Here is a 72089-nt window from a genome sequence, read left to right as displayed (position 1 = left end):
CAAATCAATAAAACACATTTTATGAGGCTGATATATTGGTTGTAACTGTGTTCAGCAGACAAGATATTTTGAATTCGTTCCCACAGAAAAGAATAATCCTCCAAAAGAACAACTGATACTTGGGCTTTATCTAATGAGATGGATATTACTGAGGCTTTGACTGGTTCAGAAGGCTAAAGAAGGCTCCAAAATGTAATTAAGATGCATTAGTTGCATCAGTTTCCCTTTTAATAGGGTACAGCTCTTCATGCAGATGTTAAAAAAACCTCACCCTGATATGTTTTTTTGACTCCGAGTGCCCAGAGGTGCCTGGCCAGCCAGAGGAGATATGCCAGGGCAAGCTCACTGACTCAAAGGAGAGGACTTGCAAAACACCCTGGGAATACAAGAATGGAAAATATCTAGGCAGGAAGCTCTAGTAATAATTTGGTCGGAAAGAGAGCTGTTTTCAAGACCTGTTCATGCAAACCATTCCATATATTTTTTTTTTTTTTATTTTATTTTAACCCCTTCTCTGGAATTTGAAAAGCATAAGCTATTTCTTTGGCATTGTGTTATTTTCTGCCATGTTCCAATAACTCTTGTGTTTAAGGATGTTAGTGATATATTGCTCATTTGTCAACAATATCCCCAAAGGATTTGTGCATATCATAAGGTGCTGAGGGCTAACAGTTCCCTTAACCTCCAAGTCTCAGTTGTTTCTTATTCACTGGTGCACACACAGAGGGTCCATTATATCTGGATGGCTGTATACTGGTGGGAGATGAAGACAGATTGAGGGTTTTCTCCTGTTTTCCCTAGCTGGCTAGTGGATGTTGGATCTGTGGTCCTGTGATGGAGGTAACAAGGCCGGGCAAAAGCACTGATGGGACCACTCCTGTGATGTTCTATCTCTCCATATGTGTCAAGAGTTCAGTATAGAGAAAGATTTAAATTTATTTTTTGTCAATGCAGGAATGTATTTTGCTACAGCACACAAGGCATTTATTTAAACAGTAACTCCAACAAACCTGCCAAGGTCAGCACCTTCGGTTTGTGTCTGTGGGCGAGCGGTGGTGATAACAGTGGGACCTGTGTGCGTGCTGCTGGCTTCTCTCACCCTTGCCTCACTGGCAGGGTAATGAATCAGCACTTTGGTACATGAATGTACTGTTCAGAGAGCTAAATTCTCAGCTCACTCTCTGTACATCTGTTGACTGGATACAAGTATATGTTCTAGTGCCCTTTCATATGTTCTTGGCACAGATGCATTTTGTTGGCATGAGCATTAGGCTGAGTTTGTTGGCATTTTAGGAAGTAAATCTGATTTAAAATGCAAACAGAAGAACAAATAGAATAAAGCAAACAAACACACCAGGAGAGTGTTCCCACAGCAGAAGCTGCGCATGGCTCACAGTTTACAAACACAGGCTTAGTCGTCCTGCCCTCTATCTCCCAGGTTTACTCATCCCATCAGGGAGTGAATATGGAGTTTCAAGTGAGCAGCACTTCATTGCTCAGATGGCAGATGCTTTCTGTCCAGAGGACTTCTGTCTGATGAGGAGCTGGAGGATGTCTTTTCTGCTCTTCCCCCAGCAAGCCCAAAGACTTAAACAGCACAGAAAAAGACATTAGTCAAAAAGACCTCTCTAAAGTCCAAGGCAAATGTATTTTCTCTAGGTTATCCACTAAACTAATTTTCTTATGCACCTTAATTTTAAAGAATCATTGAATATATGGAAGTAAAAAATTATAGATGTGCTTAAAAGCAAACAACAGCCTACTTAAAAAGCTTTTTTCAGAATAAGTTTCTTATCTACTAGTGAACTTTCCTATGCAAGAAAACTTTGATATGCCTTTTGAGATGTTTGCCTTGATGATGTGGGTTTAGCAGGACTGCTTGAGTCCCATACTTTATCATCAGAATGATAGCGTGCTGAAATGACTAATACAGCTAACACAGAATTTCATGAAATGACATGTCAGACAGGTGCTATTAAACATATGGGAGATGCTCTAGGGGACGGCTGTATTGCAACCCAGTAATGAGAGTAGCTCAAGTGCAACCATAGATGGGATCTTGAGTAAGAGCACCTCGAGGAGAACAAAGTTTTTTCATGTTAAAAAAACCCCAACAAACAAGTTCTGCTGCACAAAAGGACAATAGGTCATGTTCAAATGTTAGATGATACATTAGGTGAGAGCAAAACCCACAGTATGTAGGCCATGATTTTCTGAAATAACAGTCTTTTATGTTATCATTAAGTATATTGGTCACCTTAACAAAGGTCAGATAATCAAACTTGAAACACTTCCCTATGTTCACACATTTACTGTTTATTTGCTGTCTAGAAGCTTAACTGGTTATACAAGGTTAGGCTTTATAGGAAAAAGATTTTGTGATACTATTTTGATATAAAAAAGAATAGTAAATGTTCAAAGAACTTGTAATTAGAAGTTTTATAATTTGTCACCATTCTTGCCCTTATAAGGTCTGATTTTTTGTAGTCTTTATTATGGTAAAGAAAGTATAGCAGCAGTACTCATGGCAGAGTACAGAAAAACTGCATGTGAGAAAAGTTAGAAAACCCAAAATACAATATTTGGAACTTGATTGGGGCCTCTGATTTTTTTTCCTATTGAGTTCAATTAATTTTAAGTTCTTTTTCTTGTGTTATTAAAATCAGTACACACATAGAATAGTTTGCTGTCTGCTCTAGCTCAGAAAAATATGAAAGCACAGCCTGTACTGAATGATAGAGTCGTGCTTTAATGTCCAGCCATGTGGTTTCTCCATGGAAAACTAATGAGTTAAAGATGAAATTCCTCTTCTAGTTTGCATATATCTTCTTGCAAGGATTCTGCTGAGCAGAAGTATAATTGGAGGCTCTATACAATTGAGTCTTGTACTTTTTAATCCTAACATCATAGGCTACAAAACATCTTTCTTCCCACAAAACCACGATGTTTTTGGTCCTAGACATGATCAGTTATGGATATTTTTGAAATAAAGTAAACATTCTTGAAAATATCAGGACCATTCCCCTGAACTGTATTCAATAACATCTGGAAAAAGAGCAGGGTAAAAAGCAGAGAAACAGAAAGATATAACTAATGTCTCAAGGCTGAAAGAATTGTCCTTAGTTTCTGTACTAGGGTCTTATTCAGCTCTTATTGAATCAAAAGTAAAACTGAAGCAGCAAGTACAGGGGAGGTTTCCGTTCATGCTTCCCATGCTGTTTTCACTTATTAAACTTTGTTCTGAGTTAACAGGAGTACATTCACAACAGTCTTCCACATAAACTGTGTCTGAAATTGTGTAAATCATATTCAGAGGTGTACTGAAGGTGTACAGAGACATTTCACTTGTATTGTAGTATATGACTGTGGATTTAAAATACATTTTGTGACATAGTGGCTTTAAGATACCCATGATTATTTTTAGAAGTGTTGAAAATTGGAACTATATCCCTCTGTTGCCCTATTTCATTGCAATTTAACCAAGGGAACAGGGATAAGTCCCTTTCTCAAAATATTTCTATACAGAAAGTATAGAAATGTGTGTCTGGATCTTTTGAACCAAATTTAGTATCAGCAGAAAATGTTTTGTTGCTATTGCTTATATGTGTACAGCCAGAGTCTTTGGGTTTAGGCCAGAAGTCTTCAGGGAATGGACATTCTGACTGCAGTTGTTAAGCACTTTGCACTATGACTCTTGGTTTCTGACATGAACTCCAGGCTGCTGCTGCAATACAAATAATAAAGATGCTTTCCCACTGAGGCTGGAAGCCTTGGTCATATGCAGATGCCGTGGAGGAGGTAATTCTTGCTGAAAGCTTGGCACTTGCACAATCAGAATAAAACAAGTTAAGAAAAGGGAGAGAATGTCGAATTATTAAACTGTCTGCAGTGAAGAATAAAAAAAAATTAAGCTGGTATTTTTGCCTTCCCTTTTGACTAACTGAGCAAAGTCTGTCAGTGATGTTCTCCTGTAGAAAAGCAATTGGCAATACACAACCACTTAGTTTTGTTCCTGTAGGCAGCAGTTAATGGTAGCTTGAGCTTCAGTGGGGTTTTTTATGAGGTTATGAAATTAAGGATGCCACCCTGATAAGCTGACACACAGCTATTTTCCATTAGGTTGATCTTTTCAGCTTTCACAGACAGAGCTCACAAGTTATCCTTCCACCCCTACAGCTCACGTAAATCCAAAGTCTGTCCCAAAGACTTGCTTGCCTTGAACTTTTAAATTAATTTAAACCCCACTGTTGTGTCATATAACTCCTGGTGAAGATATTTTTTATCCAGAGCAAGGATGCTTTTTCTTCCTTGTGTATCCTATTTGGAATGCAGATTTCATCCCCAGGAATGGCCCTGCTATGATAATGATACTATACTTATCCACATCTAATCATGTATGTCAAATATTTTAATATGGAAAACCCCTCAATGTTTGGAAAACATCTTTTGACATCATTTGAATTATGTCAAGGATTGTCAAGACGCCAGCAGTAGCAGCAGTAGTGAAATCTAAGAAACAATTGGAACAGGGTAAGATATTTTTGTGTTTAGAATGAGGAATAAGAGAGAGTGTACAGTAGAGGGACTTAGTTGAGAGGAGCCAAGTGGTAGGCCAAAGGGAAGGTAATTGAGAAGTAGGGTATTCAGGGTTAAGATGCTTACAAGGAACACAAAAACTGGCTTATTGATGTGTCATAACATTCCTGTGTGACCTTAGCAATCCACAGGCCCAGTTTTCTAAAGAATATGAGGCAGATAACTCCTCGTTTTCGTATATAATTAGTTATAAAACTAATATAGTGTGTGGCTACTACCATATGATTAATTATCTTAATTCATGAATGCTTTTCAAGTATGAGTTTCAAGTGTTAGCATTACATACCCCTTAATTTTAAGACCCAATCCTGCAAATATTTATTAGCGCTTGCTGTCAAGAGTAAGTTATTGCTCACAAGAAAACATTAACTTCAATGGAATTACTTGTGGTATTGAGTGCTATCACAGAAGGGAATGTTTTCAGAGTTTTTATTTTAGCTACATAAATATATAGGTCATCATACATGTATTTCTATATGTATATACACATATACATGTTTTCATAAAATGAATTTTAAAAACCTTTATTTTTCTATGTAGTCCTTGCTGTCTTTTTTAAGTTGTGGGGTTTTTTTCTGCTAATGCATCCTAATTATCACTTTCTTCAAGGTACAACTAGCAAATGAAAATGCCCTGTGTTCTCTTATCATAAGTTTGAGCTGGTGAGGAACATTAATTAACACAAGTCTTATGGTTTTGGGACCAGATGAGTATGAATAAAGCAATTCATTGTTTTTTCTTCCTTTTCCCCCCTCTTTTTTCTTCTTTCTTTTTTTTAAGTCTGCATTTTTAAATTCTGCAGTGCTGTTTTCCAAAGTTGAAATGCAACCCTGAGGCCATTTCAGACACGGTGTGACGCAGGCCAGTTGAATTGACTGGTGGTTCTACTGTGGATGAGTTAAAGAAGGAATCACCCAGAGCAATGGTAGCTCTCAGAAGGGGGCCTACCCTTCAACAGTTTAAAGCCTTTGAAGAGAGATTTTCTTTGAGCAATGTGAAGTCTTTGTGGTGATGGGAAACATACATTTGTAATTAAAGAAGAACACAGTGTACAGTAGGAATAGTATAAAAGCATGCGATTTACAGTGTCTAAGGAGAAGCTTTGATGTAGGGGGCCCCACTGACCTAGTTTGCTGCTGAAAGCCCTAGAAACATAAGTCTGACTGACTACAGTTATAGGGATGCAGGCTGTGAACAACATCCTTCTGCCTATGTACTGCCACTCTACACTAAATGAATAACCTTTTGCAGTACTGACTGTATGGAAATACTATATGAATGCAAAATAACTGTGTTTAAAAACATTAATAAAGTTTGCTGTGCTCCTCTGGGGAAAATGTGCTAAAAAAGGACCATTGGGAATCCGTGTGCAGGCTGGGGAAGAGATTTATCTGGGAAGATTTTTTTAGGGAAAAAGATGTTGAAAACTTCATTCCAGGGAAGCCACCCTTTGGGAGGGTGTGGGGAGAGAATGAAAAAGGATGCTAACCTCTGTTAACAAGAGACAGAATGTAAAACTCAAGAAGTGATACCAATTCTAGATGGTTATGGTATCAGGGTCTGTAAGAAAGGTTGTGTTTGACAGCAGCCAACAAACCATTTACCTTTGGGGTATGGACTGCTGTAAAGAAATCTGATATGAGACCCAAGACTAGATATTCCCCTCCACAGGAAGAATGGGAATGGTGAAAGAGAATTGAAGGAAACAGGCTGCCATGATCTCAAACATTCTTCAAACCAGCTGTATGATGTGGACAGTACCAGTCCTTCAGCAGCATCCACTGACTGTCCACCAAGAGAAGAGCTGCAATTTTATGAGTCACCTTACATAGGTGGCAAAAACCCTGGGAAATCACACAGTTGAGAGAGTCAGAAGTGTTTCACAGTAGTTCCTGTACTACTTCAAAAGTGAAAAATAAAGTATTCTTTATTCCATGGACTCACGTTGAGATTTTTAGTAAAGCCACCTCAGATTTGTGTACAAATAGATTTGGATGGCTACATTCAGGCCATTTCATGATTGCACTTAATTTGGATGCTAAGTTGAGCTGAGGTGGGTATCTGGGGGTTTGGTTAGTGACCACATCTAAATAACATTGTGCTGAGGTAGCACTGTCTGCCTTATAATCACTTTGCCTGTGGGAGAGGGCCAGTCTGAGGGAGGTCACTGAAATTAAAATGGAAAACTTAATTACATAAAAATAATATGGGTGTGTTGGGTGCTTTGATGGACAAGGATGATGCAGGAAAAGAAGAATATAATGTAAGAGCTATTTATAAATCTTACCTAATGGGAGTAATAGACAACAAAGGATAAATCAGTGACTATTAAGCAGTGTTTGTGCCAGAACAAGTACAAGCTTTAAAAAGTTCAGCCTTAGACCTAGTAAACATAAGGTACTCGGTGAGGTATGGGAGAGACCCTGGGGATCTTGCTGCCTGTAATTCAGCTGTTGGCTAAGACTCCTGTAGTCACCTCCTACTCACCAGTCACTGACCTGATCCTAGGGCAGAACAAGCCTAAGGCTTTTCTAGGTTTGCAGAGTGCCCCAACCACCATCTGAGGCTTCACTGCAGGACCTTTGATGCCTGTGCATTTTGCCTGCATTGCCACAATAAATATGTCATCAACAATAAAATAAAATAAAATAAAATAAAATAAAATAAAATAAAATAAAATAAAATAAAATAAAATAAAATAAAATAAAATAAAATAAAATAAAATAAAATAAAATGTGAAATCAACTTTTCCAGGATCAGGTAATTTTTATTTCAAATTTGGCAGGCCCTTACCTTTTGGCTTAACATGCTTCAAATTTGGATCTATTTCAGGGAGGGAAGTTACTCCTCAGATATCATTTCCAACCTGTGATCATTATCCAGATGACTTGCCCATGCCCTTTTCAACTCTCCTTCACAGACATGTCCCTGCCTCAGTTGACTTTCAATTAAGTCTGAAGGAGCCCTTCTTCTACTGTCAACATCACCGCTGTCACCATTCCCACCAAACATTTGCCATTCATTCCTAGTTAACACTGAAATGTTAGTGGTTGCTATCTTGCCTTCCTAGGTTAGATGACATCCTTAACCCTTTCTTTTTTAGGAAACAATACAATCTGAAGTTGTAGAGACTAAAGCACTTTCGGTAAACATAAATTACATTTTCCCACCTGACTTATTTTCCTCCTTTAGAAGATTGAATTCTGGCAAGATCTGTTTAACTTGGAGTTCATTAAAGGCTGGACAAAGAGTGGTGTTAGAAGTCACTCACATTAAGTGAAATTTCATGTTGTAATTCTTATTTTTAACCACACAAGACCTTTCCTTTCACAAGTAACTAGCAGAGCTGAAGGTTGTGGTCCTTGTGGGCTTTTGACATAATTGCCCCTGGATCCCTTAAATTTCTCCTCCCCTTTATTAAGTCCCATCCCAGCTAGGATACTGCTAAGTACATCTGTATTTCTGAGAAATACCACTGTATCTGTCAGTGGTATTGGACTAGAACAATACAGTCATAATTACAGATGGAGACAAGAGATCCTCTAACTTGATCTCACAAACAGGTCTCTCTGGATTTATTGCACTTGTGGGCCATAATCAAGGCTGAACTCACCTCCACTCAGGTGCAAGTTTGAGACAAGCTTTGCTCATGCCTATGCTCATGCCCATGCTCTGTCTGCCTCGGTGGAAATACCACACGATTGATGCTGAGCAGTGAAGGCAGCCAGAGACTCTACGGACAGCCCCAGGTGCTGCACACTGGCTGCAGGTAGTCTCGCTGTACATGCAGCATGAAGCTGCATGTCCCTAGAGGCATGTGAAAACTTTGAGGCCCATGGGTCCTGAAATTCTGTACCTGGGTCAGAAATTGTGCTTGAGTTTAGCTTATCTCATGGCCTCAGCAGTAAGGGGTTGTATTCCCAGTGAAATTCAAAGGAGAATCCAGAGTACACACTGTTCAGCTCTTTCTTAGTCTTTACCCTTCCCCTGCCAAAACACCCCATTTTGTCATACATACACCTGCCTTTGGCCACTCACTCAAGATCTAACACATTAGTCTTCAGAAACAAGAATACAATATCAGGATTCACATCTGTCTTTGGAAGGTTCTGATTTTAAGCATGATAATAAGCCCTTTTCTCTACAGACAAAAAAGTGCGTGTTTCAGGAAACCGTCAAACCAGTTGTGAAGACAAAACATGGCTTTCATGCTATCTCAGCACTGGGGAGAGTTGAAGGTGTGTGAATCACTCAGAAATAGGTGTGAAGAGCATTATAAGAGTAAAGAAGAATCTAGCCTGCATAGTAAAAGCTGACCACTGCACGACTCAAAGAATTTCAAGGAAACACCCTTTTAATAGTCAGTGATTCTGTTGAGAAACAGCGTTATCTGCCCATCTGCCCATACATTTTGAACTGAATATTATGAAAGAGAAACTGCTTCAAGGTCCACAGAGAAGTGCTATTTTACACTATGTGTTTTATCTTTATCATTTTATGTAATATTTTTAGCAATATGAACTACCGAGCTTTGTCTCAGAAATTCTCCAAGTGTGGTCGTGTACAATGCTAGCAGATTATGGCACACATTATGAGGTGAGATTACTTCATTTTATGTCTAAGGAAGCTGAGGGAAAAAAAAAAAGTGAGCTCCAAAATCTTGAAATACTTTTTCTGCAAGGTAAGGTTTGTAGGTTGCAAACTCAAGTCATTGAATGGATGCTTGAGGAATGCTTTATTTAAAATACGTGAATTCAAAGCATTAAAAAAACCCCAAACCAACTCTGTAAAAGCTCAGCTGGACCAAAACTTTCAAGCTGATCCGCAGTTTTAAGTATCACAATTGAATATGCCCAGTTTGAATTCTCAAACTGGTTGCTCTTCAGGAAAAAGCTCTGAAGAAGCCTCAAGTTGCATAGCCAAAATGCTGATGCAGCCAAAGGTTCTGAAAATCTGGGCCTAAAAATAGCCCCTATAAGAGTCAACCTAACCTTCCCCTGCCTTAGGAGTGTAGAATACACTTTACCTCCTTTTGTCTTTACATCCCCTCTCAGTATTTTCCTCGGCACCAACAGGAAGAGCACCACCTTCATGGGAGGTAATTATTGGAACATCTTCAAGGCATAGCACAGTGCAAAGAGCTAAGGCGTGGCCAGCTCCGAGCCCCGCAGCACAGTGCTGTAGTCAGTGACTGGAGTGCACAGCTTTTGGGTCTAGAGCTGATGCACTGAGAGTTAATTTGTGTGTCTGCTCGGCCTGGCATGGTACAAATGTAGTCTGTGTGCTGTGCTCATATGGTGCTGTTTGAGGCTATTAATTGCTTTCCTTTGGAGCCTGTTCCTGTGATCTAGGACTGCAACCCTCTGCAACCACTGCCGAAGCAGCAAGTCCAGGGGACCCTTCCATTCACAATAAAACATTTATTCTCAAGAATTTGCTTTTTATAAAGTGAGGAGACAGGAGACCCACTCCAATGTAGTTTTCTCCTTCCATATCTTTTCCCATGGGGGTTTACACAAGACTTTATGGAAGGGTTTTAATTTTATTGGGATATTTTCTAAGCTACCCTTAAGTAATGCTTTTGAGCTCATTCATGTTCTCTGTGGTAGGGTGTTCTGTTGCAATTACAGACATACAGCAAAACAGCAAAGAGCTGAAAATAGAATGTACAAGTCATTTTTCTCACTACAGTTCAGAGGGAAGGCGACAGTATATGCCACTGCTTTGTGGAATCACAAGTATCGCTGTGATTCCCCCAGCAAGCCAGGACAAGGGCTTACAATGCTATTGTGATAATGTCTGGAAGCCCCAAGTAAAATCAAAGCTTCATTTTGCTTGCTGCTGAACAGCTTCTACTTTGAAGAATTTTTAATCCAAAACTTGAATCCTGCTCTCACATTATGACTGCTTTTGTGCAGAAAGTTATACTCCAAAGAGGGGAAAAAAAAGGAAAGAAAAAGAAAAATCCAATGTAATTTTATTATATGTTATTTCTACTATTTGGGCATAGAAAACTAAGGTGCAAAAGAACTGAAAAGCTTTTCCAACCAAATCTTTGATGTTCTAGTCTAGTGTTGATCTACAAAACTATCCTTCAGAGCTGTAGATTTTGTGATCTTTCTTGTGTAAACAGGTTGCTTGCTAGCCAGAGTAATCACTACATTTGTCTGGTGCTCTCATTTTAAAGCTGTCTTGGGCACACAGAGGCCTGTAGTGCATTTCTACACCCATTTTTTACATCCATACAGCCACCAATGCAACCATTCTTCCATTCTTGCCAGCACCTTTCTCTAGTCCTTAAGCAGAGATGCAAAATTCAAACTCACCAATAACATTTTTCAGACCACACCCTCATACACACCATATTTCCTTACTTTCCCTTTTTCTGCTCATATTTTATTGCATTATTGTCCCACTCCATTACTTTCCTCATTTGTTTCCAAATCAGCCTTCCAAAACCATACTTTTGACACTATCCTTCCAACTATTTGTTCCCATTCCTCCAAGTACATGCCTTGTCCCTAAAATACACACCTTTTCCCAGGAGCTTTGCATACCATGTCTCTCAAGCCTCCTGCCTGACTGAAGAGGATGCCAAGACACTGCTGGGAATCCCAAGGAACCACAAATCCTCCATGCATAGTAGTTCTGTGTACCTGGACACTGTTACTGGTGCAGCCCTCAAGGGATAAGAACCTAGAAACATTTGTTTAGCTGAGATTAAGTCTTATCCAAGATTAGGCAGTGCTACCAACCTGCTGCTCATGAAACACACAGGTGCCAAAATCCAGTGCTATACCAGCAGTGCCTGCTGTTCAAAGATTGTTACCTCCATCAATAAAAGTTTGCAAGCACCTCTTTCCATACTTTAGCTGTTGGCAGATTATTGCCTCCAGGACTAAAGCTCTGCAAGCGTGTACTTCTATGCATTAGCTGATAAACAATGGTGCTGTGCACAGCATTGACTCTCTGGCTGGTTTTGCCTTGTTTTTGGTGGCAGTGGCTCAGCTGAAGCTTGTGTTTTCTGAGCACAGTGGGTTAATCCAGCTGCTTTCCTGTGATAGGCCTTAGATTGTTTCTGATTCATGCAAATTGGGTCTGCCGTGTGCTTTGGCAAGACTGAGCTCAAGCTGATCAGCTCTCCTACGTGACATCCCCACATCCAGTTTTGACATGCCTCTCTAGAGCACACACCTCAACCCACCCTTCTGTGTCGTAAGATGTCCCAAAGCTCTCCAGCAGTGAAATGGCACTGACTCCCTTACTTCCCACAACCCTATTACGTTTTGGGCCAAGGTCACTATGTAGATGTAATGTAAGGACAGAGTGAGCCAAGGAGCAATTTGACTCTCTCCTTCCTTGATTATTTCTCCCCACAGAGGTCCATCACCAAAAGCAGGCAGGCTATTCCAGGTTATTCATGTGTGTTAACTTCAGAAATATATATCTCATGTACTACAAAAACAGATGATAAACACCAGATGCAGATGAACTGCCTGGTATCCTGAAGAGCCCTGGTAGCCCTTTTTTGAACATGGGGCAGAAGAGGTTCAACACATAATGGAGATCTCTGGAGATTCACTGTTGCCACACTTTTCAAAAGCAGATAAAACATCAAATTCACTGAAGCTTGTTCTATGTTGTATCCAGCTGACTTAGTTGTACCTCCAAAAATGGAGATTTTCCCACCTTGGTGGGCCTCTGTTTCACTGTTTCATCACTGTCAGTGAGAAGCATTTTTAATTTCTTTCCTGCAACTTGTGCAACTTGTGCCTTTCAGCCTTTGCTGTGCACTGTCAAGGGATTATCAATCTGCAAATACCAATTAGGAAGCTGAAAAACAACAGTTAGATGCCCCCTGAATGTTCTAATTTCCAGGATAAACCCACACAGCTTTTCATACACCACATCCTTGCATCTCTCTGGTTCCTCATATACTGTAGTCTCAGTCCCCTTAAATATCTTTCTGACCCTCCACCAGACTTCATTCAATTTGTCTGTCAGTCTTGTACTGGGAGCCCAGAAGTGCAAGTAAGATTTGAAACGTGGTCTCACAAATGCTAAAAACAAAGGAATAATCACTTGCTCCAACCTGTTGGCTACAGTGCTGTGGTACAGACCAGTGAACTGTTGGATTTTATCCACAGATGAAGGCCACCATTTTTGGCTCATTCAACTCCTTGCTTATCAGGTCCTTTCCTGACAGGGTGCTCTGTAGGTGGACAGCCCCCCCCCCCCAGCCTGCAATGTTGTGTCTCTCTGTGCAGGACTTTACCTTTGCACATTAGGGACAGCTGCCTTAAAACAAGAGAGCTGCTTTCCAGCAGCCCCAGTTTGTGGTTGACATTGAAGGTAATCAGCAGTGAATAAGGTGTGAGGACAGATCCCTCTCTTTAGAGGAATAGGAGACATCTGGTTTAAGACTTGTGCTGAAGAGTTCATTCTAAGGATATGCATGGGACACATGCTTGAGCTAATCCCACACTCTTACAAGAAGCCATTTGGATTCAGTCAGATTTGACCAAGTTGCAAAACAACACATGGGAGAGCTGAGACTCAACAGAAGCCTGAACTGATGTGACAACAAAGGAAGTAGGCTTAAAAACCCCAGAGAGCTACTGCTGCCTCTCAGTCACGGAGGTAATCAGCATTAACTTCCCAATAGCTTCTTTGCTTCTCCTGGATTCTCTGCAGCCTTCCAGACACGTGTCCCAGCAGTACAAACCAGATGTGTCCTTTTACTTGAGCAGTAAAAAAAATTACATTGCAGGCCTCTTGTTGAAGCCCAGTGAGGATGCACCCTACTTTTTTATAAGATTTGATGCTTCTATTCTCAGTAAGTCATATATTTTTGAAAAATCACTTAATGTTATGACGGCATAAAAAGAATTGTGATTTACTTGATAGAGGTTTGGGTATTCTGATCCTTGAACAGTGCTCAGTAACTTATGCATTCACTGTATATTCATTGTGATTGAGAAAAAGTGTAAGATGCATTAAAACACCTTTGAGAGACTTCCTTCCAGAGCTCCAAGAATTGACAGAAATGAGAAATAATTAGCTACACTGATCAGCTCTCAATATTTTGGTGTACTTAGTCATCTCTAACCATTATTACAGCTAATGTGTTTCTACAGAGTCTGACACTGCAGGTCTCTGTTGACAAAAATAAGAACTGAAAGTCTCATTTGTTTACCCCTTTCTTGAGCATCTCCATGCTCCCTGTCTAAGGGCTTGTTTTCAATACTGAGGAAAGCTATATTTCCTCCCTCTAGAAAAAACCACATATTAAATCTGCCCAGGTCAGCTCTCTTTTTGTGAATTTGGCTTATGATACAGTCTGAATACTGTGTCCTCCTACAACTACAAAATGCAAGAACAGGGGGGAAAAAAGGTAGGAAAAAAAGATGTAATTCTAGCATCCCAGAAGACCTTAGAATATGCTGTTAAGAATTACTCAGCTTATCAGAATCAATGAAAACTTGACTTTTATTAATGCTTACTTTTAAATTTTGCTTCAATTACCAATGCTATGTTCAAGTATTAGAAAACTCATACTTCTTGTATTGTTCAAAATTAGGACACCAACCAATTTCCATATTCAGTATCCAATAAGCTATGACTGCATTACAGCATTTTCATCTAAAATCTCACTTTGTCCAGAACTATATTTTAGCCCTACCACTGCTCCATTGCACAATGTTTGTCCTTTTACAGCTTGGAGTATGCAAATCTTCTGTGATCTTTTCAGATGGCTAACATCACTGATGTGGTTCTGATAGCTGTATAATTGAGGAATAATTGTACTCATTGAATACATATTGCATATTTAGATCAGCAGACAGGCCCTAATCATTTCTCACTGATAGACTTACCTGGAGAGCCATCATCACTGCAAGCTCATTGCAATGTTGGATTCTTAGTTGGCAAATCCTGTAAGAAAAGAAAATAAATGACCCCTTTAATATATGTTCTCAGAATTGTACAAAAGTGGTGGAAAAAATTCATCATTTGTATTTAAAGACAGGTGATCAAACTTTGGTTATCATGCAAAGTTTTTTAAAGCAGTATGTGAATTTTCTCCAGATTGATCTCAATTAATTTATATACACGTGTGTGATTTCAGTAATTGTTTAACTCAAGTTGAAATGTTCCTGGAAAGCTGCTGCCCAAAGGGTTAATTTCCTCCTGATAAAGGGTTTTTTACCAATCTATCTCATTTTAGAAAAGGATGCAAATGCAGTAATTGGATTTGACACAATGGAAGGCTTTCTAAGTAGAACAGGTGAAAACATAACTGGCAACAATTAAACACTAATTATCTGCAGTCATCAAATGGTCACCAGCTGTTCTGAACCACATAAGGAAGTACACACTACAAGGGAACAGCATATGCTATGGAGAGAAGTATTAGTAAAGACTACAGCACTGTGAGGAGATATGCAGGAGGTTCAATTCTAATCCAAGACTGATCCTGTAAGTCTTCCTATGAGTAGCTGTATTCTACAGATTCTCACAAAGTAGAATAGAATGTCTCAAGTTGCAAAGGACCCACAAGGATCATGAGGACAAAGTGCTGAATCTTGTCCTGATTTCACCAGGGCATAATCACTGTGAGCTGCTAAGTTTAGAAACACTCATTCCTGGTTTACTGCCAGTTGTGGCTTCGTTGGAATTGCTCACGTTAACCAGCTGCTAAACTTAGTCTTTCTTGTTGGGCCTGTGTTTGTGCTCAGCTGAGGAACAGAACCAGCAAACCGGTGGGGCTGTGAGTGGGGATTTTTTGTGTTTGTTTGCTTTTTTCACACAGAAAGCATTTCCAAGTGCCTTCTCAGTTCTCTTCTTTTGTCTGGTTGCCTTTTATCCCACATTAATTAATGTAATTGCTACAATTTCATAGTCCAGTGGAGACTAACTAATGATACTGGAGCTGAGTGTTCTGTTTCTGCAATAAATCAAAAAAGCAGTTCATATAATATAGCCTTCCACTTCTTCCCACCACATCAAATTAAAAAAGATAAATATTTCTTTTTCATGGCTTAGGGTCTGGTGGTTAGATCACTCCCCCATGACTTCATGGGAAGGTCTGATACAATGCTTACTTCTGCCTGGGGGAAGCTCAGATCCAAAACTTCAGCTGTTTGAGAGAGTATCCAGTGCTCTGGTCTTGGGAGGAACAATCTCTGCAGCTTCCTTTGAATCTTGTTCCTCAATGTAGAAATTCACATGAGATTTATGGTGCTAGAAAAACAGAAAAGAAGAAGGGATATATATAAGCACCTAGGAAAAATAGAGTACAGGCATCTTGCAGGAGTAGGTCTAGTAAGCAGTTTTTGTTTAAAAGGAGACAAACCAAGATACTATCCTTGCAACAGAGGCCTTGTGAGCTAGGCTGCATATGGTTAGAGGAAACATAAATCTAATTTAGAAGTGGCCTACAAGATAAACCGCTGAAGGAGATGGAGACCTGCTCTATGAAAAACCAACTCTTCCCACCAGAAGACCACCACTGTTTGAAATGAAAAAGAGCTTTCCTCAGCAATACCTGGGAAGAGGAACTTCTGGTGCTGCTGCTTCACCTCTCATGTGAGGCTTGGAGCTGACCAGCCCATTACTATTATTGCTTTCCCAAACTGAAGCAAAGAAGGAAAGGGGGGAATAGGAGAAATGTTTTTTTTTTTGTAAAGGGCTTTTGGCACACCAGCCCTGCCTGGTCACTGCTAGTTAAAATGATAACTTGAGGTGAAATAAAGCTTAAAAATCTGTAAAACCTCAGCAGATGTCAGGAAAAAAAGGGGATCTGATTGCATATATTTACTTTCTCAAGTCCATAGATGTGTAGTGACATGTCCATGGTCTACAGCTGGATTTGTTAACAAACCCTGGAATATTCTTACATTTTTCCCCACTTTCTTAAAGAATAAAGAAAATGGAGGGAGGGACAGATGAGACTAAACTTAAGAAGTCACAGGGTAGGGAGTTGCTGCTTCAAAATCAAAACAAATTTCAATATATTTTCAGAAAAACAACCTGACTCTTCTTTAAACGTAAAGATTGTAGAGGGAAAATGGCCTTCATACCCTAAGGCCCACGTTATGACAAGACTCCAGTACTATCTACCCAAATTGTCAAGGCTGTAAGCAGGCGTGGGTTGCATGCAACATATTCAGTCAAGATGATGTCATGGACAGTTTTATATGTGAATTCTTTGTGCTGCACAATAGACTATTTTTTCAAGGCACAAAAGGTTAAATTGACTGGCATATTATTGGGTAGAACTGAGAACATGTAAATATTCCACTCAAAGATAAATTCTGAACCTGACTTTCAACCAAGAGCATCTCTGAAGTGAGGCTTGCCTAGAGACGTAATGTTTACCATTCTTTTTCAAGTCAAAAAGCTTGTGATTTTGTAGAGGGAAAAAACAGACTTGAAATGTATTTGATTTTGTATTTTTATAAGCTGGCACCTTACCTTAGGTAAGAAGAATTGTCTTGTTCTGAATACTGACCTTTAGGTTAAAGGTAAGCTCTTCAGAGAGATATATACAGCATCCATAGGGAAACACCTGAAATCAGCAGGCTGAGGTGTTTGGTCATAGTCACTTATGGAACAGTGAAGATGAGGAATCAGGCCCTCCCACATGCTGCTGTTCACCAGCTGTGGTCCTTCACTTCCCCTGTGAAATGCTGCTGGTTCTATTCTCATTGATAGTTCTATTCTCATTCTCATGGGTTGTTAGTAAAAGTGTCCAGATACTGGGAGACAACCACGTTAGTTCTTCCCCAGCCTGCAGTCATAAAAACTGAAATCCCCCACCTCCACAGAAAGGAATTAAATGTTCAACCTATAAAGTTTTGGGGTGAAGAAAAGAAGGACAGCTGAGAAATGTAGAAAACATTGCACGCCCTGAATAATCCAACCAGATGATCCATTGGGTTCTACTCTGCTCAGTGTGGATATATCAGGCAGAATAGGATCTGTAGCAAATCCAGGATGCCCCCATCCATTCCCACCAAGGAGTCAGGCAGATTTCATTCAACAAGAATTCCCTCTAAATATTGTGGAATTGTGCCATAATCTTAAAAAGTAAATTAATTTAAAATTCCAGACTTGTGATGTGTTGAGAGGGTATGAAGAAAAGTGAGCACAGCTTTTTTAAAATTAAGAAAGACAGTGAAGGGAGAGTCTCAAGACAAAATCCAGGGAGGACCCTAGGCACTCACAGGAAAAACAGGTTTTCTTTCATGTAGGAAGAACTTCAATCATTAGGCTGTAGCATGTGGCATAACTGATAACTCTCTCTTTCCATCCAATGACTTCTAAACCGTTGTACACACATGCAGCTACTTATAGGACGAGTGTCTTACTTCCCATTATTCTGAGTAAATTAGACTCTCACCTTCAGGAGGAAGGAAGAAATGATGTTGAACCCTCATTTAGCTGAATCCAGGTCACCTAATTAAAAATATCTGTAGAGAGCAAGAATATTTCTCCCTCAGGTCTCCCACTTCCCAAGCAAAGAATCCTACATAAAGAATAGCAGTAGCAATCGCCTTTTATGCAGAGCCTACTACAATTGCTATGTCTTAGGTATGCTTTGATAACATTTTTCAGATCAAAGCCCTAGAGAACTGTGGCAGGGTGGGGGGAATTGAGAAATGCCTGATTTTGGATTTCAGTTTGATTTAAACAGAAATTAAGTACTGAGCTCTTCTGTTCTCTCAAGGCAAGGAATTTGGGGTGCCCTTTTTGTATCACTGCCTAAGAAACACAAAAAGTAAAGCAGTTAGATATCTTAGATGCTTCCTGGGATATATAACAGGAGTTTTCAGAAACACTATTTTGGGTCTAAGTGCTTAGATTTCTTTATTTATCACAGCTACGATGCATGTTCTTTGCTCTCTCTTCTACCAATATAAATCCATATTAAGTGAAAACTAATACACATATAGGATTAAAAAGGGAGGTTAACTTGCCAAATTTATGTTATTGGTGGTCCTTCTTGAACCATTTATCACTTGGTAGTTACATGTTCAAAAGAGTATTTATACTGACTATTGTGATGTGTCCTACTGAACTAGTTCAAATTGGTTTCACTCAAATTTATCTTTGTCTCATCAAACAAAATTAACTTACTTAAACTTCACTCTAAAGATTGGCCTTTTGAGAACAGGAATTTGACAGCAACCCAAATCCCTTTATCTGAAGTTTATTGATATGGGTATTAGGAAAAACTTCACAAAAAGGGTGGTCAAGCTTTGGAACAGGCTGCCCACAGAAGTAGTTGGTTCACCATCCCTGGAGGTATTTAAAAGACATGTAGGTGTGGGGCTTGAGGACATTGTTTAGTGGTGAATTTCACAGTGTTGGGACAATGGTTGGACTCAATGATCTTAAGAATATTTTCATATCTAAATGACTCTATCATTCTATGATTCTATTACTTACTCTGCTTCCATAACACCTATTTCTTCTAATGTTAGATGTGGAAGCTGGTACTAAGGAAATGAAGGACCTTCCTTCTATGCTCATCTAGTCTGTTTTGTAAATTCTGCAAAGATACAGACACATTTCCATCTGCTTTAGGGGGTTCTGTTATCAGTCACATATGCTCTGAGAAATACTTCTTATATTTTAGTGCTAGACCTGATCAGATAATTCACAGTGAATAATTTATTTGAACAAATTAGACTTTCCTTTGTTTGTTAGTTGTCCAGAAGCTGGTTTTGATATTCTTGAATTTATTCATTATTCAAAAGCATTTGCTTGATAACTTCTATGAATAACTTAATGAGAATAGGTTTGCCTAAGGACTGTATGACCAGTTTGACATGAGGACTGAGAGCTTGGTGCTGTTGCTCAGGTATTTTTGATACCAAAGCAATAAACATTTTTCTACTTCTTGACTGTGTGAATAAATTGAAGCTACTGTATGCAAATACTTATATGCAAAAGTTGAAAATTTGCTTTTCATAACAAGCAGTAGTCAGTTATAAAGTGCTGCAACTGTGTATAACCCTAAAGTAAATATTTCATTTCCATACTTCCAATACTGCAAATAGGACATTCGCTTCTAAATGGGATTTAATTTTTTCACAAATGGGTCTAGATTAAGGGTTATTTTTAGGTAGCCAGCCTGTATTTGCTGGATGTCTGCTCTTTAACCCCATAGCTGGAAGAAATAAAAAACAAGAGGATTACTGCTGTTAGCAAATAATATGACAATTTTTAAAAAAATTCTTTCTTCTCTCATCATTGCCAGCTTTCTATTTCAAAATATAGCCTTAATCTTGTGTCTATGAAAAGTTAAATATTTGACAAAAAACCATCTTGAGCACTAGCTTCTTATTGGAAAATTGGAACACTTTTACATGGAATAAACAATAGCATTTTTTAAATTTATGAATTACAATATAAAAAAAATTATGCAGCAAATATTAAAAATGGATGATTATAGAAATCTTCAGAATCCAGAGTCTGATAAAACAAATGGAATAATTCAATGATAGGGCTGTTTATTTGTATTTAAAGCTGATTAAGCTAATTTCTATTTCTTTTAGTAAAAGGTACAGAGGCTTTATCTGTAATTAGATGCACTAAATCTTTCTGAGACATTCTATACAGAAAAATAAGCAGAAAAAGTGCAGTTGTTTTATGACTTATAATGTTTAAAGCACGGTAACCATGATCTTATTTTGCATTTTTGTTCATCATGACACTTGTGTAAGATTGATGAAAATGCATTAAGCAGGATATATTTATCTCCCTTTATATTCCTTTGGAAATGTCATTTATGTAGCACCAAAATGCTACGTTTTAGTTAGGCTGCTGCATATTCGACACGTAACTGACAGATGATGTCTAAGCATTATGCAGGGCTATTAAAGATGACATAGAATGCACAAATATATCAGTACATGAGGGAGAAAGCTGGTGAGATTTTAGAAAAATCGCATCACTGGGTGAAAGTCACAAGTGGAGTTATGTGAATTAAATAAAGGAGAGAAAATGCATCAGCATCAAGATAAAAATCAGAACTCTATGAGGCAGTGTATCAGGCCAAGAGTAATAAAATAAAATGGGAAAAAAAAACCCCAAACACAAATTCAGGAAATAAATATGGGTAGAGCAGAGTATAACAGCCTATTTCATATGCTTGTGCAGGTCTGATTTAATCTTAGAGCAATAGATTTTCTACTGTTTGAACATTCGATTGGGATCTGCGATATAAGAATTCAGATCACTTGTGTCTGTAAGGGGCTTCTCATCTCCTGTCTCCCACTAGATTTCAGTCTGAACTTCAGACTCCTAGCAATTTTCATGAAAAGTGCAGAACCCTACATAAGAAACTTGAATCCTTTAGTACTGTGGTTTTTAGGTTTTTTAAAGTATATGTGTAAAACCTCTTAAAAATAATCCACAAACCCTCTTCCTCCTCCCAGGACTTCATGAACCATGAAGTGGAAATTGTATGTCCTAGTTACTAGAAGAGACAGATTTTTTGAAAGCGACAATTGTCTCAGACCTTATTGTAGAGTTTGACCAAATAAGTAGAAAGAGACAGACATTAAAAGGGCTAGGGTGTTACAAAAAGTGATCCAATGTCTGAATGTCACTACAACTAGGCATAAAACAAAGTAAAAGTTACCTAGCTGGTAGTTCATATACATTCCTACTTTCCTAACTGACTAGAAGTTGTACAAGGACCTGAAACATGGGAGAAAAATGTGTTTGATGTTAAATCATTTTTCTCACATTTGTATTCTTGAATCTTGCATTTGGGTTACTTGTATTGCAGAAAGATGTGTCCTCACTTGTGCTCTGTGTTGGAATGAAGGAACAGCTCGCTCCAGGGACCTCTCCTGTTGATAGACATGGACATGACAACACCTGCATTGGTGCCTCCTGGTCTAGCCTGCGCCAGTAAGCTTTCCATCACCATGAGCTCCCTGTCCTCATTTAAATTTCATCTTTTCAAGTATTTTGTAAAGAACTTACACTGGGGACAGCGTTCTGCAGTAATGATGGATATGACTGAGTAGAGAGCACTATGAGAGAAGAGAGAATGGTAGTAAGCACTGTATTGAACAATGTGCAAGCATATATAAACGCAACAAAAACATTAATCTCTCAAGTAGGCTTTGTTTATATTTTAAGCAGGTTTTAGTTTAAAAGTTAACATAACTTCAAGTAATACTTGCTTGAATTTTTGTCTTGTGAACTCATCTATTTGGTTTTGCATTGACCCATTTTGTTTTGCTTTTAGCTTTATATTCTTTCCTCTCTCCCTTCTCAACTTGCTCTGCTTTTGTTTCCCTTGTGACACCACAGTGGCAGCACTGTAAAGCCCCACAGAGATCTTCTTGTTTCAATTCAATTTGACTCTCACATATTGCTTTGTTTCTTCCTGAAATTGTATTGCCATTTCCAGAAATGACATGGCAATATTTCATTATTAGTGGACCTTCATGTATTTGCATTAATGATATGAAACCATGCCTAATGGAACTACAGTGTGGAGAAAAGTAAAATTAAATTAGTGTAGCTTATTGTCTGCCGTGCACTGAATTGGCACAGAAAGTAAAATTGTGGATTACTATAGCATTTATAAAAATCCTGAGGAATCAGTCCTAAACTATCATCAAAATCTGTGCATGCTGATAAACAAACAACAAATATAAAAGTATAAAGTTACTCTTTTTGTCTCTGAGGAAAAGATAAAGTTGATGTGGTGGGTTCACCCTGTCTGGACACCAGGTCCAAAGCTGTTCTATCACTTCTCTCTTTAGCTCGGCAGGGGAGATAAAATATAACAAAAGGCTCATGGGACAATACAAGGTCAGTGAGAGATAATTCACCAGCTACCAACATGGGCAAAACAGATTTGACTTGGGGAAATTAGTTTAATTAATTGCCAATCAAATCAGAGTAAGGTAATGAGAAATAAGAGCCAAATCTTGAAAATACTTTCCCTCTTCCCCCACTTCCTTTCTTCCTGGGCTCAACTTCACTCCAATTGTCTCTACATCCTTCCCCCTAGCAACAGAGGGGGTCAGGAAATGTATGGTTGGTTCATCACATGTTGTTTCTACTGCTCCTTCCTCCTCAGGAGGAGGACTCCTCACATTCCTCCCTACTCCAGCATGGGTCCCTCCCATGGGAGTCAGCCCTCCATGAACTTCTCCAATGTGAGTCCTGCCCATGGGCTGCAGTTCCTCACAAACTGCTCCAATGCTGGGCTCCTTCCACAGGGCACAGCAGGTCGCTCCAACATGGTCCCCAACAGGGTCACAGGTTCTACCAGCAAACCTGCTCCAGTGTGGGCTCTTTTCTTCACGGGCCCATAAGTCCTGCCAGAGCCTGCTCCAGTGCAGGCTTCCCACAGGATCCCAGCTTTCTTTGGGCATCCACCTGCCCCAGTGTGGGTGCTCCAGGGACACAGTTGCCTCACCATGGTCTTCACTATGGACTCCAGTGCAACCTCTGCTCTGGTGCCTGAAGCACCTCCTTCCCCTCCTCCCTCACTGATCTTGGTGTCTGCAGGGCTGTTTCTCTCAGATGTTCTCACTCTTCTCTCTTTGGCTGTGGTTGCACAATGTTTTTCCTCCTTTTTAAATGCATTATTCCAGAGGCACTAGCACTGTCGCTGAAGGGTTTGACCTTGGCCAGTGTCAGGTCTGTATTGGAGCCAGCTGACTCTGTTGAATGTGGGGGAAACTTCTACCAGCGTCTTACAGAAGCCACCCCTTCTGTAGCCCTTACCATGCAAAACCTTACCATACAAACCCAACACAGTTGGGGAAAGGCATAAAAAAATCTTCAGGCAAAGATTTCAGAACTATTTTGCAGCTTTCTCAGAACATGGCTGGTTTTCTTGGTCTTAAGCAAACGACATATGAACTTTTTAAGAATTCTGACTAAGCCCTTTTGCAATGTTTTAAAAATTTCAAAAATTGGTGTATTGAAATAAAATATAAACAAACAGGAAACTCCATCAACTGTGATTCACATTTCTGAGCAGACAGCAGCATTGCACAACAGCTTGAGATTGGAAACAAGAAGGCTCCTACATCCAGATGAAACTTCATGGGGATTTCAGGCAGAATATAATTATTTCATATAATTATATTATATACGAACAGAATGTAATTATGCAAAACTGGAATTTTGTCAGGACACTGTGGTGAGCACCTATGCTTTGTGAAAAGCTTATGGGGATTTTTAATTACAATAAGTGGTCAGAATCTTAGTTTGATGTCTCAGCCAAGAGATGAATTGATACAGAACTACCAGACTCTCAGTACATGCCTGGGTAGTATGAAAATAACAGAACCATTAGACAGTTTGACTCACCTTGTAGTGATGGCAGAATGGGCTGTATCTGAAATCTGGAACAACGATTAAAAAATACTGTTGCTCTTCAACAGAAGAACAGTGATTATAAGGGATGTAACTCTGCATTCAAGATTCTTTCAGTCTGGGGAAAGATAGTCATCTGCAAAACATGCAGATATGTTATCTGTTCACTTCAGAAACACTTAAACAACTGAGCATCTCTCCTTAAAAATTACCACAGAATGGAATAACTTTTAAGAAGTTATCGTGCTGTGGAATGAGTCTTATGATATGAACTCATTATGAGTTGTAGAGCCTTCACTCAGCAGAGTGGATATTACACTGGATAGCTGAATACCCAAAAGTTTCTTAACTGGTTCAGTCCTATCTGTGTAATCTATCTATCTTCTCATGTCACACCCAGCTCTACTGTATCTGAATATCTTCCAAGTCTCTCTGGGGCAACAATTTTTTTCATTATTTTTGGTAACGTAATATAAACTGGAGGCTAAAGTATCATTATTTTATTGCTACCCCTGAGATATTTTTGTCAGATGTTAATTCATAATGTAGCAAAGTTCTTTCAAAAGAACAGAAACTAGAGTTGATACTTAGGAAAAATGGATTTGAAATGCTCATTAGTAGTTTTTTAACTTTTCTATATGTGTTGTGTTGAACATTTCCAAAAACACTTTAAAAGATTGCTAGGAGTCCTACTTTCAGAATTTCTGGCAAGTTTTTTTTTTTTGTTTTGTTTTTTTTGTTTTTTTTTTTTTTTTTTTTTTTTTTTGTTGTTGTTTGGTTGGTTGGTTGGTTGGTTGGTTTTTTTTGGGGATGCTTACATCTTGACCGAGGTCCTGGACTGAGAAAAGGGTACCTGATTCAAAATTCAGACTGACACAAATTTTATTTATTTTAAGGTCCCATATTGGTAGTATTCGTGTGAGTTTGCATTAGGTTTGTAAAGTCATGGTAACTGACTCGCAGATTAAAGCACACACTGTCCTCACTGAGTGGTGCCTAGATGGGATTATGAATTGGGGTGCCTCATATATTTTTTGAAATGCTGGAAGGAGAAAGAACAAGGTAAGTAAAGCTGACTGAATTGCTGCCCTGATTTTTGAGTAGCTACATACACAGATGCATATAACAGGCAATAAAATGCAGTTGTCTGTAGGCTCTCAACATGACGCAACCTGATTGCCAGAAACTTTAACTCATGCAAAAATATGATCCATATACAAAAAGTCAACTTAACTTTAGCAGAGCTGCTACTGGCTTCACTGTAATTAAGTGCTAATCGTAGGGGTGTGCTGTTTTGCAAGGCAGTAAACTGGTTTCCTGAGCGGATAAACTTGGAGGTCAAAGGCCAAGGAGTTGGCTCCGTCGGGGACCAGGATCGCTGCTGAGAAAAACAGCACACCTGTCCTGTTATTGTGATTATGACACAAATGTGAATAAGGCCAGTAAAACAAAGTAACCTAAAGTCTGGAAAATTTACTGACATAATTGTACAGAGTGGCATGTCGTGCACACCGTGAGCAGGGAGCTGGGTTCTGCTGGGTCCCACAGGACAGGGTCAGCTCCCCAGCAAGAAGGGGAGCTCTCACAGGACTCTGGGGCCACTGCCTCTTGGTGCCATCTTGGGAAAGCTGCCCTGGCTTTATAAGGTTATATTTTCCAAGCTGAAATGAGAAGATTAGTTAGTAAACTTCACAGAGGGGTTTCCAAGTGCAAATAAGAAATTATGTATAGCTCTTCAGTATAATAGGATGGGAAGTTTAATCTTTAGTAAGTAAAAATAGCAGCTGTTCCACACATTTCAAGCTATACTGTAAGAATTGCAAAAACAGATTCAATTAAAAAGCCATAAAGTTTCATGAAATAGGTGGAAAAAAACCCTTTGAGAGTAAGTTAAAACAGCCATTATTTATTCACAGATTTGGAAAGAAAGGGAAGGAGAGAGGTGCTGTGCTTTTACCACCAGAACAGCACATTTGTCAGTAAATAATTGGAGTGTTAGTAAGGACTGGTAGGGAACATCCATCCCAGCATAAAATGCTGTGACCTTACACAGGGAGAAGTATGGGTGTATTGTTTCTGCATCATGGATTCCAAATATCTGAGGATCATTTCTATGGGAAATAGACTCATATAGTTTCAAAACCAAGTCATGTTTTGATCCAAAGAGAATTTCATATGAGCAAAAAAGAAGTAGCTAATCCTCAAAGACCAGAAAAAAGGGGAAAAAAGGGGAAAAAAGCTCCAAACCCAACAGCTGATATTTTTGAACAACTATATTAACATTCAAAATACTCCTGACATATGGAGAAATGAGCTTGACAAACTTCCTGTCACAGGAATGAGTGAAACAAAGAGTTCAGTTATTTTACAAAGGCTGAGATGCTTCTAATCATAAGCAAAAATATGTATATACATAACTTCACATACAGATGTTTGTTCCAGCAGCAGATACTGTTAAAACATTTAGAGATCTATCTGGAGAAATAAGAAATATGGACTGGTTTGGGGTCTAAATGAATGTACCTCTCCCCCATTCGTCCTTGCTAATGCCTCATCACAGGACACCTCACAAACCTGGGCAGCATTTCCACATCTCTGTGGCACAGAGCTACTGCAGCCAGCCATCAAGAAAGTCAGAGAGATGACCCCTCCTGTCTGCACAGCTTATTAGAACAAAATTGTATTTCCACTTCCTCCTACACTGGAGAATCTGATACCAATGATATTAGTGAAATGGTATCACAGAAGTTGCATTTAGGGTCTGATCCCACCTCACAGTCCCTGTGCTTTCTTCACATAAATGATGACTAACAGCTAGAAGTGCTTATCCTGTGTGTCTTCAAGATGATGAGATGATCACTATTCTCATATGTATGGTATGAATCTCACCAGTGTATGTAAGTACCTGACAAGGAAATTAAAGAAGATGGCAGTAGGCCGTTCTCAGTTGTGCCCACAGACCAGATGAAGTCGGGGGGCAGAAATGGAAATAAAAGAAGTTCCATTAAAACATAAACATAAGAGACTTTTTTGCTGTGAGTGGTCGATAGGACAGGAATAAAGTACATGGAGTGTCAAGGATATTTTGAAGAACCTTGGAGATGTTCAAAACCTGACTGGACATGTCCCTGAGCTCCCTGCTCCCACTGACCCTGGTCCACACTGTGGGGTTGGACGAGGCCATCACCAGACCCGCTTTCCTACTTAGACTGTTCTGTGACTCTTCCAAAATAACCATCAGCCTCACAACCAGCATGATGATTCTTCTGAGTAATCTACCTGTACCTTTATTGATGAGGAAAATAAACTGTATGATTTTCACATCCCCTAGACAGAATACATGTATGAGTGGAAGACAGAGAATTGATTTATAATTAGACCTTTATTTTAAAATATCTGTGTTACTGGATTTTCAGTGGTGCAGAACTAATTTATGTATAGTGACTCTCCAATCACATATATCACTGCAGTAATACTATATGGTTACTATAGAAGGATTTTTTATTTATAGATCCCCAGGGGTATTGCAGATGCACAATACAGTTAGACCTATTTCATACAACCCTAGAAATTCTCACTGGAAAAGACCTTAATCCCCCCAAAAAATTAGCCTAACCTGTTAGATGAAGATCTTCAGTATCTCCAAATGGAGACTCCAAGACTTCCCCAGGCAATCTGCTACTGTACTTGGAGGAAGCTTTCCCTCACAGCAAAGTCAATCCCTCTTCCTATGATTATTTTATCTATCCTGACCATGAAAAATAGGGTCTTTTCAACAGCCTTTTATGTATTTGAAAGTTTGATGTCTCTCTTCTTGACTGAACAAGGCCATGTTTTCTAGATGTGTGATTACTCTCACTGACTCTCACCTGGACTCCTTCCAGTTAGTCCACATCTTTCTTTAATTTATACAAATGACATAAGAGAAAGGTCTGGCTTTATAGATGGCATTCCTGCACACACAAGGGTTTTTGGGAGTTGTGAGAACAAACCAGAAACACTGTTGGCTATTGGAACAAAACCAAGCTTCAAAAATATTGCAAAAAATGTCTTAAAGGGGTAAAAAAAAGTCATAAAATATCCTAAAGGTCTTCAACCCTTGCTCCCAGAACACCTACTTCTAGTGGTTTAGGATGCTACTACTTTTCTGCCAGAGGATTTTGCCTGAGTAGCAGTGCTGGACATATTCAGAGAAATTAAATCCAGATCAAGATGCACTTGTCGTTTAACTTGTTGCATAAAACCCCTGCATCAAGCCCAAGAGTTGCTGTTTGAACTAAGTATCTTTTAGAAAGACAGCCAATCCTGATTTAAGAACTGACAATGATAAGGAATATACCAGATCCCTGCACAAATTCTTCCAGTGGTTAATTGCACAACCTAATTGCTAGTTTGAATTTGTCCAGCAACAGCTTCCAGTCTTTGGACACTGTTATGCTTTTGTTTACTAAACAAAAGATCCCTCTACTATCAGAAATATTTCTTCAGCTGCTCACTGTAATGCAGCTGTCTCAGATGTTGGTTCACTTCTGTAGACCTCTTTTGTAGCATTTCTAATTTTTATATTTTGTTTAGCATGTTTAGTACTTGCTTCTTTATTTGGAATATTGCGGTTCAATAATCATGTAGTGGCACATACAAAAGTAACTACAAGAGCCAAAACTTTTGAAGATATTTCAGAGCATTTCATATCAAATCTTTATCGCTTGGGACCCATTGTGTGTGGATTTCTTCAATCTCATGCAGAATGTCCCTTGCAACAACATCTTCTCCTTCCATCCAGAAGTAAAGCGAGTTGGAAGTTTGAGCAACAACTGGACAGCTCAGTTCCACACTTAAAAGGTTGTCTCAGTTTGCAACAAATTTAGGAGGAAAATGCTCTGGAATGAACTCCCCTAAAGACAGGTTTTTGGCACTCCCCCCCCCCCGCCACCAATGTGAAAATAATTTCTCGGATGAAAATGAAAAACTATTTATTTAACAAACAAAGTGCTGGCGGGGCACAGGAAAAATGAATAACTGTTAAAATATTAAACCTCCTTGATGCAGAGAAAGTTGGTCGATTTAGAGTTCCCTCTGTAACTGTCTCGGCCCCTCCTGAGGTCCAAGGCTGGGACGCAGCATCCCTGCAGCCTCCCTGCCGGTCCACGGGGTCCAATGATCTGGTTCTTGGATCACAGGCTGAACAGTTCCAGAAGAAGAAGAAGTTACTGGAGGATTTTGGTGGGCCAGTATAGGAAAAATTTATTGCCTCATCTAACAGGCTAGCTGAAAGCAGGAAGGTACTCTCTCCCACTGCAAGCAGAGCCGAGCAATAGGGAGGAGTGTGTGAGTCCTTGAACACAAACCACACTGAAGAATTTGTCCGGCTTCCCCCCCTCTTTTTTGGACCCAGCTTAAAGCTGTGGGACTCATTTCTGGGCATACAGCAGATGATAGGGAAATACAGTATTATCATAAAATCACCCCAAGACAAGGATGACTGAAGCAACTTAGTCGGTGACTTAAGAATATTATTCTTGAATTATTTAGTTGCTTCTTAAAGTGATGTTTTTCAATTTAAGGATCTGAAAAATTGTCCATATGGTCTCAGCCATAAGAAAAGTGGACAGAACTGTAGCCATCTGTCCCCACAGTGGTCTGGGGAGGTTCTGCTCAGAATCTGCACCTACAGTTTGTCATACAGTAGCAGTACTGAGTCATGTCATCTTCTTGAGATTATTTTGTGTCTGGTTTCCCTGGAAACTCTGAGCATAAACAGAAGATGTAGGCCTTTTGTCAACTGAGAATTTATTGAAATTTGGCAGATTATGCAAGTAGCTACTGCACATGTGCAGATCGACTCAAACATGGGTGTGCAATGAGATGGTTTTATCCCGTGTATTTTGAATTTACCAGCTCAGGGACTGGAAGAGCGATATTTACTGAACATATCCAGTCTCTGCATCTGTGTTGTAGAGTCAGTCTGCTGATACATAGTAATTTTTCCACATTTAGGATGTATCTTACAAACTGCATGTTCCTATAGACCATTAAGGTTACTCAAGTCCTGCACTGGATGTGTGCCCTGAGCACAGAAGGCATTGGCATTTTGCACAGGGGGGCAATCAAAAGGCCAACTTCCCCTTTACCCTGTGGCAGTCAAAACTCATAATTCATAAATTACATTTTGTAAAAATTCTTTAAAGAACAAATAAGTATGTCTTGCTTTGTGGTTTTAATTCAAACTGATTGATCTAAAATGTATTTTATCTCCAAGGTACTATTGTCCTTTTGATTAATTTTTCAGATTTTTAAGATATCATCTTAGTGAAAACATGTAGTGTTAGCACTGAAGGTTTTTCCACCCCTAGGGGTTTTTTTACTTAGCTGTGTCTTTTCACTGTAAAATCAGAGGAAATATATTAATGTTGGCTAATTAACAAGACATTCTACAAGTCCTGAATTGTTTAATTCCACAAGTTCCAAACCATTGCACCCAAAACAGAATACAGACATTTAAATTATAAACACTTTCGCAGACACTTTTTATTGCTCTTTTACTGTTTGTAAGTGTTACATGTCAAAGTGAGAAAAGTACTAGATAAGATCGCCTATTCCTTTTTTTGCTATTATCATGCTTTAAGGCTGTGTTAGATAGCACTTCCTTCTAGCAAAGCAAAAAGAATGGGACCATCATCACAAATTTTATCACATAAAACAAGGAAAGGAAGGAATCCAAGTAATGTTGAGAGTAGGCCATATGATGATAAGCATCTTCACTATCTGTGCCATACATCGTTTGCCTCTAAAATTACTTTGATCTAATACACAGCCTTTGATCTAAAGAAATTAGCCATCTTCCCTTCTCTTGACAAGATGAAAGGTGAGACTGTATAGCCAGCTCTAGTGCAGGATGCTGTCTTAGCATGGTTCACTTCCCATTTTGCTCCCAGAAGTCCATGTGTGTGTGCTGATTCATTCTCAGTCTGTTCTAAAGCAACCAAATGTCTCCTTTACAGAGAAGCGGACAGTTCACTCCAGGGTCTCCTTCAGGTGGAGTATTCAAGCGATGCTTAGTTTGGGTCCCCTGACTCCAACAGTGTAACACCCAAAAATCTTTCTGAACTTGGGTGCTGCAACATTGGTCATAGGCATCAAAACTGCCAAGTGAATGGCTGCAGCAGAACTTTGCCATTATTTCAAGCCCACAGGAATGAAAAAGCCTATAAAATTAACAATTGTATTTCAAGACCAGAGGAGGATTAAAGTAAACCTTATACTTAATAGAGTATGAGCCAGAGCACACTGACCAGAGAGACAGGACTTGGCATACAAAGGTAGCTGCCAGGAGCAGCAGTAGCCAACACCAATTACATCAAAACAAACAAGCAAAAAATTCAATCCACCCAAATATAGATGCATATGAGTGTACTTATGTATGTGTGTGTGTTTGTGTGTGTGTGAGAGTTCTGGAGTGGGTTGTCCCATTTAGAAGTTCTTCCTCCCTCACCAGCTACAAGATTTGTAGCAGGACTCCACCACTACAACATTGCACAGGGGTAATGCTTGTATAGATCTGTGACTCACAGTGTGCTTTTCCCCTGTCTCTCCTATGCAGAGATTAAGCAGCTTTGTAGCTGATAAATAGTTTGGTTTAGGTGAAAGAGTAAAAGCTTTCACTTTTTACATTTTCTAGTCTCTTCCTAGTCTCTTCTTGCCTTCTGACTCATAATGACTGTTCACTCTTCTATAGTCTTTTCTAGCTGATCTCAAAGTATAAAACAGCAAATACATTTGACTACATGATAACACAGTGGGTTGTTCCCAGGATGTGTAACTCTATCTATTTAATTAAGTAGCAATTAATTTGAATATGTTCAACATATTCTCTCATCACTGCAGGATTTGTAGGAGTCAGTGTGTTACACAGCTGGTTGCTATTCTCTAGTTCAAAGTGAATGGGAGATCATAGGACACAGATGTAGCTGGGACTTTTAAACCAGATCTCAGACAGAAAAAAAGGTCTTTTAAGGAGAATCAGCTCATTACACTCTGAGAATAAGTGAAAGGTTATTAGCACTCACATATTGCCAAATTTTCTCATTTGAGGCTGCCTGTGTATCCTGTTTTGTGTAGAGATTTCATCAGATGACAATTGGACATTCATAATCAGATGTCCTGGTGACATCCAAATTTCCAAGTAAGCTCCACACACAGAACATAGAGTATGGACTGATTTAATTTCTACTGTCCTGTTGAACAGAGGGAGTATGATGTTTTTTATTATATTTTTACATAAAACAAAAAGAAAGTTTAACAGACATGAACAGGTTCTTAGCTAGAAAAGCTAATGAAATGTAGAAACAGTAGTTTTTTCTAAGCTCTATTGCTTAGTTTAACACTGTATGAGCGAGCATAGTTTCTTGCTTACTTATTTAACTTCATTATCCAGTATACCTTATCAACCCACAAACATTTTCAGTTTTTCACTTAGGGATTAAAAGCCGTGTCCAAATGACAGTCCCACTGAAGTCCAAAGTACTTTTGTCAAAATAAAATATGTAGAACTTGGCAAGAGGAAAGGGAATAAATATAATGGATTTTTGTCTTTTTTCTTTTTTTTTTTTTTAAGGTGAAAAGATGGAGAGTTTAATGGATTTTAGGTATGTGTTTGATAGATTAAATCTTTATATATATATTTTGGAAATGGCTTTCATTAACAAGCGGCTGCTTTTTGTACAAATTATCCAACAGTAATGCTAAAGGGTCCGGATAGGACCTCATCTGAAATACCTTCACAGTTTTGAATATCTCTCTATTTAAAAGATAAATCAAAACTGAACATGATGCAGGAGGAGTGTTGTAAATCCTCTGGTCCTCCCTGTTACTTACAATGATGACACTAAAAAGGTTTTGTTTTGGTTTATCTAGTAAAGCAAATACTGAAGAGTGAGTTATAATTAGATCAAAAGTGTAAGAGCAGACCTAGTAAAGGACTGTTTAGACTAAGGAACAAGTACAAAACAAATGGGAATCACATGAATAAACTAAGAATGAAAACTAGAAGATGGCTTAAGATCAAAAGACTAGTGAGGTTTTCATTCCCCTGTCCAATACGAGTGGTAGGAAATGGCCAGGCCTCCTGCTGTCCCCTGCAAAATGCACGGGCAACGCCAGTTCCCCCCTGCACTTCTTCCACATTATCTAGCCTATGCACTCCTAAAACAGTGTGGTTCAGGTTAAACTTCTTCTCTGAAAACATTGAAAATCTCAACATTTTCTTTGGCTGTTCATAGATTACTTTTGTATAAACCATGGCATCAATAAAAAACTAGCACTTTGCATTTGTTTGCATTCTTGTAGATGGTGAAGCAGTCTAAAGGTCTGGGGATGACCTCTGTGTTGATCTCAAGTTAAAAGAATGCAATTTTGAATTTTGAATCATGCCTGTATACTCAATGGTATATCACCAAAGTCTCCACCAAATCTTACCAAAATCTCTGGGTTTCCTGTGTTCACATCAAAATAAGTGTATCCCAAATTGCAGAAAGTGGAACTTATAATGCCAATTTTTTTTTTTTCCCAAACATGTTTGCTTTTCATATTTATAAAGACTTTATTGTAGCCTGCTTTGATTACCTTCAGTTCCTAATTCAGCTCAGATACCTTTATCATCTTTCAGGTCTGAACAATTACTATAAAACAGTCTGTCTCTGGTATAATCACAATGTAAAGTATATTTTTATGTTTAATATGAGGCAATTATGCGTTGAAAAGTAAAGCAACATGTAATTAATAGCAAACCTGGCTAATGATAGCTAAAATACATCAAAGCATGCTCCAGCCCATTGGCTAGTACACATGCTTTCGGCAAACTAACTTCCAAGCAAATTAACTTCTTTTCTAACTAGAGATCTTCTTGAGTTTTATAGTGGGAGACGCTGATTGAAGCTTTGATTCATTAATAAAATGATAGATCCATGTCATTAACTCATGCAGTTGATGCATAAGTTGATGCATGATCTTCCTATTAGAGTGTTTTACTTGATGACTGCCAAATGTGTGGTATTCCTATATGTGTTCAAATTCAGTCATAGTTATGGTAGCTGTGTTTGTGTCATTTATTCAGGACTTGGGTCAAGGGCTATTGTAACATATGGAGGCTCTTTGGAGAGTTAGCTTGGCTGTTGATTTCTTAGATACCGTTCCCGTCGGTTGGTTTTACTCATCTATCAGAAGTAAAATGAAGTCTTAGATGGTTTGTATGTAATTTTTATGGGCCCACAAAAGTTTATGGCCAAAAGCCTCTGCAAGGGCTATTCTAACCTTTTGAATTATGCATTACATGGACTTCATTCAGTGAAGTATTAGGGTCTTCTACCTAGATATTATCAAGTGAAGTAATACGGAGCCAAATTACAGCTAATCCAGCCTAGAATTAGATTGGGATCTTCAAAGAAATCACAGGGAGTTCAGCAGAATAAAATGTCTGCTCACATTCCTACTTCTAAATCCTTCTCTGTTGAGTTTACTTTGTAGAACTGAATCTGGGTGAGGAAATTATATCAAGAAAATAATTACTGGCAAGGCTTTGAGGAAGACCTTGCACAGGTCTTCATTTGTTTATAAAGTTCTCTCCTGATTCCTGTTTATGCTGCGGTTAATTGCTAAGTGAGTCATCAGGATGAAGGCACCATTTTTTTGTGCTATTATCAAATGTTTTGAAGATGGCTATGCTGTTCTGTCCCCTCTAACTCACTGGGTCTTGTATATTGATTGTTTATTTCATGAGGATTCAATGACATCATGCTTCCTTGCTCTGGAGGGTTGGGCCTAAACTGAGCAGAGTTGAATTACAGGGTTTCAAGAAGCCCTCTGTTCAAAGTGTCCTCACAGCCATGAGTCAACGTTCCTTCAATTTGATGCTGTATTTTCATAGCATTGTTCAGCTCTAATGATGAGCAGCTATTGCACAATTAAGATAGATGCAGTCTTGTTTCCCTGCTTACTAATCTGAAGAAGGTGGTTTGCTTTATGTTTTACCTAACAACAAGTGTAAGGTGGAGCTTTGAGAAGATGAGAACATGTTCAGACTCATTTTTTGATGGAGTTTTTTCAAATGGCTCTGAAATCATATATGGCCATCATCCATCATTAATAGCAAGTTTAACTATTATAGCAACACCTTTCTCCATCAGCTGAGTAGCATTTCAGTTAGATGCTTGCACTGAAGTACAGAAAGTATCACTATGCCTTACTACATCCTCATTTTTACACTTAATCAGAATCACTTAGTTCTGCATTTCTGATTAGCTGTCTCCTGCTGCCCTGTAAGTGTTGCAGTAAAAGATTTTTCTGAGGTTATGGCCACATGTCATAACTCATTCTTCTCTAATTTAGAAAAAATGCATTTAAATAGAAATAAAATTTACTTGTGGTCTGACTTCAGTCTATATATATACTATATTTACCTGCATTACAGCAACCGATTTCTTTGCAGATCTTCTGAAGACATTCCTATCACCTCTGAAAAAAAGGCAAACCTCAGTGCTTTGCAAAGTAAAGCAATAATGTCTGTCATTTGCATGAGTCTAAATCTGGGGTCCAGCTAGACACCGATTTTAGTTTTCTATTATAACCCAAAGTAGAAACAGTAGTGTTTCAGGAGCTGGTTTATGAGCAAATTAAACAGTCTGACCTTACAGGCATCAATACCCATCACAGAGGTACAGCAGGGAACTTCACCTTGCTTTGTACAAATCAACGTGCCATTCCTAAAATAGTGCAGTCTAAATGCTTGATTCATACAATGGTGAAATTGAGAATTGAACATGAATTCTGTCTTTTGTGGCTGACAAAATACAGCATGCCAGGTGACAGATAGGAATTACACATTCCCAGAAAGGGAATTAAAGAAAATAAAAAAGAAGGCCACAGGACAGGACAGCTTCTTAAAGACAATCCTTTGAACCCCAATATATGGGACATGTCAGAGGCAGGGCAGAGAGAAGATGCAGAGCAGAGGATGAGACAGATGCTTGAGGCCCACAGGGATTTGGGATAGTGTGAAAGGCCATGGCAGTGTCTGGGAGGGGACATGTAATTTACCTGGTAGGAGAAACAATAGTCAGGAAAGGCAAAGAAGAAATAGTCATGCTTTCCTATTGAGATTGTGGGAAATTGATCCTACGCCAAAGTGTCTTCTAGTGACTTCCAAAAGCTACATTAGCTTCATCCTTCTGCTACATGCGCACACTCTCTACCACAAGTGGTTCTTCTCATTTTGTTTGCGTTTTCTGGTGTATTTGTTGTTTGCGGGCTTTTTTTTTAATAGACTAATTATTTTTCAAGTTAGCTGAAAAGCGCATGTTTCTGTTCATGTAAACATCCAAACCTGCTTTCTTTCTATATCAACGCAAATATAAAATTACACTGACATTTTCCACATAGAGGAATTTCTGTAAAAGAGACACTGCTTTGGAAAATTGAAGGGGGTTGAAAATTGGATAACTCAAGGAAGAAAGAAGGCAGATAATCAGATGACCAGGCCAAGAAACTGGTTGCCCAAAGTCTGTACCAGGCCATAGCGAGGTCCTGCTCACTGTCAGATTTCCCAACATTACTTTTGTGTAGCTAGCGTCTCGCTAGCTTTTAATCCCAAGAAATGACTGCTTTCTGATGGTAACCTAGGCTATGGGAAAAAGTTCTCAATAAATTGAGAGCATGGACATGTATGCAAGGGGGAGTTTGTATGTGTATCTGCAAAAAATGTCGGTCACTCCCACTCAACCCAGCTCTGCTGTCCTCCTGCTGACTACAGGAACTTGTGAGGTTGGTACTAGATGAGCATCACTGTTTTTGGTGGTGTAAAATGAACAGTAGATACATCTAATAAATAAGTGGGATTTGATTAACATTGTAAAGACTGCTATTTTCATAGACTCCATGTGCAGAGACACTGTCCTGCCCACCCTCCCCCTCCTGAATCCATGTCCTTGCCACAAATGGAGTTAAAAATTCTTCACTTGAGAAATAGTTTAGGACAGCATACCCTTGCTGCAGCTGCTGCCATGTGGGAGCTTTTAGTTACATCTAAAGGCTTGTATTCTCTGCACTTTGTGAGTCTTTTAAATTTAGAAAGAATTCAATAAAGAAACTGAAAACTACATAAGGAGGCACAGCAGAACCCCCACAGCAGACCAAGCACCAAGGTAAAACCTTCCCTGACAGAACAAGATTTTTCAGGTTTCATCATGATAGTTAGTCATTAGAGTAACTTACTCGTTATTGCATGGGATGCACTTTTTATTTATCCTTTTGCTTCCAAAGTGTGCAATCCCTGCCTTGAACTTCCACCTGAACTAGACCTGACTTCTTACAAATCGCTGCTTCCAACTATTCAACTATTCTTGTGCTGAGGGACTGAATTACCCACACAGAAGGTGCCATGCCAGGATTACAAATGCATTACCCACTATGCCACAAGCTGGGGAGCATGACTATTAAAGTATCAAAGTCAGAGATTTTTATGAGAAGAATGAGTCATAGAAGCAATATGTTCTTTTCTTTCTCACTAAACAAAAGAAGAAAGACAGTGACAAAATAAAACCATCCCTCCTTCTAAATAGTAACATCCAGCAGTGAAAACCTAGTCAAAAATATCTGTCTGTATGTTCCCTCACTGTTGTGTATGTCACTGAAGCGGCAGGAACCACCAGTGTGACACTTTCTAATAAAAATCCTCTATTAAACTGTGCTAAAAATTTGGAAAATAAGACAGTGACCATTTTCTGCTGTTCATTCATATAAATTTGGGATGTCTCCCATTTATTGCTATTCTCATATTTTCTCTTTCCTGTAAAAAAGTAATTGTTTGTAAATGGATATTTATTAGAAGTGAAATATTTCTGCTTTATCTGATAGCCTTGAAAAAGAGTGTGCAGGAATCCCTGATGGTCTGATCAAATTTGCCTATATACTTTTATCACATCAAAGCAAGTGGAAATTCGGAAAAGGACTGGAAATCACAGATGCTGATAGGCATAGTGCTATTGGATGAAAATACCAATCTGAAATTATAAGACTTGCAGACTCACACCATGCTGAGGTGTGTTAGCAGAGCCACAGATGAATCTTGTGATACTAACCAATGCTGACCACTGAACCTACATTTTACACACTATTCCTTTGATTCAGAAGCCCAGATCCATCTTCATCTATTGCAAATCAGCTTGCTAGAGAAATGTTTTTCTTTTTGCATTCAAACATCTACCTGCCCACAAAGTTTCTAAATGCAACAACTTACTTTTTCAAACCTACAATGGATATTGATTCAATCCTGCATCTGCAACTGTCTTTCCACAGCAATATGCAGGCTGCTGCTATACTATTTGTTAATCTTTATACCGTGGTGATATTAGTGTCACTGTTTCATTTCCTGAATATCAGTTCTAAAGCAGGCGTGTAAAGATGGAAGGGTTTACAAGGAGCCTCTCTCTGGATGTGTTCATGTGTACTTACCACAATATTTCTAGTGCCATTTTACAGAAGGTGTAGCACAGACAGATTACAGAATGGAAATACAAACCAGGATGTGTTTAAATAATCTAGGGGTCCTAGCAAAGTCATTTGACTGAGTGCCCTGTATGCAAAGCATGTGACTCAGCAAGAGACTCTCTTTCCAAGTTCCTTTCTCATTAAGAATGGGGTGTGGCAAGGAAAGCATGTGTGACTGCTTTGGCAAAAACTTGTTAGCCAGATGAGTTTGGGATGGCTATATTCTTTGGGTGGCAAAGCAAGTGAGTAAGTTATGCTGGTCATCCTGAATATGTATCAGCATGGCCTTTGTACCACACCACACAGGCACTTCTGTATTGTCCCAAATGAAGCAAGAAACCCAGGCCATTATATTTTTTTTTGAACAAACAGTTTTAAAGTTATTTGTTAATGCAGGTTTTCCTCATGAAAAAAGGTTGTTTAACAAGATACCTAGAGGGGAAAATGTCATTTTGAATTTAATTTAGGCTTTCTTAGACAAAAGAGTGCATTCACAGCAAGATACAGGTATTTTAAGATTAGTACATTTTAGTAAAACATCCCTTCTACAGGTCTTCCAGTTTTTCAAGCTAGCAGTAATGAAAACTCCATTTTTATTAGTGATGATGATGATGTGAGAAAGAAGGAATCAACAGTTATTTCTATAGCCTAGCATTGGTGTATGTAGACTAGCAATTATAAGCAAAACAATTTATAAACTTCATTAAAAAAATACAGAGTGTAGAAGGTCCTGAGAAGAAATAAAATGAGTACTTCATAATTTCATTGTTCATCCTTCCACAAATTAGATGCTGCTGTACAGCAAGAGCACTCTAAGACAGACAGCTCTGTTCTTGAGACACAATGGAGCTGTTCACAAGTGAGAGTCCAGTTCTTCTGGGCAGGACAAGCAGGGCGGGCTCACCAGGCAGTCCCTGGCAGTGGAGTGCACACTCACGAGAACTGAGAACATGAGAACTGCCTTCCTCATTCAAAACGTTTAATGCACTTCTCTCACCTTCCTTTTGGAAACATGTAGCTTGATCAGAAAATATGTTTTGGGAAGGGAAGACACATTTTTGTTGGAAATGGCTATGCACCCGAAAGTGATTCAGGGGTTAAGGAAGGTAAAAAAAACCCAATCCTTTTTCTGAAAAGTGACAGGTTCTGAACTTTGAAAATGCCTGTGCTGATTTGTTAAATTTTGATGATGTACTTGAAAGAAGCATTCTTATTATATTCATGATTACAATCCTCCTCACTTCTTCCATGTAGTTTTTCCCCGTCTTCTGTCCAATTTTTCACAATCAGGGTTCACAATGGGGACTCAATGTGTGCAGCAGCTGCAAAACTGGGGCTGAAAATGAAAAGAAGGAATTAACCATACTTAATATTCTTTTGCTTCTGAAAACTTTCCAGCTTAAATTAAAGAATGTGTCTATACTTTTTTTAATACCCATTTTGATTTAATTGACCTTTCAATAGTTTAAGGGAAAGATCAGGGCAGACTTCTTCCTGTCCTGACAGTAGACCTAAAGGTACACAATATGCACAGAAGTTGTTCATTTGGGAGGACTAATAATCCTGAGGAGCACTAGGTTATAAAAGGCTACATGAAGCTCAAGATAAATAGCTCCTGCCTGGTGAGGCAGCAAAAGAAGCCAGTTTCTTGAAAAGAGGGATAGTTGGGTCACACTGCCCACATTTAGGAGCGTTCCTGAGATCCAGCAAATCCCAGGCTTGGTCTAAGCATGTATAATATATCATGTATTGGCTATAAAATCTTCTAGACTTTTAAGCAAAACCCCCCTTCTTTCTCACCAACTCACTGTAAGAGGCTCTTTCTAATGAAGTCTGACTATTCTATAGGAGTGGGTCAACAGTGTTGGGTTTTATACAAGCTTTTGAAACTGTAGTTTTATTCTAAAAAGGAACTTTCTCAAAATGGCCCTTCTCATTTAAAAATCTATTGGTATTGAATAATAACTTTTTTTTGTGCAACTAGTTTTTACTCATTCTTTTTTACTATAACTTTGCAAAACTGATAATAGAGAGAGAAACTGGATTCTATTCCATCCTGTACATTTTTAGCAGAACTCATGACAATGTCCAGTCGGCTGTGAGGAAATGAATTTACAGAAAATACCAAACATGCACAAGTTCCACGGAGAACTTTTATTACTCTAATGATATGTCTACCTGTGGGCAGTATAAGACAGAGCTCCTCTAAAATATTCTTCAAGACTTTCATGACAGAGGCATCCCAACTGCAGTCCTGTCCTTGGCAGGCACCTTGTACTTCTCTATACAGATATAGGGTGCCCCTCAGGAAGAGGCAATTCTAGGGATTTTTTCCAAGGAAATTTCTGAAAACATTTCATGCTTGAAAGAGAGACTTCTTTATTAGAAATACATACATTTTAAGAACTTAGCAGGAGAAGGAATGTCTTCAGAGATTTCTGTTCAAAATGAAAATAAAATCACTCATTATTAGGACACTGGCAAGGCCTAGAAGATGCAAATTCAAGTATTTTCTGTACTGAAGTCACTGCATGAATAAAATGCATGAACTAAAGCCATTCACAGCATTTTTACACATCGGGTGAGTGGGTTTGCTGCCAGTCTTTTTTTACATAGGTGTTTGTCTATTTCACATGTTATATGAAGCAAAAGCATTTAAAAGTTCATCAGCCCTGAAGAGAATGTTCTGACTTGCTGACTGGGCTGCTCTAGTTGTTTTTCCCCACAGCTGTACTCCAACTAAACTCTGATGTTGGCCCTGTGACATAACTTAGTAGGAGATGTTACCTCTCTAGTACTGAACCATTTCTGCACCAGCCCATACTCAGCTCTTGCTTTAAGCCTTTCACTGTGGCCTAATTGATTAATGTGCAGGACATGGTACCTGTAAGACCAGCAAGATCCTGTTTCACAGGTGTTGATTATGTATTCACAGTATAATAGAGGAGCTTAATTAACCTTTTCGAAACTGCTGCACATTAGCTGTCTGACTATTTTGCCTCTGCAGGTAGCTAAACTTCAAATTTTCTATTTTGTGACTATATTTGCAAATGCTCCTAATGGGCAAAACTTACCTTCAACATGCACACACTTCAACATGCTCTCTCTAAAGTCCTATTCTGATTATGTAGAGAAATCCTTCTCTAACAGTCACTCCACAATCCATTTTCTGCTCACCCATGTCATTTGAGCATCTGCTTTGCTGACACTGCTGGACTTGAAAAATTTCAGTATCTACTTAGTTAAAGGAAAGTTGATTAATATTTCCTGAGAACATTATGATCACTTGCCATCACTTGTTAAATAGCAGAGAAAATACAGTACTTTAATGTTTCCTAATGAAATCTTAAACTGTGAAAGGAAATAGATCCCTACTCCTTCTTCAGAAATGAGCCTATGTCCATCATTTCATTTGGCCTCAGTAACTCCAAACAGTATTTCTCTTTGTGGTTGGTTGACCCTGGCTAGACACCAGTTGCCCACCAAGTCATTCTCTCATTCTCTGGCATGGAATCCTCCAGGGGCTGCAGGTGGATCTCTGCTCCACCATGGACCTCCATGGGCTGCAGGGGCACAGCTGCCTCACCATGAGCTGCACCATGGGCTGCAGAGGAAACTCTGCTACAGCCCCTGGAGCACCTCCTGCCTCTCCTTCCTCGCTGATCTTGGTATCTGCAGAGCTGTTCCTCTCATGTTTTCTCTCCTGTCTCTTCAGCTGCAGTTGCCCTGTTTTTTCCCCCTTCTTAAACACATCATCCCAGAGGCATTACCACTGTCACTGCCGGGCTCAGCCTTGGCCAGCAGTGGGTTCCATCCTGGAGCCAGCTGGCATTGGCTCTGTCAGACATGGGGGAAGCTTCCAGCAGCTTCTCAGAGAAGCCACCCCTTTAGTGTCCCCCTTACGGTAGCCTTGCCACACAAACCAAATACATTCTTCATTTTAATCAAACTCTCTTTCATCCCCATTCCAATATATATTAATGAAAAAATGTCTCTTCATGTGAGAGCACTGCCCATCAGCTGCTATGACATCTCACAGTACCCTCAGAAACTTGGATGGTAGCTGCAGTAATTATGAACTATTTGGTTCTTTAATATCATTAGAAATATTCTTGACTTTTTAAGTACAAAATATATTTAGTAATAAAGTAATTGCAAAGCAGAACGCAAAAGGTTTAAAGGTTTATTTTGAAAAAAATTTACTCCTTCAAAATATTTTCCTGTAGCATGTTTTAAACACGGAGTTCTCTTGGAACAGACCTGTTTCCCAAACAGCTCCCTTTTCACCAGTCTGTGTTTGTCACTCAGAATATGACTTACTTGAAGTTCCCCTTCAGTGTTAACTCTCTCCAATATCTTACTGCATTGACTAAAGGGAGAACAGCCCATTATCCCTCTTATGGTCTGGTCTCTGTTTATTTTGTCTAAATGCTTCTTTAAAGGGTTTATAATTCCAGTGTCACTTTCTGGCAGTTTACAGCTTATGCTACAATTTTCCAGGCATCACTCAAAAATGTAATATATTAGCAGAGAGATCAGCTCCATCACACACTAGATTTGGCTCTAGATGGTGAGGTACCATTTTCTGCACCACTCTGCCAAATGGCATACCCCTGGTTTCCCTACCCACTTTCCTGGCAGTCCTAATTGGCTTTTCATGCCATTGGAAAAAAGCTCCCTTTTTTTCAGTTTTTGTAAGAAGTAAAAGTACGTTACATAAGTTTTACCAAACAGACTTTTTTTCTTTTTTTTTGTAGAGCAATAAAGAAGAGTAAGTTTATTTGGCAATCAATTAAGACAGCTAGAAGAAACCTATAGATTTTATCCCGTTCATCTGGCTCTTGACAAAAGAGATATATACAGATGACAAGCATACTTAAGCTACTCTTTCTTCCTTGCATAGAAACAATATGTACATGGAAAAAAATCTAGTTAAAATCCCAGGCTAGTGTGTGAGGCAAATTAGGTCTATCCTTTCAGAAGCTTTAATTTGTATGTCTGTTTTCTGGAAACTTTCTTATGTCAGCTAAGGAAATGTTCCAGGTTCTGATTGTGTGAGTGCACTTACAAGCAAATGCCTCTTGGATCATAAAATTAGTCCTATACACCAAACATAGCCCTGTTAAAAGCCTCACTCCTGATTCTGATCTCCTATCACTGTTACATGAACCCAACCAAGAGATCAGAACCAAGAACAAGAAATCAGAAATTCCTTGTCTTTTGACAGTAAGTAGCTTTAAAAAAAAAAAAAAATCCTTGAGTCTCAATGGAAATTATCTTGATGGACAAGTTATTTATTGGCAAAACTGCATTATTTTATGGCCCTGATCCAGTGGACGACTTAAGCATGTGCTTACTTTTAGCATGAGAGTATTCTCATTGGTTTCAATACAACTTCACATATTTAAAGCTAAGCTGTGTTTAAGTGCTTTTCTGGATTGTGGCCTGTTTCTTCTGTCAGTAACAGGAACTTAATGGAGATTATACCTGCTATGGAGAGATGATATAAGTTTAAACAACTGAAAAAGATCAGATTGTGTTAGACTGTTGAGTTCTATCAACCTTGTATGTATTTTAGATCACAGGACACTGACTCTTAGAAACTACAAGCACAATTTTCTCATTGAATGAAATTGATTTACTTTGTCACAAATATCCTGGAAAGTCTCTTTATTCATAGGCACATCCAAACTCAATGTATATGACCATTTTTCCTGTGGAATAGCTGTTCCCCTGGCTGATCTTGTAACCAATAAGGACTGAAAGATTCAGAATGAGACCAACAGGCTTTGTTTTGGTATCTCTTTATAAGTGAGATAGTGAGAATTTTCTAACTCTTAGTTTATCTCCACCACGCAGGTGTACACCAGGTCTCAGATATGTCTTCCTTGTAAAAGAATATTTCTTTATGAGATTTAGATTTTTTCTGTGTGGGTTTCCTAGGACAGAGATTTAATAAATGGGCTTCTCAGTTGTCTCCTGTAGTGACTGAGGGCTTTAAGCACTTAGGGTGAGATTTGCAGCCTGAGATTTGCAGCTTGCAGCTGTGCTGTTGGGTGGCTTTGTTACTATGGTCATGGTGTTATCTCATTTGAAAAAGGGCTTGAAGGTGGACTGGTGAGTACTAGCAGATTATCGTTACTATATTCTTCATTATAATGTGTTTTACAATTATTAGAAAAGGAGACACCAATTCACTTATACTTTCTACTTCATCTTCTCTACATTATCTCCCAGGGTCATTATGAAGTTGTACAGTTACATAAATGTATAAATCTATAAAGTCATAAAAATTACCAGATACTGTTATCTGCCATAACTAAGTTGCTGAAAAGACACATTCCTTTAATGATCATAGTCATGAAACCTCAGAAAGATCATTGGATCCAGACACAAAGAAGCACTTTACAGATAAATAGGAAAATGCACTTATCACCTGTGGTGGTTCCAGTACATTTCTAAAGTACCCTATATACCAGATGCACAATATATGAGACCATGTAAAGTGCCTCTGCAGTACTGCTGTTCTATTTCTTCTACTCGGCTGCCAGACTATCTATGCTTAGCAATATATTTTACTGGGAAGGCTTTCCCTGTGGTCACCTGAATGCTGTCATACTTCAAAATATAGCACACTTAGAAATTATGTGCAGCTGAGAAGCAGCTATGGATATCTTATTTCTAATGAAAAAGCCTTCTGTGTCATGCTTTTGAGGCATACAAGACTGGGTATGCCTGAAAAATTAAGCCACTGTGTGGTCTGCACAAACTGCTGGCTACTGAACAGCTTGAGACCAGATTTTTGTCACTGCATCAACTCAGGTGATGAGTTTTTGGGTCTTGGCATATGTATGACCAGACTGCAAAGCTGTACCTGTGCTGTTTTTTCAGTCCAAGTGTGGCATTCATCTGTATGTTGCTGTGTTTAATGTGTCCAGGTCACATAGTCCTTGTTCTGATGCATTAAGACAAGAATAACCCACCCCTGTTCACTGCTCAAGAAGTCGTCTGAGTGTCTTTGTATGTGAGGCTGGAGTTGTGAAAAGGTGCTGAAGAACTGTTACATCTCCACACTTTTTAGTTGTGCCCTCATTGACACATTTGGGCTTTTAATAAGTCCCCATTTATAAGCTGAAGACATTGCTAAACTCATGTGTAGTGAAGTGAAAAATTAGTAGCAAGTAACTGAGTCTAAGTTTACTCTGAAGTGAAATTAAGTGGAACCTTAGTTCTCGAGTTCTTTTGGGAAATGTTGCCCCACCAGCCTTCCAGGCCACCTGGCAAATATTGGCCCTTGAGTTCTTTTTTAATACTGAAAGCTATAATCACGCAAGATATCTTTGCTGTCTACAAGGACAAAAGAGAGACTCAGCACTACTTTTTATAGACTTTTCAACTTGGCCTGCTCCTGCTCCACAAATCAAACTAAAGTCTTGTTGAAAAATGTATTTTTGGTGTCTGTAAATCTTGTCTCACAAAGCTGTTGACACAGGTACAATTTAGGGATGGAACAGGAAACCTGGTGACTGAAATGTCCTTCTGACCTTCAATATTTGAACATCTTTTTTTTTTATTCCTATGAAACATATTGACATAAAATTAATGCACTTAGTTAAAAATTATATACATTATAGATTATTTGTAGGAAAGCTAAAGAAATAGCTAAAACTAAATGCTTTATAGCTTTCTACAGGACTTGAGAACAATGCAGTGCTTAAAGTTATGGTAGGATTAATATGAAATATAACTTGATGGCTTGGGTAAAACAAACAGAAAAAACTTCACAACACCACAGTTTGTTGATAAAGGCAGTGATAAAATAGTTCGGCTGTCTTGTCCTGTACTGGAGAAAAAGAGTGCCAAATTGTAAAGCAGAGACCAAGAGTTGCTACACTTAAGCAAGAATATTTTTCTCATGAAGAGTGTGTTCCACCCATGACAGCGTCAACTGAGAACAAATGGGTTGTGTGAAAAGCAGCAATAAGAAAAGCAAAAGGCATTTTGAAATATAATTTAGTTTTCTAGAAATCTTCATGGTATGTATAACAAGTAAAGGAAAAGCATTAATCTGCAAAAAGGGAATGAGATCCTGAACTACATATGCACAAGTTTCTGATAAAAAAATAAATTTACTCAGCTCTTAAGAAAAAAATATTCCCAAAGCAATGCCGAATTCTGAATAGAAACACACACAATCTTAATGGCTTTCAATGATAATCTTAATCCAGGAACCACGATTTTCGAATATATACAAATATGATAAAATAATTCTAAAGAATCTGACCAAAATTGTTTTGAGCATCACTCAGTAAAGTCCAAGAATGTAGAGAATTCATTCAAGGCATTTCTGGATTCTCCAGCTGGGACCATAACCTACATATATTTGGTAATCTAATGTAATGAGCAAAGTACTTGACAATTAATTTCTAGTAGTGTTAATGATTAATAAATCCTAAAGATTTAATACACCATTGTAAAATACTACAGATGAGAAAGAACCAATAACTCCACATTCTACATGCATCCTACTGACTTGTTCCTTGTTCCTGTTTTGATTAGTTGCTGGGAAGTAATGCAGAGATCTGGCTCATGAATATTTCTTTGCACTGATTGCATGCTAAAGTGCTGCACATTTTGCAGAAAACCTACACAAAGTTTATGCTGGTATCTGAAATTTTTGTGAGAATATTGATTAGCTTTTTGGGTTCTTGGCAGAGCTAAGCTGTGAGATTTTCTGATGAAGAAATCAGAAAAAATTAAAGATAATTTTACTTGCTTGGATGTGTTGTCTACCATCTTGATGCTTTCGTATAATGACTAAAAGTATTGATGAAATTGGTAAGATTCTTTTGAATTAACACTGTTTCCATGTTTGTGGGTGTTGGTCAGCCACACCCTTTTGCTCCTTGATGCAGGTAATTTTCTCCAAACTCCTTTCTATGTGCTGTTGAGAGCTGTTAAGCAGAATGTAGGAAACACTGACTTTTTCTTCATTTTTGTCTTAGTGAAAAATGAAGCAGGATATAGCCTGAATTACATACTTTTACGGCAATAGCTCTATGATATAAATTATATCTTGCCTCTCTTGAATGAAACCAGATAGTTACTCATATAGTAAGGTGATTCAGTTTTCCTTAAGAATATGTGGCCAAATGATGGGTTGAAATGTCTAAATTTTTCTATTTTTCTATTTTTCTATTTTTGTATTCTGTAAATGATCAAGCATAGCTTCCCCAAAATCATAATAGTTATTCTCCATATTATCTTCATAATAGTAATTATCTATACAGTCCTCTACATTTTACAGGCAAAATAAGTTGCAAATGTGTCTGAGTGTTCCTCAAGCCTTCTACAAAGAGAATAATTGCTGAGAACAAGTATCAGTGCTGTGTCCTTGGGAGACCTCATAGACATCCATGATAGGATTGATCATGCTGATCTTTAATGCCTGGAGTCTAGAGGCTGTTTTTGAGCTGGCTTCCTAGATTCTCCTTATATCCAGTAACAAGAACTAGGCATAGGAGTTCAGCAGTTAACTCACCAGGAAAATAATATTCAAAATGGGCAGAAGAACTGTGCCTAGAACTCCTACTTTTCTCTGCAGCCTGAAGTCAATAAGACTTTTTAAATATAGATTTTGTGTTTAGATCAAACATATGCCTCTATTTTTCATCAAATAAATTCCAACCCCATCCTCTCCTAATGGCCTCTAAAGCCATGATTAATGCAGCTTGTAGATATGGATAGAAATGTTAAAATACTTGACATCTTATTATTATTATTAGAATGTTTGTTTGCTGATTCTCCTAATTTTTCTCTGTCGCTGGGAGATATTTGGATATATTGTTTATAGAGTATGTCAAAGGTTTTTCATCCTATATTTTGCATATATTCCTTCTGGATAGATAATATATTATTAGGATATGTTTCTCTCTTCATGTGTGGAAGCACATGATGGAGAAAAGAGAGGAACTAAGTGCAGAGAGCATGCCCTCTGAATGGATGGCCATGAGTCAGATGTGTACTTCATGCAGATTCTGCTGTTTATTTTATGATAACCTTTTGACAGGAAAACAATTTCTCATGTACATACAATTCAATCAGAGTAATTCTATGTTTGAATGATTCCTTTCAACCTAGTGAATATGGGAGCAGCTTTTACTTCAATAGCCTGTGCGAACAAGGAATGGCAATTGGTTGAGTACAATTCAAGCACACTTAAAGGTCTAAAGAGCATTTCATCCTACTGTGCTCACACACTGAATAAATAGAAATTTGAAAACTCACTATGCTTAGTGAAACCTTTTCAGATCACTTTTCTTGTTTCTCATTTAGAAACTCATGGAAAAATGCATCTCTTCTAGTTGTACTTCAAGGGGATGAAAAGGAGAGAAAGGAAGAGATTCTGGCGAAATCCTAGTGTCACAAAAAGAAAAAACAAAATAAAAAAGAGTTTCTCATTGCAAAGCAGTGCACTGAACATCACACAGTCTCTTTGTTTGAGATACCAAAGAAGCAGCCACCTGAAATGTGCTGTGATAGCCTGAGTAGGAAGGGAAATATTAGTCTGTACTATGAGTTGAATAGTCAACTAGACAGTTACCTTAAGCATACTCAAGGGTTCTGTACTATCTATTCACTGTCCTGGTTGCATATCCCAGTATATCCCAGTCTTAGAGTAACTACACCAATCCTATAAGCTTCCAACCCAAGACAGGGTGTGTGACAAGGTTTTGGTAGTGGGGGCATTACAGTAGTGTCTTCTGTAAGAAGTTACTAGAGGCTTCCCTCATGTCCAACAGAACCAATGCCATCTAGTTCCAAGATGGATCTACTGCTGGCCAAGGCCAAGCACATTGGTGACAGTGGTATCATCCCTGGGATAACATATTTAAGAAAGGGAAAAAAAACATGGCAATGAAAGCTAAAGAGACAGGAGTGAGAATATGTGAGAGCAACAGCCCTGCAGACACCAAGGTCAGTGAGGAAGGAAGAGCACGAGGTGCTCTAAGTGATGAGGCAGAGATTCCCCTGAAGCCCGTGGTGCAGCCCATGGTGAGGCAGCTGTGCCCCTGCAGCCCTTGGCGGTGCACAATGGAGCAGAGATCCACCTGCAGCCCATGGAGGGTCCTGAAGCAGGAGTAGACAGAAGTGCTTGAAGGAGCTGTGGAATCCATGCTGGCACAGTCTGTTTCCCCCTGTGGAAGGGACAGCTCGTGAAGAACTGCAACCCGTGGGAAGGACTCACACTGGAGTTCATGGAGGACTGTCTCTCATGGGAGGGACCCCACTGGGGCAGGGAAGGAGTGTGAGGAGTCCTCCCACTGAGGAGGACACAGCTGCAGTGGGGGAGAAGGTGTTTTAAGTTTGGAGATCATTGCCCATTATCCTGATTAAACCTGATTTGATTTGAAGTAAATTAAATTAATTTCCCTGTGTTGAGCCTGTTTTGCCCATGATGGTAATTGCTGAGTGATCTCTCTCTGCCCTCTCTGCCTGACCCCCAAGCTTTTTCTTATATTTTCTCTCCCCTTTACAGCTGAGGGGACTGACAGAGCATCTTGAGCTTCAGAAGGGTCACCTGTTGAGTGAGAATTTGGACATTATCCTACAGCATCCACTTTTCTTAACTTTTATCTTAAAACTAGGTACGCTTTAATTTTAAGAAGAGCATTGGACCTGAGATGAAGGGACTCTGTGGGTACAATTTTACTCACTCTGAAGTCCCAATTCTCATGATGTAGAGTAACATTTGCAACAACTTGAAGCATGAGTTATTAATGAGGAACAAGGGACTGTCTAACTGGAGTGTTTCTGCAGACCCTGTTACAAGATCTAAATTTCTAAGTATCTTAGCAAAGCTGTCCCTGTGCAGTTGTACTAAAAAAAAAAAGGTTGTGATAATGGTATATTCTCCTTTTTCAAGCGGTATAAAAGGAATCTCTTCTTCAACTATACACAGAAGTGGTGATACTAGGAAAATTCAGAAATATGCCTGGGTAACAATTTCCTGCTGTCAAAAAGCTTATGACCTTGCTGAAGTTCAGAAAGTCAATAAAAAGAAGGACTGTCTTAGGGTTTGTGGGCTTGGTTTAAGATAGTTGAAGCCAACATTGTACATCTACAAGGATATAGGACCCACAAGACTACTACCATATCTCTTCTCTGCAGTCAGCTGGTCCAAAAAAACATTCATTTTTCTTTACAATATGGATCTAAATGCTTCTGCTCTGTGTGCATAAAAACAACTCCATGAGGAGTTTCCAAATCTATCCTGCCATTTTTGTTGGCCCTGTGCACAAGTATATTCAGGCTGCTAAAATGCCTTCCTCTCCCCTCTCTGGAGAAAGTGAATTGCTGCTTCCATTATTAGCTCTGAGAAAAACATCAAAACTACATCTAGTCCTGAATGCAGCATCATGTTCACTCACAGGATTGAGCAGCCATGCTCATATTACACTCGCCTGAGCCCTTCATGTTGGCTCTCTGTAAAGTAAAGGATTTATTTTAAGCAGTCCCTGCTGGTTTTCAAAGCTCTTAATGCCAAGGGACCTCGTTTTTGCAAGACTTCCTCCTCGAGCCTCCTCCCAGTGCATTTCCACCAGCTGACACCATATACTTCTGAGCTGTGCCACTTAGACCCACTTGCAACATCAGTATGAGCTTTACCTCCTGCTGCGATAGCTCAGAGTATGCATTTCACTTCTCTAGACTCTCTGTCTTATCCCATGTGATCAATACTTTTCTCCATTTGCAGTTGTCCAGGTAATAATGCACCTCAGTATGAAATTAGATCCCCTAGCAGAAATCTCAGGGCTGGGTATCTTGAACCCTGAGACACATTAAAAGGGTACTTAATTTTGGAAGTTTAGCCAATGACCATATTTTATAGTTTGTAGCAGCACAGTTCCTTTCATACAATAAAATGGTAAGCATATGCACCAAACATACCGAAGAGAGTCTTTCAGGGGAGTAAAAGTAGTAGTGCTCAACTTCCTATCACTGGCAATGAGAAAAAAAACCTCCAGCCCTGAATGCTCCTCAAAAGCTAATGTATAGAGAAGAGTAGTATTTGGATAATAATCTTCTACCAATATTTTCTTTTACACTTTATAACATGTGATTTAATCAGGAAAGGCATACCTGAAGGAGACTGGAAAACCCTGAAACACTTAGAGACTGGTGCCAGTGAGCTTCTCACATATTTACAACTACATGTTTTGAAACTTGAGAAGCCATTGCAGCCAAGCCATAGACTTGCTGAGTAGATTGGCATGAGATTGGAATTATTCTGCAGCTAAAATCAAGAAATATGCAGTACTTTCCACATCAGTGTATATTAGCACAACTGCAGAAGAGTTAAGTCCCTTCTGGTTTATCTTCCCATACTAGTGCTGATGTAGTCAGGTCACAGCTCTGGGCTGTGAAAGCCCTAAGAAAGTGTCACTATGGCACCAGTTTATTTGCATACTGATAGTTCCAAGCTTTGGGTTCTGGTCTTCCTTTTACTTTAGATTCATTTCCACAGATTGGTGGAATCAGCCTCAGGGACAGTTAGCCAAGAGGAGTGCAGATCTCACTGACAGGTCCAGGCACCAGCATATTAACAAAGCTCTCACACCACTGCTAACTTCTGCTGTCCCTGACTGTTACATACAATTGCTCACTCCATGCCTGTTTCAAAGCCCAAATTTACCATTGAATTTAGTGGGAACAGAATGAGGTTCCTTTTAGCCCATCGCCTGTCTGGGCTGCATTGAAGCTGCCTGCATTCAAGCAGCCTGGCAGCGCTCCATCCTAGGATCCCTGAAGCTTAAGATCACTTCATTTTTCCTCTCTTTGTGAATCAGAAGTAATTATTTTTGAATGTGTTTTTAGTAGGAAACTTTCCATAATATATTTTGAATTTATATACATCTATATGTTTTTCTGCTATATTTCCTTATACCGTGATCCTCGTGAGGAGTCTTTCTAGTCCAAATTTCCCTTGGCTATTCTTTGTAATTTTTTTTTCTTTTTTCACATTTTTTTAGCTTTTTCCCTTCCCATCCCCTGCCTGTTGCACCTATCTTGGTGCAAGATGTCTGAAAAAAATGTTTTGTTTTGTTTAGTTTTTCAGAAGGAAAAAAACCACCCCTGCCTACTTTTTCAGTATTTAATCTCAACAACAAAAAGTCTGCTCAGCACACATAAAAAGAGCACTGAGATAAGTTTTGGAGAACTCACTTTAGATGGCCTCAAAGCAAAGAATAAGTAAAGATGTGCCAGGATTGGATTACCCACTGCTACATCTACCCACAGACTACACAGACAAAAAGGCCTTCTTGTGCTTGTGGGTCACCATATTAACCCACAAGGTTCAGTCAGCAAACACGTGTCCTTTTCAAAAGCTGCCCTTTTCTCAAAGCTGTGGTTTTTTCTATCTGTGGTTTTGAGCAAAGTAAGCAGAGCTCTCTGCCAGTATTTCAGGCTACCCATCACACTGAGACATCTTGTCAGAATTCAGCCATCTCTGTGGAGCTGGCGGGTACTTCACTGAATTTCACAGAAGGAGGTACATTTTTTTTTTTAAGCCAAACCATAGATCACATTCCTGCTAGTGCGTTGGGGAAAAAATTTCCTAGGTACTCTGTTTCTTTTTGCAAAGGGTAAAGGATTTTAAATGGAACCCCCTGCCAGGTCTCCTACTTACAGCTCTGTCCATAAGTCAGGAGTAGTACAATATCTGCTGCTAATCCAGAAGCAATATGCTGCAGTCATTAAGGTAGTTACTTACTACTGTGCTGATGAATGCACAAAAAAGAACAGAAAGGAAATTTGGCAGAGCAGATGGTGGATAATGATAGTGACAGTGAACAAAAATACTGTCGAGTATTGTGTCTGTTGGGGAGCCCATTCCCCAATGTAAATATAAAGTAAACATGACATAGGTATTAGGTAATTTTACAACCTACTGTTTTTGGCAGCTAGTTTGGCACTGGTCATTGTGTCTATTTTGGGGATCAGCTGTATGGTCCCAGATTGCCATTTTTCCTCTGCCTTTCTTTCTCTTAAATTTCCTACAGTATATTATCACTTCATTTTAGTTTCACTTATTTCCTCTGACAGTAGAGCAGGCCAGGCAGAGTGACTTCCTCCCTAAAACTCAATCTGTGTGAATTCTGCAAAAACCTTCCAAATGAAATGCTTTATTAAAACACATACATATTCAGCTGCTCACCTTCTCAAACACCTTTTTCCTCTGGGTGCTGCATACACTAAAGATGCTTGTCTCCTCTGAGGTGGAAGACCTTTCTCCCTTAAGAGGTACCGCACCTGGCATACATGACACTTTAAAGTGCAATTTGGGATTCAAAAAGAGATTCATTCAGGCCTTTTTTGTTCATTTCCAGGAAATTCCTTTTTTTTTTTTTCTCTCCCTGCAGCCTGTTTTGCCACACATGCTTTTCTGACATAAAACAGTGTAGGTTTTGAATTAGATTGGGTCACGTGCTAAAATGAAAATAACTTTGTATAAAAGGTTATCTGCTCTTCTTGGTCTTCACACATTTTACTCTCCTGGCCTCCTTTTTAGTACAAACTTTCTAAAGCCTTTCAAAGATAAAAGGAAAAATGTCAGGAGCAAACCTTGTTGAAGGTTTATACACCCACCATTCAGGTAATGTCTGCTTGCAACAAATTTTTTCAGCCTACTAATTATGGGCTTTTAGGGATCAAATTAACTAGGTCAATTAATGAATCCCAGAACTGAGTTATAACGTATTCATATAGGGGGGTAGTATCTGGGATTAATGAAGTGATTCTGTACTAAAAGCATCAGCAATTAGTATTTTATTTGGAGGCTGAGGGCTGAGGCAAGATTTTGTAAAAGCCAAGGGGTTCTGCTGCTAGCTTCGTGATTTAAGACAGAGGTGTCTGCACATAAAACTTAATGATACGCTCACAAAAGGTAAAAGGATGTGTCAGCTTTTCTCTGAATTTGCATAGATATATTTGTATGTGTCTCTGTGTGTGCAGTCATTCTACTCAACAGAAAATCCAAACCATTTAAATTATATTAGATGATTGTTGTTCTTTTTTTTTAAGAATTGAGGTGATTTAGAAATTTAAAGAGAACACGGTAGTGTCCTTGTTGCTTCTCAGCCCATGAGCAAGCTGCATACATCAATGCCTGAATTATTTTCAGGTGATTTAGTTTACTCCTAGACTCAGATTGCAAAGCTAAAGACGTGTAGCAGTGGAGGCCTTTATGCAGCAGAAATGATCCATGGCCTCTTGGGGCACATTAGGCCATCTCAGTTCACAGGTCTGGTTTGGACACCTCGCTGAGCTATTCAACAGCAACCCACGCTAGGCAGAGCAACCATTTCCTCTGCCTTTCCTCTGATGTATGGGCTGCCTATGAAGGCTGATGTAAGGGCAACAACAGGTTGGCAAATACTTTCTTGAGAATCTTCTACGATCATCATACCCACCCAGGTCTGGACAGAGAAATGCCAGCCATCTTTGGCTTCCTGTAATACTTTTGGTGGTAAGGATGTAGACCTAGATAGTTTGGTAAACCAGACTCCCTCTTCTCGGAAATGGAGTGGAAATGAGCACTTCGTCACTACATAGCAAGCTTCTTAATGCATGCAAATTTTCCTAACTTGATATTTGGTTTTAAATGCTTTGTTTTGAGAGAGACTTCATATAACCAACATTCTCCATTATATTTATGTATAGAAATTCTTTTTTTACAGAAAGTATAACTCTGAGAAATTATAACAGCAGCTATGTCTTACAGATATTGCTCCTTGAAACTAGATTTGTACTGTTGTATGGTGAAATGAAAAATGTTCTCTCAGGTTTGGACTTGATCCATATGCCAAGAATACATATTAGTTTTATTTAGGTTGTTTAAACCTTTACTTCAGTGTTTCGTGACTGAATGTTTAAGCATGCATTTTTCATAGTTTTCTCATTTTTCCCCCCTGAAATTCCCTAAGCTGCTTAGACAGGAGATGGAGGAAATGAATAAATATCACAAAACTGATTGCCTATAAAACACCACTGGATTACTGATTCACACGTACAATAATTGTTCTTTTAAAATAGTACAAAAAAGTAGTAATCCTTTAAAATGCTCCATCCCCATTCTGCAGCTGATGAAACATGCATGCTCACCAGTTGCACCCCTACAGAATTCCTAAGAGTGCATCTGAATTTAGACCACAAATAGACATCCAGACTTTGGTGTTTTCATTTCCACATCCATACAGCTTTTGTGCAGCCCAGATTGCTTTGCAAAGGTGGGTGAATATTGCTGGTTAGGTCATGGATAAATCATTCTTTTTACTCAGGGACTGGAGTTAGTTTTGCTAAGCACAAAAATTTGAGGGCAACTGTAAGCAATGTTTTTTCAAAGTCAAAAAATCACATCTGACAACACCAGATTTTATAGCTGTATTTCCAGTTATATCAGAAAGAACTTCTTTAATAATTTAAAGACTATCAAATCATTCAATTTGCTCAGTCTCCTTGTTTCAGTGACTCTTTTTCACTTTCCCTTGTAGTTAGAAGAGGAGCAACTTAAAAGAGAAAGGAACAGAAACGGATCTGGAAAAATTTAATGCCTATAGAGCAAAAAGGAAATGGACAACATTGGTGATAAGAAGGAAAACAATTCTTTCTCAGTTCCTTCCTACTTCTGAGGAAGGCAGCCTGCACTTCTGAAGGGCCAGTTAGTTATCTCTGCCACTGCACTCGGTGAGAACTTCAGCTGTTAATGGACAGGTGACATTACAGACCCTGTGAGTCTCTTACCCTCAACTTCACTGACTTTCTCTACTTCATTTCTCATACTGGGATTTCTTCACCCCCTTGCAGTTCCCTCTCTTTGGCCAGAGCATAACTGTTTCCTCGGACTGCCGAGCGAGGTGGCCAGGTCAGCTGTTCATGCCTGCCTCCTGCAATTTCTGTCGCTGATGGACCTCACTGCCACACCCCTCCTCAGTTTTTACTTCTCCAGTCAGTTTCATTTTGTGACTGAAATTTTCTCTTTCTCAATGGCCAGTGTGATTTTCCCAATCTGATACTCTGTGTTCAGCTTTCTCCAGACAGAAATTGGAAAATAATTATGAAAATCATCTAAAAAAAGAAGTTGCAGCTCCAAAACAGAAGACAATTGGTCATGCACATGTAATATCATTGACTTAATTTTTATTTCTAGTTAGAACATTGGAACTTCCAAGTTTTTGTAAGTATCATAACAGAGAAAATAAAGAAATTAGAATTATTCAACACAGAGTAAATTAAGGATAAACATTTTTAATTTGTGAAAACTGTCTCCTCTTTTTTGTTGCTTTGGTTTGGGATTTTTTTTTTTTAGTTTTAGTTTTAGCTTGGGGTAGGGAGCTTGGTTTATGTACAAAGTTTTCACTGTTAAGAGTATTTTTTAAGGAAATAGCACAATATTTTTTTTAATGATAACTACATTTACTAACTTCTACAATTTCTTTGTATTTGTAAGACTGTAGAAAATGACAGAAGTAAAATTTCAGGTACAGTATAGAAATGAGGCTGGACAGGAGAGTGAGAACAGAAAATACTGAAATTTTGAAATTATCCATTTAAGCCATGACATACAGGACGTATAAGTCTAGACATGGCAAAGTATATTGACATGAATTTCAAGGAAGATTTTTTTTTTTCTATTTTATAATAGTTTTCAGGCTATTTCTTTTTAAAATTGCAGGTTACAACTCTGACAAAAAGTCATATGCAGAAGCCTGACTATAATGGAGCATTCTGTCATCAAGTTATACTAATGCGATATAAGATTTGACCTAAATATCAGCCATAATCTCTCTTTCTGACAAATTAAATAAATCTAGAAACTCCTTGACCCACCTACAAAATTCGAGGGTGCAGAGGAGGTGCATGGACACTGCAGGATAGTCACAAGAAGATGTTATTAATTGGCTCTCGGAAAAATAAAACTAGAGGGAAGTGTGGTGTAAGATGAGGGAAAGTGTCAGATGGTTTGGGGAAGAGGCAGGCTGGACTAAGAAACTGGTGGGAAAAAGAAGACTGACATGTGAGTGAGCTTACTGAAGTGAGTTGATACAGATGTGTCTTTTCTTTCTTTCTTTCTTTCTTTCTTTCTTTCTTTCTTTCTTTCTTTCTTTCTTTCTTTCTTTCTTTCTTTCTTTCTTTCTTTCTTTCTTTCTCTCTTTCTCTCTTTCTCTCTTTCTCTCTTTCTCTCTTTCTCTCTTTCTCTCTTCCTTTCTTTCTCCCTTCCTTTCTTTCTCCCTCCCTTCCTTTCTTTCTCCCTCCCTTCCTCCCTTCCTTCCTTCCTTCCTTCCTTCCTTCCTTCCTTCCTTCCTTCCTTCCTTCCTTCCTTCCTTCCTTCCTTCCTTCCTTCCTTCCTTCCTTCCTTCCTTCCTTCCTTCCTTCCTTCCTTCCTTCCGAATTCCTTCCTTCCGAATTCCTTCCGAATTCCTTCCTTCCTTCCGAATTCCTTCCTTCCTTCCGAATTCCTTCCGAATTCCTTCCTTCCGAATTCCTTCCTTCCTTCCGAATTCCTTCCGAATTCCTCCCTTCCTCCCTTCCTCCCTTCCTCCCTTCCTTCCTTCCTTCCTTCCTTCCTTCCTTCCTTCCTTCCTTCCTTCCTTCCTTCCTTCCTTCCTTCCTTCCTTCCTTCCTTCCTTCCTTCCTTCCTTCCTTCCTTCCTTCCTTCCTTATTTTCATAATAAGTAATTACTTTGCTTAGTTTTCTGGAAATTCTGGGCAATTTCCACATCCTTCTTCCTAAAATTTTATAGGATTTCAACCTGTGAAGTTTCTACACAAATCCAGTAATCTTTAGACAATTATGTGAACTTTAGGTTTGAGGATTCAGAATACATGCATTAATAAATCCATATAGGAAGTTCCTCTGTGTGATGCTCAGCCAGGAAGAAGAAAAATGGAATGAAGTCACAGTGTTTTCACTGCACTACCCATAGTTCTCACGACAAGGATTTTTGCTGTAAAAGCCTCAAGATTGGTAGGTGTGTAAACAAGAAATGTGTCATTCTTGGGTTTGGACTAACTGATACTAGGGTTTCAGACCTGTGAATTATAATACTTAAAATATGTATTCTCATTTAGGAATACAGAAGTAGCAAGAATTATGGAGTCCAGTCATTAAAACTGTTGGTTAAAATATTTAATGCATTAGAATGGTGAAGTTCTAGCTTAAAACACAAAGTAGCTTTGTTTTCTCTGTCACTAGAAACATTCCAGTAAATTCCAGCCAGAACTTATTCTTAGTTTATTCCCATAGTGCCAACTTTCATGAAAACCAGTATCCTTAAGAATCTAGTACTTACTGATTTTTAACCAGTACTTAACTGATTTTTACAGATGTAAAGCATATCACCTTTCAGTCTTGTTTCTCCTAACTTGGCCATGTTCCTTCAGTCAGCACATGTTCCCCACAGCAGGATCTTTTAGAATCTGTTCTCTGCATTTAAGTTTTAATTCATAATTCTTGAACATGTATAATGAGAAGTTTGAAAGTATTGCAAGACCTCATACAGTGCCCAGGCTCTTCTAGAAACAAATCTTATACAAACATAGACCGTGGGAGTTTTCATTGTACTGGCAACTTAGATAATTCTGCAATTAGCTAGTCCACTCAGGTCCTTTCACATCTTTTCCAGCTGATGAGCTCTCACCCTGGAGCAGAACTTTCTTTTATGAGCTTCTATCCTGTCACTCCTCAAGAATGTACAGCTCTTTTATATGATAACCTGGTTATCCTCTACTGATAAAAGTACCAAGTTGAGAGGTATAAGCAGATTGGTATTTTGCTCTCTTGCTTCCTGAGTGAAAAGCAGACATTAGACTATTAATCACCATCTGCTTCAATACTGACTCTTGAAGAACTCTACCACTAATTCATCTCCAGTTCCTCTGCCTGACATCTTCATACTTAACATCACAGATTCTTCATTCCTTTCTTTGATTTTAAATAACAAGCTTCATAGTTGGCACAATTTCCTGAAGTCTTGATATATGAAATCCAGTCCATTTCCTTTGTCTAGAAAACCTGTCTAAGGTGATCTACATCCTATTAGATCCTATTAAATTGTCTTTAAATATTTTTTCCTTCAAAATATGTCCTAAAACAGTCTACAGAGTTATAGGCTTACAGATGCCTGATTACTTTCTCCTTTCTACTTTTTAACTGCACGCACAATATTTGGTGTTTGGTTTGAAAGGTGTGTTCTCATAAATCCTGCAAGGGAGACCACCTAATCCCCCTGACTTGAGTGCATTAAGACTCATGACTTCTGTTTCCACCACAGTTGAGATAACAAGGGTGTGTAAATGAAAGCTGCCATGAAACATTCTGTTTTTCCTCCCAAATCAACATAATTTTCCTTTTTGAAACCTGAGGCAAAATTTGTTTCATTTTTTGGCCACACCTAGATTATCTTTAATCTCTGTTTTACCTTGACTGCAAAGCTGTCCAACTTCTTTCCTTGTGCATTTTAGTCTCAATTTATATGGCTCAAAAAGGAAATACCATATAGCTCGATATCTTCTTCCCAGGCCAAACACAGAATCTATTTTAAAAGTCTAAAGTTTCATCTTTCATTTGTAGATTACTGGAGAGTTCTTTCAAAATTTTCTCTAAAGTAAAATGTTCTGTAAGATTCAATACTTGTGACTTTGAAATTCCAGGTTTCTTCCATGGTCAGATCCCTTGGGATTCTAGCTTTACTTGGCTTTATTGAACATTTCCATTAGTTCATCAAGGCTTGTCCTTCTGAATTGTAAATGTTTAGTTGAATATCTTACTTTTTATCACTTTATCTTAAATGGAATCAGTTTCTATTTGCTTGATTTAGGTTCTTTCTCTGTTTTCAAAACCATAACACATATAATGAGTCTAATAAAAAGTATTTCATCTAGGTTCTGGTTCTCTGTTATTTTCTGATTTTAGAAGATTTATTTGGCTATCCTTCCACAAAATGGTCCTGACCCAAACAAGTTATTGCATTACTACACTCTTTTATTTCTTTAGCTTCCACACTGCATTTAGAGCTCCAGCATTCTTTTTTCTTTTTTCTTGTCTTAAAGACTGAGTCTCCTTGAATAACTGTGTTCCATTTGGAATTGCTGTTCTTTGCTATTTTTATCTCTATAACACTTGGTTTCATCTCTAATGTGTGTAGCTCAAAATCCTCCCTCTCTGAGGAACATAAAATAATGTATAAGCATTTGTTAGTTTTATAATATACCAATGAAATAACTAATTGCAATGGTGGAAGCTGCAACTGCATTGCACGTTGAGAAGGTTGAATGTAGAAACACCAAAATTCCATGGACAAGTCCACCCTTGTTCTAGATGGATTCTTTTACTACACTTATCACCATAATATCTCAACATCTTCAACAGTGCGGTAAGCAATATGACTAACATCTAACATTTGCACTTTGTTTTCTCTTGCTGTTATTTTTCCTCTCAGTGCAAAAGCATTTTGGTTTTAATTATTAGCTTTTTCAGGCCTCTCTTCTATTTGTTGTACTGAATGGGGCGTAAAGAATGTCATCTGTCACCTGAGCAAAGGAGAAAAGGTTTCAGTAACTGCGTGAGGCCAGTTCCAGGGTCCATTTGGCTTTAGACCACTGTCTTAGACCCCTGTCCTTCAAAAAAGTTTTCCTACTTAGATTCTGACTCTAATTAAAGTATTGCAACATGGAAACTGATCTGCTGTTGAGGATGTTATCCTAACTTTGATTGGCATGTAAAAAAACCCAGAGATTAATTCCTTCATGTGTCACTTTGGCAGCACTCCTAGGACCTTGTCAGCCTGCACAATAAAAGAAAGTCTTATGATCTGAAGCTGTGTTTTTCCCAATAAGCATTGGCATTATCTCAGATTTCCTCATATCATGATTATATACTCATTTTTTGGGAAAATTGCCCCTAACTTTACAGCATACTACAAAAAAAGATCAGGCTCTCAGCCATTTCAATGCAGTGATGACAGGAAGTAAGGATATCAATAATGACATCAGTGTCCTTTACACTGAATTCCTGTGGGAATTTCCTTCAGGAAAACAACTTTCTGAGTTAACCTGTGGCTCAGTTGGCTCCGTCATGTTCTATCTTTTGGTGGCTGATTAGGTGCAGATCAAATCCATTTGGGTATGTTGTCATAAGGCAGGCAGAAGGGATGAGAGGATGCAGGACAGAAATTACGGTAGATAGTCTATTTAGGAGCCATTTAGGAGTTATCATTCAATATTGGTTTCTTTCCTCTGGCATCTGATGCTTTACAGAAGTACACAGAACTCACCTTACCCAATGGCCACAGGCAGCCACTGTCAGATTTGCCGAGAGACTCCTGAGATTTTTGATTATGCTCCTGGTAAAGGGAGCACCAGAGTGAAAGCTGGCCTGTTTTCAGAGGCAGGATGAAGGCTTTTAGGCACCTCAGCTCTTAAGCAGAGATTATTGTACTGACTCTCTAAGAGCCAGAGATCTGTTAGAAATACAGTGGACTACCATTGTATGAATAAGATTTATTTATAACTGTAGGATGTCTCTTTGCCATTCTATAAGGCCACAAAATCACTGTTGTCCTGGTGTTTAATATGGTTCAGTACCACTGTGAAAGCACTGCAGTAGTTGTAAGCACGGCCACCTCTGTTGTCTTCTCTGCCATGGACCTTCTCTTTGATCCAAATTTACAGGACAGAATTTGGAGGATTTTTACCTTTCTGCTTCTGTCCTTAATTCTAAGTTTCCTATTGTAGTGAAATAAATGAGCTACTTCTCTATTTTTTCTCACAAATTTATAAGAAATATGATGATGCACCCAAACAGCTTTTATTTGCTTGTTCTTGCTTTGCATGTAAGCAGAGCACCATGAAGAACCCTCAGTGATTAGACAGAAGAATTGAAGAGCTCCAAGGGGGGCAAAGTAATAGAGAAAAACCTCTGAGTGCAGGAAGAAACATCTCATAATAACCTTCCTGTAGATAAAAAAAGTCAAAGGCTGAGACGTGTTAATTTGAAAAGGCAGATGGAATTCTTGTGTGCATTTGAAAAATGACAACTCCAAGTATGCTTTCAAGGTGAAACTTCAAAAAACACCTGCCTGAGTTAGGGGCACAAACCTAACTGGAATCTGAGTGTTTTAAAAAATGTCATGCCAAAATCACTAGAGAAAAAAAAAGTGCTGTAGACTTGAAGAGTAGTATCTAAAATATGGCCATTTTTGTGCCCCTAGTCCACATCTGCAAGTAATTATGGGTGCAAATGTGGCTATGTCAACATCTACATACATTAATGTACCTGTTAATCTGATAGTTAAATGTCTGTTTGTTATCAAATAACATACTCTGCGAAACTGTTCCCATAGTTATTTGTGAGCGTAAAAAGGGAAGCCATGTTAACGTTAACTCTTAGAATTCTAGTGTTGATCTTTTTATCATGCACAAATGGAAATCACACTAATATCAAAGATAAATATACATATTTGAGGGAGACATTAATACCTTTCCTCATTTCTATTATATTGAGAACTGTATTTTCCACCTATGTTGTTCTCATCAATTCTCTTTTGTAGCAATAAACAAGCAAGTTACATGAACTTGCATGAGCAGAATTGTCAGTAATTAGTTTTTAAATACTATCCAGTTCAGGAGGCTAGGCACTGATCTTACTGATTATTTAAAATTGCTCTTTAAATGCTCCTTTAAACGTTGAAGTGAAATTTAGATTTAAAAACATAATTGCAAACCCCTCTACGCAAAACCGTAACCAAAGAAAATGTCAGACTTGTATATCTATGGCTCACTCAAAGAAGAGGGATTTAATTTTTTTCTCTTTCTTTCACAGATATGTACTGATTAGTTACTATCCTGAGATTCGACATTTTCCTGACTAGATTGTAATCAAAATTGTTGATTTATACTAAAGAAAAATACAGTTTCACTGAACTGACTTTCCAATACAATTATTTAAGAATAAAACCAAAACCATTCTGATTATGAGCTACTTGCTTTCATCTACCTTTGTAGCTTTTAGGGTAGAGTTATTCATTTCAGATGTCTGGTATGTACATGAAATTTTTTTCCTGGAAAACTTCAGCCATCTTTGGGACTATGATTAACAGGTTATATTGTTATGCTGATTATAAAAGTGTAAACTACCAGCTACTTTGTTAAGTTTTGGCACATTCAAAGTGTCTCAAGAACCTGCAGGGTGAGAAAATCTTAGCCTCAGTGCTGAAGAGGTGCTTAATGATATCCTTCTGAAAATCTTATCAAACTAGCTGTAAACCTCTGAAAAGTCACCTTTAGCTTGTGCCAAGAAGTTTGTCACAGCCTGGAAGTAATCTCTTTTTAATAACACTTCTCTACTCCTAGAGAGCTCCTTAGAGATCTTGTAATCTGCAGCCAAGAGGACTTCTCTGGTAGGTTTCCCCTGCTGAAATCTGCTGTGGCTCCTGGGAATCACACATCACAAAAAAAAAGTATACTGCCTGCCTTTTGCCACCTTAAGGAGTACAGTATTGTCCATTCATACCTTGGCATTTCTGGTTTTTGCTTTATTTATATAGACACACATAACCCTCCAAGGCACTACATTTGAAGATAACACATTAAAAGAACGTTAGCCCACATTCTTGCCTCCACCAGCCCTTTGTGTAAGCAATGATGCAGGCTCTAATTACCTGTATACATTCAATAATTTTTTCCCCCCACCACCTCACTCATAACAAGGCCTGAGCTTGGGACTCAGTCAGGATGGTATATTGAATGGAGCTGTATGGTAAACAATGTTTTATAGACCTCTTCCCCTATTTGTTGCAGAAGCTCAAGATGTGTGATCAAAACAAAAATACTGTGGGATTAAAAACAAAACAATGGTTGCCCAAGTAAAACCAAGACAGGTTCTACTGCAGTCTTTGACACTGTGGGTATGTTTACTGTGGGTAAGTGTATACTGTAGAGATAAGTGAGTAGTTCAGGCACCAGGAACAAGGTGCAGCAGCACAAGGCAATTCATTCTTTTAAGTTAGGCACAGAGCTACCTGAAGCTTCTACAGCTGGGCTGGTTCACGCAGCTGGGTTAGCTTGGGTGGACAAGAGTTTGCAATGCAGAAAATACACAGAGCTTTTCTGTGTTGCTTGGTTGCATACATCTTATATTGCAAGGATGGTCAGTCAGCAATTTTGCATTTCTTAATACCTCGCTCACTGTCTGGGATACTGCTTTGGTGCATGGGCTCAACACACGTAGCCACAAGCAGAACTGATGGGAGACATACATTGAACTGAGCTGTCACAAATGTTAAATGATCAGCCAGCAAGCTAAATATTAATTAAACCAAGAATCTTTACTGATAATTTCTTATGCAAAAACAAGGTGTCAGTATGTCTTTCAATAGATGTCTCTCAACGCCATCATTAGACTTCAAAGAAGAGCAAAAATCATACACTACTTCACATCAGTGTGATAATATTTAAGAAGTGCCATTAAAAATAAAAAAAATAATTTAATGTAGTAAGAGATTCAAACATATAAGAAAGGAAAACTGGGACCCTGAACCCAAGATTAAGTAAAAAATCCATTGTTACCTGTATATAATAGAATCATAGAATGGTTTGTGTTGGAAGGGACTTCAGGTATTGTTTAGTTCCAACCTTCCTACCATGGGCAGGGACATATTCCACTAGGCCAGGTTGCTCAGAACCCATCCTGGGGCTTGAAGTCTTCCAGAGATGGAGCATCCACAACTTCTCTGGGTAACTTGTTCCAGTGTCTCACCACCCCGGCAGATATTTCTTCCTTATGTCCAACCTAAACCTGTTCTCTTTAAGTTTAAAGCCATTTATTCCCCCTTGTCACTACATGTCCTTGTCAAAAGTCCCTCTCCAGATCTCCTGTAACCCCTTTAGATACTGGAAATCTGCTGCAAGGTCTCCCTGGAGCCCTCTCTTCTCCAGGCTGAACAACCCCAAATCTCCCAACCCATTGCCACAGGACATGCTCCAACCCTGTGATCGCCTTTGTGGCCTGCTCTGAACTTACTCCAACAGGTCCGTGTGCTTCCTTTGCAGGGGCCCCACATCTGGATGTACTCCAGGTGGGGTGTCACGAGGGCAAAGCAGAGAAACAAGAATGTTTGAGACAAAGTTTTTCTGCTGTGTACACTGAGTCTGAAGTGAGGCTACACAGCCAACTGCCATTTAAATGCTTCCTAAATAACTGGAAATTTATAATGTTGGTGTGGTTTGGGGGTTGGTTTTGTTGAGTTGTTTTTTTTTAATATGGATACCTTTAAAATGCAATAAACACCATCTGCATGACAGAATGAAAAGCAGCTGCACTCTGCTCCCTATTTTTCTCTCAGAGATGATTTTCATTCAGATCCCTCCTTTTTTATTTTTCCCAGCCTGCAGTCAACTGAGGATTTTTGCCGAACTGTTCAGAAACCTTGCTGCCTTGCATACTGAAATCATGAAGTATTGTATATCTCTCTCTAGAAAGGAAAAGTAAATACCAGAGTGTTCTAACTGAGGTCATACTTTCTCCATGTCTAGACATCTTTAGTAATCTCTCCCTTTTATAATACTGCTGTGCCTTCCGTGTACTCAGCTGTGAGGAAAGTACTTTGCACTTAGTTGCATAAAATATGCCGAATTTCCAGAAAACTTTCAGTACAGCATCTCAGATTGTTATGGCTGGTGTGTGTGATCTTTTATGAAATCAGATTTTTTCCTCTGAGGAACTTTGCTCAGTAAACCAGTGGCAAATTTGGAATGAAAATATGACTGATGTGGTTCCTTAATGCCCAGCTTGTTAAGCAAATGTTGTTGAATCCAGTCACCAGTAAACAAGCTAAACTTCTTGTTCCACTAGAAACATATTTTACTAAGAATCTTTGTAGATCACTCTTTATGCAAAAAATAATGTCACAAGTAATGGTTTTGAGCAGAAAAAAGCAAACATTTAATAAATCATATGCTGAATCAGAGTTTGCCCTCATAGTTCCACTTTTTAAATATTAATATTCTTTCCTAACTCTTTGTACATAAATAATCTTTTAAGAGAGTAACAATGAAACATAGACAATCCACATCAAATGAATGTGAACTTTTGATGTAATTATCAAAGGTCTGTTGGATTTAGTCTAATTTTAATTAGTATTGGGGTTTAACCAACAAATTCAAGTCTCACATGGATTTTTTAAATCCAAACTTTATGCCCCCTTGCACGAAGGATTTTGGCTTAATTTGGCCCATTATAAAGGTACTGGTTATTCATAAAATTACGTAGAAGTTCAGATTTTGAAAACAAAAGGGCTGTGGATTTGCTTTAGCATGAAACAATTAGCTAATTGGTCTATGCCCTAAATGAAACTCCAGTAGAGGTTTCTGGGGTGAGTTTTTTTCAATATTAGCTGTTGGAGAAATACTTTAATGTTTAAAAAGAAAATACTAACCTGAAATTCTACCTGATACATGGAGTCATAAACTAAGTAGATCATAAAATCATAGAATCATTAAGGTTGGAAAAGACCTCCAAGATCATCAAGTCCCATCTTTGACCAATTGCACCTTGTCAATTACACCACAGCACTAAGCGCCATGTCCAGTCTTTTCTTGAACACTTCCAGGGATGTTGACTCCACCACCTCCCTGGGCAGCCCTTTCAGTGAAGACATTCTTCCTGATCTTCCTGATCTTCCTAATGTCTAACTTGAACCTTCCCTGGTGCAGCTTGAGGCCATGTCCTCTTGTCCTGTCCCTTGTTACCTGGGAGAAGAGACTGACCCCCACCTGGCTACAGCCTCCTTTCAGGGAATTGTAGGGAGTGATAAGCCCTCCCCTGAACCTTCTTTTCTGCAGGCTAAACACTCCCATCTCCCTCAAGTGCTCCTCATCAGACTTATGCTCCAGACAGACTTGTGCTCCAGACCCTTCACCAGCTCTGTTGCCCTTCTCTGGACCCAGTCCAGAACCTTAATGTCCTACTTGTAGTGAGGGGCCCAAAATTGGACACAGGACTCAAGGTGTGGCCTCACCACTGCCCAGTAAGGGGGGACAATCACTTCCTAGTCCTGCTGGGCATGTTGTTGGCTCAAAAGAATTTTGTAACTCTTCATGAACCTGCACATCATCCTTGCTCAGGAGCCATGCTAATCTCTATATTGTTCCAATTTCAGTGTATATACTAAGAAAGTGAAATATGCAACACCATCCTCACTTTCAATGTTGTGGAGAGCTTAAGCATGGAGATACTGGCTATTGCAAATAACTATAAAATAGAATTGCTACATGCACATTTGCAACATGTTCCTATGTGCTTTTACTGATTTCAGTCCTTTTTCCCTGGGAAACACCAAATGCCATTTGAACATGCAAAGAAACACAACGTTAATCAGACTGAGATTACCAGACATAGAAGGCCATTTGAGTTTTGCTAAGAGATTAGAAATGAGTTCTATATTTTTTCCTGGTAGACCTTTAACCAAGGAGGAAAGCCCACCCAGGCAGTAAGGGGTGATTCATGGATTCTGAAGCCAGAAAGGACCATTAGTACCATTTAATTTCTAGCCACAGGACCTGTATTACTTGTTTCCCCTAGGAGGTCCTTAGAGATGGGAAAGCTGATGGCCCATTGGTGGCTGCCAGCCCTCTAGTCTGTTACAGCTGCTGCAGGGTGAGGAGCTGAGTGTGGCCATGGGAAGGGTGCTGGATGTGAGTAGCCATGGTCACCCACCTGCAGGATGGGAAATAGGTTTGAGGGTTATGAAAAGGAGTGGGCCAACACGAGGAGCCACATTTCAGGAGAGCCCACTTCCCCATCTCACTGCCCCTTCTTTAACTTCCTCTCCCCACAGCTGCTTTAGCCCCTCAAATCTCCCTACAAGATACAAATAATCCCCTCAACTCTATTCCTCTTCACTCACTTCTCCAGAGCTTACTCTGATACCACCTTGATGCCCATACAAACTTTGCCTAATGTCAAAGATTAGGTTTCTCCTCTGCATCCATTTTGGATGAGTTTTTCATGCTTCCAAAGATGCACATGTGCTTTTCCCTGGGTGCATGGGCTGGAAGCTCTGCTCTGCAATACACTTTTGCTACCTGTTCGTGGCAATTCAGTGTGTTCAAATTTCTGCCAAATTCAGGCCACCTATCCAGGAGATTCAGCTCACTCTAACAGCTGACTCCTGATTGCTTTTCACAGCATCAACTTTGTGTCCCCTTCAAACTGCACCCAGCGTTCAGATTATTTTCAAATAAGGGTTAAAATGGCTTAGGACCAAAAGTCTTGCAGTGTCTTGTTATTAATGGCCCAGATAATTAATGCCTTTCCATTAATGCATACATTTTGAGTGCTATCAGTCAAGTAGCTTTTAAATCATGTAATCTGTGCTCTATTAATTACATATAATGCAGGATTTTAAAACACAATGTCATGCGTAGTATGTCAAATGCCAGTGAAATTTAATTACACTGTAACAACACAGCTACCTTTGTCAACCAGACCTATAATCTTATAAAAGAAAAACCTAAAGAAGATAATTTGACAAGAACTACTTTCTCTGAAATTACATTGAATGATATAGCTTTATTTTTAGCACATAATTCCCTGTTGATAGAGTACTGACTTTGTCCAGCTTTCTAATTTTTTTTCCTAAGATTAGTATCAGAATAACTGATGTATCATTTCCTGGGCCATTCTCTTTAAATGCTACAATTGCTTTGGCAAGTCAGCAATTCCTTGAAATATCCTTTCTTTCCCAAGGCTTGGTAAAGAAAATTAACTCTAGTGGTCCAGAGACCTTCTTGACTAATTCTTTTAAAGTTTTAAGGTAAGAACAAGGTTTGAAGTATTTTGTTTTAGCAGAAGATATTAACTATTCAGATGCACTAATTGTTAGGTTTAATTACCTTTAATATTTTATTCCAATTATTATTTAATTTTATTTTTTAAAGCAATCTGCTGGCCAAAATTGCCATTCATTTATTTCTGAAAGGAAGAAATGTAGGGATCAGGACCCCAGTGGGACCTGAAGGCAGATAAGTGGCTGGTACTCAGCTCTTGTTCTGACCTAAGCGTGGGAGTGCTGGTTCATCTCACACTCAGCCCATGAGGTAGCTGTATGCCTTATCTTTGGTAAGCATAACAGGACAGTCTGCAGGGAGTGGTTTTTTGATAAGAATGATGAATTTACATGTATGCTGGTTCTTTATCAGGCCCTGTACCGGAATGTACCTAGAAATGTTTTGCTGTCTACTTTTTCCTCATCGTTACAACCTGTCATGGCACTTAGCAAAACACATTGTACCAAGAAACTTCTCTTTTCCTTTCTAACAGTGGTGTAACTTCATGCAGTTCAAGAAATCTTGAGGACTAACAAGAAACTGTGGATCTTCCCACAGCAAGGTTTGTCTGTAGAGTGATGCACCTGGAAAAAGTACAGCCTGTGGTAAGCATCAAAGTGCCGTGAATAACTGTCTGCCCTAGACAATCCCACAGCTTTTCTCGTATCTCGTGGTTTACCAAGCCTGAAAACAGATGTGGGTGACTTGTTGCTTTGTAGTTTGTTTGTTTGTTTGTGTGTTTTCATCTGAGATTTTCACATTCTTGAAAGGTGTTTTTGTTCTCCTGATCTTTGAAAACTTGAAAATGTGCAACCTAGAGGTTGAAAACCTAGACACAAACACAGAAGTTGAGATTTCATTGTCTGCAAAATCTAATCATTACACAAACCTGGTGACTTTCTGGGTCTTACCATCCTCAGATTTCAGGTCTGGCACAGCAGAAAAGCTCTAAACAATGAGTTCAGGAGTATTTCAGACCAGCTATTTCCAGGATACTACAAGTAGATGTCTGGGGAAAGCTGACACACGGCTGACTTTTTTTTCCATCACCAGCCCCAGTCAGAGGTAAAGTACTGTGCTGCACAGACCTATGGGGTGAACTAAGGTAATAAGGATCATAATAACTGTACACAGATAATTAGTCACTACTTATAAGGAAAACTCTAACAAGATCATAAATGTAATAACTTTATTTGTAGAATTATGAAAATCAGCACTGAAACTATTATTTATAGGTGAACTGAAATAACAGAATCAAAAATATTTGCTCTGTTATTATTATTATTATTGAAATGGTGAACTGTTCAGTGTATTTCATTCAGCATCTTTGATGGACATGACTTAAAGCTGACATTCATTATTCCCGTTTTTTTTGTTTTAGCACACTTTGTTAGGAAGGATGCTCAAGCAGTCCTTAATTACAGTAACATTGCTAATAAAACCCATGCATGGGTACCTTGATATCTATACATTGCTCTTCAGCACCTACCACCCCTACAAAAACACAGTATAAAAAAGCCCAAATAAAATCATGGAACAGCCATGCTAAAAAGTGAGTTAGTTGACCTACATAATGAGCACCATTTAGAAAAAATGTAGCTTCATTTCTCTCTATCTGTCTTCTCTACATTGCAGGGGGCAGTTATTTCTTTGTTTAATCTTGTCTTTGACCAAAGTTCAAAAGTCAATATTCTGCTGTCAGGTGCAGGCTTGCAATTGAGGGATAGGTAAGGAACTTAACTAGGAAGATTTGTGAATAGGGAACTGAATTTGCATCTAATTTGCTAAGCAGACATGTTTACATGACCTTTAAAAAAGGGAATTAGAGCAGTTTGATCATGAGCTCTAGGCAATCTGACATAGTGAGGTCATTGAATCAAGAGGCTCAGGTACTTCTTACATGAGAGCTGAACTGAAAGACAATTATTTTAATTTAAATGCAATTTCATATCGAATTCATAGCTGTGTTAGCACTATGAAATTAATGTAGTGGCACTATAAATGACTGTCCAGAAGCTTCTCGGGTTGCAGCAAACACTTTAAGGCTGTCAGTTCATCTGGGTCCCTTCTTGCTACCAAACAGTGCAGGAAGGGTATTGCGGAGATTTGGTGCCAGAACGCAGCAAGTGATATTCGGGACGATATCTAATACTTACTGGGGTCAAATGTATTACAACATTAAATTCTCAGAAGAACACCAAAGCTTGGTTAAATTACATAGGGACATTTAATTCCTAGACTCCTTTAATACCAAACTTTCATTAGACTACAAGGATGCAAAGGATGATTTTGATTATATGACCTCTCCTGTGTCTAAGAGCCAAGCATCTCTTGTTCTGTGCAAGCACTACATGCCTCAATGGACTTAGAGCACTGGGTTTTTAAATATGTAGAGAAAATAAGTACTTTTCAAAAGTGAGAAGGATATCAGAGCTCTTATTCACTCTCCAAATGCTCAACAGCCCACTTTTCAGGAGCATGTTAAAACTTTGTCTCTTCTCCACCCACATGGGTATAGAGGATCTTTGTCTCAGTGTGCCTTACATTTTCAAGGAGGATAATACATTGCTTACCAGGGGGAAAGGGAGGGTGGGAAAAACAGAATGTCTACATAGTCTCTGCCAGGAAGTCATGAGTTTATTCTGTCTGTGTTTCCAACTGACAAGGAGCTTTGTGTGTGATGTGTGACTCTGGACAGAGTGGTG

General features: G+C 38.8%; 1 long non-coding RNA gene and 1 other non-coding gene across 2 annotated transcripts; both read right to left on the bottom strand.

Moving 5' to 3' along the window:
- Positions 1 to 38944: 38944 nt before the first annotated feature.
- Positions 38945 to 49820, bottom strand: LOC138106000 (uncharacterized). Its single transcript, XR_011148856.1, has 3 exons — positions 49745 to 49820; positions 48784 to 48912; positions 38945 to 39832 (listed from the first exon to the last, which is right to left on the bottom strand). It is a non-coding gene; the product is annotated as an uncharacterized lncRNA (long non-coding RNA).
- A 17815-nt stretch (positions 49821 to 67635) lies between these two features.
- On the bottom strand, positions 67636 to 67740 carry LOC138106945 (U6 spliceosomal RNA). Its single transcript, XR_011149209.1, has one exon. It is a non-coding gene; the product is annotated as a U6 spliceosomal RNA (small nuclear RNA).
- Between the last annotated feature and the right edge of the window lie 4349 nt (positions 67741 to 72089).

The sequence above is a fragment of the Aphelocoma coerulescens genome, chromosome 2 (assembly GCF_041296385.1).
Source record: "Aphelocoma coerulescens isolate FSJ_1873_10779 chromosome 2, UR_Acoe_1.0, whole genome shotgun sequence".
NCBI lineage: Eukaryota > Metazoa > Chordata > Aves > Passeriformes > Corvidae > Aphelocoma > Aphelocoma coerulescens.
Note: the sequence above shows the minus strand (reverse complement) of the source record. Positions and strands in the feature narration are given on the sequence as shown.